Source organism: Micrasema longulum, unplaced genomic scaffold, assembly GCF_059751315.1.
Source record: "Micrasema longulum isolate JH-2025_06_02 unplaced genomic scaffold, ASM5975131v1 h1tg000493l, whole genome shotgun sequence".
Taxonomy (NCBI): Eukaryota; Metazoa; Arthropoda; class Insecta; order Trichoptera; family Brachycentridae; genus Micrasema; species Micrasema longulum.
The window spans coordinates 273,681-345,769 of NW_028277690.1; the positions used below are offsets into that span (position 1 = coordinate 273,681).

General features: G+C 32.7%; 1 long non-coding RNA gene across 1 annotated transcript; it reads left to right on the forward strand.

Annotated features, from left to right (window-relative positions):
• The first annotated feature begins 33,286 nt into the window (after nucleotides 1-33,286).
• LOC148281146 (uncharacterized) lies at nucleotides 33,287-48,914 on the forward strand. The gene is made up of 2 exons (XR_015822421.1): nucleotides 33,287-33,393; nucleotides 48,705-48,914. It is a non-coding gene; the product is annotated as an uncharacterized LOC148281146 (long non-coding RNA).
• Nucleotides 48,915-72,089: the final 23,175 nt, after the last annotated feature.

Consider the following 72,089-nt stretch of genomic DNA (forward strand, 5'->3'; position numbering starts at 1 on the left):
AAATAATATAATCACTAGATCCTCAACACATAGACAACTTAAACAAATACAAACTAATACCACTTTCGGACACAGGGATTTTGAGTATTATTCAATTAAAATCTATAACATACTTCCACTATCTATTAAAACAATTAGTAACGAGAAAATGTTCAAAGGGGCTATAAAAAAATGGATAGTGGAGCTAGGTAGAAGTAAAATGGATTGTCTCATTCACCCATACCAATATTGAATCAACCGCTCCACAAGTGTAGCTTATGTTTGGTTTTTGTTATTTTCATTGTGTGATTTGTAATATAAATAATGCAGATGTACATAAATACCTTGTTTTTAAAACTGTCTGAATATTTGTTAATTATCTTTGTTTTTTTAAGTTAGTCTTCTTTGTTTATTCTCAAATGTAATTTTAAAAAAAGTATATTGTTATGTGTCCTCGGCACGGGGAACCCCAGTGAGGTCACATTATTTTTATTATTAATTATAGTTTGTAAGCAAAAAATATGAATAAATAAAATAAATAACGCGCATTCGTTTTTTATACTACAAAAAAGAATTTAATCATATGTATGACGAGATTTAATGGTTTTAATGACAGCCACATTAAATATTTAATAACAATGTATGAGATGACATTCATATTTATGATAATTTGACATCATGAAATTTTCAGAAGGTGATTATTATGGTTTTTTGGATGAAAGTGGCCCGGTTGTTTTAAGCAGAACATAGAATTGAACTTATAACCAATATCAATTTTTTTCAAAATTGTGAACTGGCTGCTTTCTGCATAATTACGTTCAATTGTCGTTTGAGATGATTTTTACAGAACCACAGAAAAAAATTGTTCATTTTTAATTTTATTCAACAATGTTTGAGTATGTCCAAATGCTTGCAGACTGGCTGGGTTTCCTCCCTAGGGAGTTATTCAAAATTAAATTTATGTCAACAGGGAGGGAAAACATTTTTGAGAAGGGAATATGGAGATCTAGGCTTATGACCTGTCATTGGCTGGTTTAAGTGGCCACTTTACACACTGTGTAACATTCACCATTCTGCCCATGTTTAAACATCCACATTTCTTCAACTCTTCCATCTGTTGGCTTTTGTGAAGTAAATGAGCTGAAACCTTTATTATGTGGGTGAGATTCATCCGGCTGAACCAAATCACCTGCTAGGCAACGCCTGAAAACAATTTTCCAATTTTTATACTTCTTCTTTTACCACGTGGTTAATTCAACTATGTTTTAGTATGTCCAAATGCTTGCAGACTCGCTGGGTTTCCGCCCTAGGGAGCTGTTGATATTTAAATTTATTTCAACAGAGAGGGAAAACATTGTTGGGAAGGGAATATGGAAGTCTAGGCATTTACAGGGCTTATGACCTGTCATTGGCTGGTTTATATCTCTACATGAGAGAGTGCGGGTATTATCCTCGGCTCTACCCGACCGAGTTTCTCCAGGGTATGCTCGGCTGCAACACTTTAGAGACTAGAAAGAATATGTATTTGACTACACATTTTTATCGATTGTTGCGCGGGACGATCGATAATGCTGAGATTATGATGAGCATTGGTTTGTATGTTCCTGATAATTACCTAAGACAGCGTCAGCATAGATTGTTTCATATTCCGATATGCAGGACCACCCTGCCTGTTGGAATGGCTACCGCTATGCTGAACAACATCGCTCTGGATATTGATCTGTTCCATGTATCCGAAGGGGTTTTCCGGAGCAGGATTCTCCTACTACTTTGGCGTGAATCTCTTTCGTGTATTTTTATTTTATTTTTATAATATGTACGTATTGAATATATGTTTGTTATGTATATGTTATATTTAAAATAAATTAATTGAATTGAATTGAATTATGTGGCCACTTAACAAAATGCCTAAACTACCATATTCTCTTCTCAACAATGTTTTTCCTCTCTGTTGAAATAAATTTAAATATAATTATGTTACTTACACGTATCCAGGGGTGGGCTGCTAATTTTTAACAAGGGGCTCGCGGTGGAGGTGGTTGGGAGGGGGTTTGTTGGATGATGGAGAGGACAGGGGGAGGGAGGAGGTGTATCGTTTTGTTCTAACTATCGAAAACACTTATATTTTCTTATTATATTTACTTAAAATTTTTTAAAGTTTTAACTTAAATGATATGTGATCAAAAATAGAGCCCAATTACGGTAAAAGGAAGAAAAATGCGCACGTGTGAAGCAAGACGGATAATCGTTCAAAGAATCGCAAAAATGTTGCCTTGAACATCTAAGAACATATGGAAGCAATATGGTGTATTATCAAACATCGGCGTTTTAAAGCATTGCATGAAATTGTTACACTATACAGGGTGTTCTTTAAACACTGTCACATCCGAAACCACGATAATCAGTATGAGCAAGAAGACATATTGGCACATTAAAATATTTTTTTAGAACGAATATATATTTTTTTAATATAAAAAAAAGCAAATGGTTCTTACTTCTGCCGCGAAGAAACGAGGAGGGGGGAGGGGGGAGTCTTATACTGCACCGCGCTCCCTTTACTCCACACAGCCGCGCCCCCCATGCTTCTTCCCTGCAGAAATAAGCAACCATTTTTTTTTTTTACATTTTTTTTTTTACATTTTCTTCGTTCTAAATACTTTTTTTAATATGCTTATATGTCGTCTTGCCCACACTGATCATCGTGGTTTCGGACGTGACAGGGTTTGAAGAACACCCTGTATAGACAAAGGGGGAGTCTGATACTGCACCGCGCTCTCCTCACTTCTCCCTTGCAGAAGTAAGCAACCATTTGTTCTTTTTAATATTTTATTTGTAGAAATTTTCTTCGCTCTAAATATTTTTTTAAATATGCCAATATGTCGTCTTGCCCACACTGATCATCGTGGTTTCGGATGTGACAGGGGTTAAATAACACCCTGTATAGACAAAAACGGATAGGTTGCGCATCTCTAATAAATACATTTCTCGAGGAATATCAAAAAGGCAACAACATTGTATGTTTCATAATACATTTTAACCATCCACTGAAATTGCATTTATGTACTTCCTCACCCCCTGAATCTACCGATTTATTTTTCTGAATCTACCTATTTTTGCTTGATCGAGTCTGGCAACTCTGCTTCTACGAGTCCGCGACATTAAAGTCTCACATGCGGAAGGTTCCGGGTTCGATTCCCGGTGAGAACTCAAAAAAATAGAATGAGATTTTTCTCAAGCCTGGGTTTTCTGTGATGTAATTCACCACTGTAATCAGGAAGTTCAGTAGTTTTTTAAATTTTTTTATTTGTTAAAAGACTGTTAAACTAAGTCAATTTTTTTTTTTAATTTTTTTATATATCGTATTATCGGCGCTACGATTTTTAAAAGTTTTGTATTTCTGAAATAGCTCCGCGTGTAACGTCAGAGGTTCATTTCCGCTTATTCTCATTCAGTTCTTCCTATTGGTCCAGAAGCGGCAAGCAGACCGGAAATCTTCCATAGCTCTCAGATCATAGGTTGATTCACATGAACCAGTGACGTCATTTAAAGTAGTGCGTTTTTATCAAAATATTTTTTATTATTTTTTCTGTACATTTTCAAAAATTTTTGTGACAATTTAATGCTCTAATTTTTACCCCGCGTAAGAAAACATTTTTTGTATCCAATTTCCCGTAGGGCTGAAGTTCCTCATTAGGCCCAATTGCCTGTTGTGGTGCAAAATAAATAGAAAATTAAGGATTGTCCCCATTTTCAAATTACAATAATCAATTTTTACGTGATAAAAAATGAGTATTTTAATAAAAATTATTAGGATTCAAAAATAGTTTATAATGAGGAACCCTACAAAGTTTTGTGGTCTGGCCCTGACTCCGTATATTATAATCGTAAATCACACAATATGAAGAAATCTTCATATTTTATCTAATAAATTACAAGTGCGCGTACATGAATATTTTACTTTATTGCGTCCTCGATACAAAAATGGTAAAAGAAAATCTACTTGATAAATAATCACAACAATTATAATCGTTATTATCATAATTATTTCATCAAATAGATTTCCTTCCGTAGATGGTATGACGTGTGACGTCCAATAAATTATTTTATATTTTTTAGCATAGAATTATATTAGTCCAGAAACCGCGTACGCTCATCAAACTGATGCCGACAAAACAACTCATAAATGTGTAGGCATAGAATTAAGTATAGTGAAACCGCATTCGAGCATCAAACAGAAGGGGACTAAACTACTCATAAAATAGTAGTTTTACGTTTTGACCCATTAGTTTCTTTATAGACGTCGCTCAGTACGCAACTCCTGATTTGAATGAGGAACTTCAGCCCTACGGGAAATTGGATATAAAAAATGTTTTCTTACGCGGGGTAAAAATAAGAGCATTAAATTGTACGGCAAAAATTCTTGAAAATGTACAGAAAAAATAATAATATATATTTTGATAAAAACACACTACTTTAAATGACGTCACTGGTTCATGTGAATCAACCTATGATCTAGAGCTATGGAAGATTTCCGGTCTGCTTGTCGCTTCTGGACCAATGGGAAGAATTGAATGAGAATAAGCGGAAATGAACCTCTGACGTTACACGCGGAGTTATTTCAGAAATACAAAACTTTAAAAAATCGTAGCGCCGATAATACGATATATAAAAATTAAAAAAAAAAAATTTTGAATTAGTTTAACAGTCTATTAACAAATATTTTTTTTTTAAACCACTGAACTTCTTCATTCAACTATGCCGTGTTGTGTCCTTTTATAGTGTAGAAATACAGCTAGGATATTAAAGAAACAGGATGGGATCACATTTCATGTGTAGTTAGCAAATAAATGTGCAAGTAGCAAATACATTACTTTATTTTTTTTTTTTTTTTTTACCTCTCAGATTGTCGTTTAAATCAAAATGGACATTTCGTTAGTGTTGCCAGGGTAGTATTTTTTTTTACCCTACTTAGCTTACCTAATGAGAGAACTAATTAAAATTGGACCTCAGATGAAACAACTCGGTGGTGGACATTTGACCGACATTATCTTTAAAACATAAAATATAATGGATAATTTTTCAGTAAGCTGCTTGTTGTATGCTGATGATGCAGTTCTGTTAGCAAGCAGCAAGGATGATTTGCAGCAAATAGTCTCTAGAATGTATGATGTATGCCTGGAGAGCGAATTGGCGATGAACGAAAGTAAGTCAAAAGTGATGGTATTTGAAAGGGGAAGTGAGGTTACTGACTGCATAATAAATGTAAACAACGAATGTCTCGAACAAGTAGAAGAATTTTTGTATCTATAAACCATGTTTTCAAGAGATGGAATAGTAGAAAAATATGTTGAAAGGAGAGTGAATGCGGGCAACAAAATGAGCGGAGCACTAAGCACATTAATTGCTAATAAAAATATGTCAATCGAAGCTAAACTGGCAGTGCGCAACGGAGTTTTAGTCCCAACACTTATGTATGGAAGTGAAACATGAAACTGGCAGAAGAAGGATAAAGGCCGAGTGAACGTGGTTGAAATGCGATCTTTTAGACGAATGTGTGGGTAATCAATGTATGAGAGATTTACGAATGATGAAATCAGGTGAGAGTGTAAATCTGAGTCAGGTATAATTGATAAGATAAGAAAGACTCACTGAGATGGTTTGGTCATGTAGAACGAATGGACGACAAAATAATGGTAAAATCTTTTAGTATATATGGCGAAAATGAACGGCAACGTGAGACGAGGACGACCGAGGAAGACGTGGCATGATCAGATAAACCAAAAGCTTATGTCTGGTCATGTCAAAACCAGACAGAACCGAAGGGCATGTATGACAAGATGTATGAATGTGAAAGAAGCTAGGAATATATGCCAGGATAGACGTATGTGGCGGTCTAGTAGTAGTAGCTGGATGGCAGCCTCTTCCAAACGTCTCCATTCTTTCCTATCACTCGCTTTCATCATCCATGTTTCGCCGGCAATAGAGGCGATGTCTTCGACCCATCTTTTCTGTGGCCTTCCAGCACTTCTTTGGTCTCCACTTTATTATTCTGGGTCCACCTGCCGTCATTTTGTCTCGCCAAGTGTCCTGCCCACTGCCATATCAATTTTGCTGCACGATCCATGATATCCACGACTCCGGTTCGGCGCCGTATTTCTTCATTTCTTACTCGGTCTCTTAGACATACACCGAGCATCTGTCTTTCCATGGATCGCTGCGTGCATTTTAATTTCTGGCTACTCGTTCGTGTTAGATACTTTTAATTTTCATACAAATATACACACTTTCATACACAAATATCGATATATATATTTATATATATTTTCAGTTTCAGTCCTGCAGAGCAGCGTTTATTTTATAATTAAAAAAATACATACAAGAATTTGTTACCCACTAAGTCCAAAGACTTTTCGGTGGGACACATTTTTTTTTTATGACAGGTTTATATTACATTTATTTTATTTATGTTTTACAAATTTATTTATAAACAGGCACTATAAAGTATCTAGAAGATATTTCTTCAGTTCTTTTTTTTTCATTTGAAGATCTTTCATGTTAATGATGGTTTGTGGGAGATCATTGAACAATCTTGGAACAACGCAATTTAATGTTCGCTCTCCGAAGTAATTTGTAATTCGGGGAACAAGCAGGGAGCCCTTAGTTTTTAATCTAGTGTTGTGAGTGTGGGAAACTCTTTTTTTATATTCCGGATCAACAAAGTGATCTACAATTAATTTGTAGTCACAAAGTTGTTTTACCGGCAGGACAATACAGAATTTAAAATATACACCTTATTAGTTTATACCGTCTCAATGTATACTGATAAAGATAGCCGTTCATAATAGCAGCCCTGATTCAGAATATCTCCTCCATTCGCAATGATCTCACATTAATCGTCTCTTGTCCTATCGATTTATTAGCTAATTACTGTTCTCGACTTTGTAACTAAAAATTGCTGATGATGAAACATTAAAACTCGTGCGTTGCAATTTTTTCCGTGTTCGCATTGTTTAATTAATGCAAATGTCATCAATAAATTATTATAATGAATTGTTATTTTATAACAAGTCGTAAGCGCGTATTAGTGGGTGGTAATCAAGGAAGTAACATTATTTAACAACCGTACAAATTCTGCTGATTTATGTTTTTGAGGACATTTTTAATTTAATTATCTTTTATAAGAAAAACAGCAGAAATTACAGAAATAAATGAGTACCTATAAAAACAATGCCACTACAAAATATTTTTTTAAATATCCATTATTGCACAGCGGTTCCAAGTCCATGATAAATACATAATATTTCAAATATCTGCCTTCTAATAATATACAAAATGATAAATCAAACCGCTCATGGACGCGTTTGTGTAATATTCATGTAAAAAGGTGAATTTGAACAGGAATGTTGCGTCTCATAAAACGAAATAATACGGACCAAAATGGACACTAAGTCATTGGAACAAAAGGCATAATAGTACTACACACGTGCGTTTCCAGAAACTATCTACCAGCCAGCGGGCCACATGGCGACGGTATCTACTTACTGTCTACAAAAGCTTCTCTTCGGGCATCTATCTCCCTTTGTTAACCATGGAGTTAAAACAGTGTTTGATTTATTTAGTTTTTTTTTGCTTACTTCTTGGCATGAACACTTGACCAATTTACTACTATACTCTATTTTTTATAAATTTATCGTTATTGTTTTAACTTTGCTGGAATTCCTCTCGTCCATGCGCTTTGTAGCTGCACGATGATTGGTTATCTATCTTTAATATATCAACTTTAAAATACCTAAATTTGGTAAACGGGGTCTAGAATTCCAATCGTCTATGCGCTTAGTAGCTGCAAGGCGTGCTGGGATATTTATTAATTGTACAGCGCCCTTGAGGTGATTTTCACAAAAATGGCGCTTTATAAATTATCCAACTATAAATATATATATCGAAGAAAAATATACAGATATAAAAATGCCCATTGGGCGTAAATATAAATAAATAAATATTCGATATCTACATAAAAAGATCAGTTAGTAAGCGATTAACATTGAACAGGAAAGAATCTGGAATTAAAAATAATTACTATTACATGCAAGTTATTCGGCCAATCGGGCCTCATATAATCAGCCCTGCGGGCTTTAATAAATTTGCTCCAAAGGCCTTGGCTAATTAGACTAAGCTCTACTCGATTTCTTTAAGCAAATTTTTTAGCCGCAAGTAGAAACTAAATAAATAAAACCAAAAAATAAAATAAAAAATAAGTATCCAGTACCACACACCCTAATTTTACCGGACCGAGTGGATTGGCAGGATACGTGTGAAACGGGCCCGTATATGACAGACACAATACTTCATTTTTAGAATAATAATATATAAGATTTATGAATTGCAAAAAATAAATTATAATAAATAAAAAAATAATTTAAAAATAAAATTTTGTATTTATGGATGGGTGATGTCCAAATGTTCAATAATAATAATATTAAATCTTTGCTAACCATAATACACATTTCATTTTATTTATTTATTTACACACATGTAGTTTATTTATTTATTTAACTTTTTGCACATAATGTTATTTGTACATTAACGGGCATATTGCCAAATGGCAATTTCTTCCAACCAACCAATAAAATAATAGTTTTATTTTTATAATTCAAAATACAGAACATAATCATTACAAAATAAAGATTAAAAAGCTAAAGATATATAAAAATAGAAATAAACGTAATAAATAACGCAAAAACATTGATTCCATTGGCCACGCCCCTAATACGTCACGATTCATGTTTATTTGTTCCTGTCAGTGAAATTTGTGTAGAACAATATCACGAATCTTGACGTCACAACAACCACGGCCAAACACGTCGCGTTTTTCTACTAACGTAATTTTCTTGAATTTATTTTTTACATTTATATATGAAAACATTTCTCCACAATTTCCATATTGAATTTTAAAATACAATTAATTATTCTTAATCCATTTAATATATTTTTATCGGTATTCGTAGTATGTGATATTAACCTATTTATTTTATTTTTATTTATTTATTTAACTTTTTCTACACAGCGTTATTACAATTGCCAAATGGCAATTTCTTCCAAACAACCAATAAATTAATATTTTTTTTTTATAATTCAAGTTACAGAACATATGCAATAGAAAATGAAGATTAAAAGCTAAAGATATATAAAAATATAAATAAACGTATTTGTTTATGAATTACCTTAAATCAAAACTATTACTCAATGGGAAAAAGGAAAAAAGAGGAAAGAGGAAATGGGGAGAGATTAAGGAAGAGAAAGGAGATGTTTCTTCAGATGTGATTTAAACAGAGATAATGCAGTAACATCTTTGATGGTGGATGGGAGATGATTCCACAGTCGAGCCACATGAACATGGGATATGATTAAGAGAAGAAAGAGGAATTGTGGATGGGTATTAAGATAGTACCTCGAATTTATTGCACCTTATTTGAGACATAAGTCCTAACTCCATGGGACCAAAAGTCCTGTGTTGAGATGGGACGAGCAATTAGTTGACACAGACACGTGAGTATATCACCACAAATATTATACGGGATCAGAAACACAAAAAATAATTCCATAAAATATATATATGTCACATCAATATGGTAATCAGTAAACTCAAACATTCGGAAAATCATCAAGGAGTTTCCTACTCAAATCCCTCCCACTAAGGAAAATCCAGTCCTTAACTCCTCTCTTGAAAATAGTTTTTGTCCTTGAGAGTTGATAAATACTAAATAAAACAAAGGTATACGTGGTAAAATGGCGGACTTATTGCCACTAGCAATTTCTTACAGCCTGTAGCTCAATCACAAATAACAATCGACGTGCTTAAAAGCATGCTAAGAATTTGAGCGATCACAATGAACAACAATAAACGTTCTTAAGTTATCGCAGTCATAAGTCAACGCGTGTAGGTTTATTTTTTTTGTTTTAATCGTAAATAAATACAGTTCACTGGCGGAAAATCGGCGTTTACGATAAAAAATAATACTATATATTGCATTTGCAAAATAGTAAGGAGTATTTATTTATTTATTGACACTTTATATACATATACAATAAATATACATATAAGGGCGGGGGCATATTGCCTTAAGGCAATTTCTTCCTACCTACCCAAACCGTTCAGTTTGAGAAAATTATAAATACATGGACATATTGAATCTTACAATTTTATACAAAAATGAAAAGCAAAGATTAACAAAAATAAATATATGTATAAAAAAAAATAACACTTTACTATGAAGAGAGGAGAGGGGATGGGAAGGAAAGAAGAAGGATAAAGGAACAATTTGAATATTTAGATAGTGACATTTCAATCTCGACTTAAATGTAAATAAAGAAGGGGCGTCTCTAACATTAGTGGGTAGATTATTCCACAATCGAGCGGCTACTACTGTGAAAGAGGAGGCAAAAAAATAGTATCTAAGAGTATCTAATACAAATTAGGAAAATTAAATTACAATTACTATGGCGACTGCTTTTCTCTACATTTAGCATGCGAACCGCCGACTTAATGCAATAAATACCGTGACAAATAAAAAATAAATAAATCAAAATGGAAATTTTCTAATATTTTCAAATATGGTGAAATTCAAATATGTTATTGCGCAGCAGGATTATACGTCACGAAACGTAAATATTTTGACATTTAATCCGAGGTGTTCACGGATGTTGCATTGTGATCGCGAATACGATAAACAACCATGGTGAGAAATTGTTATCACAACGCTTATTAGCACGTCGATAGTTATTTGTGATTGAGCTACTGATAAGCAGGCGATGTGGGATTATTTAAATATTGCGAAGAAGTGAGAGAATGTGAATGTGTCTTCTATGCCTGGACGAAGATTCTTGACGAAGTTTTTCGTATTATTTGCCTGTACTTGGCAAGTAGAATTCCCCATAAGTAATATAATACTTGATTCAAAATTGACATTAAATGCAAATTTTGAACAGGTTAATAAAAAAATATAAAAAAAAATATTTTTCCTTAGTAGATTGAGAAATAAATTAAAAAAAGATACTGCAGAACTAATTTACAAAACAATCATTCTTCCACATATAGATTACTGCTCAACAATATTATTTTTAGCAAACGAAGGAAATTTAAATAAACTAGAAATTTTACAAAATAAAGCGATGAGAATAGTTCTTAAGAAAAATAAATATAGCAATGTAAAAAAAAATGAGAGATGAACTAAAATGGTTATCTGTAAGAAGGAGACTTAAATTTAATATGTTGATATTTATACATAAATTTTTTCACGATAAATTACCAAAATATGTTAAGGATAAAGTTGTCTTAAACAAAAATTGTCATGAATATGCTACTAGACAAAAGGATAAAATAAGACTACTATTATTGAAAAGAGCTGAGTCGCAAAATTGTTTGATGTACAAGGGTTTAAAAATGTATGATGAGATGCCTGAATGTATGAAGAATGAAAAGTGTCTGAAAGAAATTAAAAATAAATGTATAAGTTACTGTAAGGAAATGTAAATATAAATAGATGATGTAAATGTACATAATAGTTTATATTAGTTTTAATATAAGCTAACTTAAGAAATAAATTTAAAAAATAAAAAAAATAAGTATATGCAGAGAATTCATTATAATACTGACCATGAAACCGCAGTACACGCCCATTGTTTGAATGATTTCATTACAATGATTCAGTATTAAATATTTCCTATCAGGTTGTGGTATTACTATTAATTGACGGTTGAACCGTAATATGAAATGATGTCATTCAGTGTGTCATTTTTTGTCGAAGAATGTATCAATAGGCATTGAACGTGAACATGACTGGTTTCTTTAGAACTACGCATCGTGTATGCAATTGTGACGAGAGTTTAATTTAATCAACCGTGTTTTAAGTATTTCCAAATGTTTGTAGACAGGCTGGATTTATTCCCTGGGGAGTTATAAATGTTTAAATTTATTGCAACGGAGAGGAAAACATTTTTCACGATCATGGGAAAATACTCACCAATAGATAATTCAGAGAGGAATCCAAAGAGGTTTCAGTCACAAATAATTGATCGGCATCCACTTTGTAACATTCCAGGATTAAAATGGCCGTGCCATACAAATATTAAGAAAAAAAAATAATTTGAGTATATATTTTTTTTTCAATAAATTTCTTAAAAAGTACATGTTTTTGTAAAATTCTAAACATATCTACTTTTACACATCTAGTAAATGTTATCATTGCAACTCTCTAAAAACAGACTAACTCTTGTGCTTGGAGAGTGACTTACACTGTTTTAGTTGTTTATTTATCGGAGTTTATATAATTTTAAATACGAGTACATGAAAAAGAAAAATAAAAACACAGGATATATAAAGAAAAAACATAAAATAATAATACATTCATACTAATTAAAATTTAATGTAGTTTTACAGGTGTTCAAAAAATTTCTTTAGATTAACTTTAAACGTGCTTAAAAACATACTAAGCATTTGAGCGATCACGATGAACAACAAATCACAACTTATGACACCAATACGCTAAAACAATACTCACTTACAGATTAAAAAAGTAATCTTACTCAAATTTATATTTTCGTCACTTGACACTCGTGCAATATTTACACACATGTCCACCGTCATTCCAATATAACACCCACTCACCCACCCTCTCACTCACTTACACTCACACAAACACACTAGTATGTATTGTACGTGTATTTCATTTGTATTTCTGTGAATATCTGTCATTGTTTTTATTCTCTGTGTATTTTATTTGTTACATTTTTGTTACATGTATTACTGTTGATATCCCCAATAAATAAAATAAAAAATAAAAAATAAAATTGAAAGACAAAACCCCTACAATACATCACAAACAAATAATATAATCATTAGATCCTCAATTGTTGATTTAAGTGCACCGTTCACTCTGTTCCCGTCACTCACCCTCCTTTCAATATCTTTCTCAGTCATTCCATCCCTAATAAATATACTTCCCAGATACACAAATTCCTCTACTTGTTTTAGTATAACCACCCCATTCACAGTGATTTCACATTAAGTCATACTTTCATTTCTTTCAAAAACCATCACATTCGATTTATCGACATTCATCAGCAAATCGCTTCCCTCGCGTACATCGTAGACCTTTGTAACCAAGAATTGCAGTCTCTTTGTTGTTAGCAAGAAGTACGGCATCGTCGGCATACAAAAGACAATAGACATTTAAATCACCCATTTTTGCTCCCATTCTTAAGCCTTTCAGTTCTTTCATGCAGTCATCGATATACACGTTGAACAGCCATGGTGACATCACACATCTCTGCTTCACTCCTTTATGAATGTCAAACCACGATGTGTATGATCCATTTACCCTATCACATATATAGAATATATATTTCATTTCATTTCATTTCATGTATTTTTGCACCACTACAGGCCAGTAGGCCCAATTACAGTGGTGAATTACATCACAGAACACCCAGGCTTGAGAAAAATTCATTTTGATTTTTGTGTTCTCACCGGGAATCGAACCCGGAACCTTCCGAGCGTGAGTCAAGCGTCTTGACCACTACACCACGGAGGCCGCCGATATGTTAAATGTATGTAAAAAATATATGTTAAAATATGGGTAGAATGATGAATATTACACAGTATGTAAAGTTGCCACTCAAACTAGCCAATGACAGGTCATAAGCCCTGTAGATGGGTATTATCCTTGGCTCTACCCGACCGAGTTTCTCCAGGGTATGCTCGGCTACAACAGTTTATAGACTAGATGGAATGTGTATTTGACTACACATTTTTATCGATCGTTGCGCGGTATGATCGATAATTCTGAGATTATGATGAGCATTGGTTTGTATGTTCCTGATAATTACCTAAGACAGCGTCAGCATAGATTGTTTCATATTCCGATATTCAGGACCAACCTGCCTATGGTTATGCCTGTTGGAAGGGCTACCGCTATGCTGAACAACATCGCTCTGGATGTTGATCTGTTCCATGCATCCGAAGAGGTTTTTTCGGAGTAAGATTCTCTTACTATTTTGACAAGAGTCTCGTTATGCATTTTTTGTCTTTTTATAATATGTACTATTAAATTTTAGTTTGTAATCTATGTATTTATTTTTATTTAGACTTCTATATTTATTTATTTATACTTTTACATTGTTTGTATAATTTTTTTTTACAGAATGTTACCTCGTCCCGTGCCGGGGGAAACATTTTACACAATGTGAAACATGTCTTAAATTAGCTATTTAACAAAGTTAGCATAATAATAATAATAAAAAAACGTAATTAATCCAATAAACCTAATTATCATTAACATAACAAACAATAAAAAACTAAAATAATCATAAAAAACATAACCAATACATATGGACCAATAGAACAAATTTCATAAATAGTACACCAATTTTACCTATTTGGCTTGATCCACTCATCAATCCGTGCGCAACCCACCTCCACTATCCATTTTATATTCTGAGAACTTACTAATTGTTCTTATGGATAATGGAAGTAGATTGTACACTTTAACCGAGTAGTAGGCCAATCCTCTTTGACCGAAGGTTGTATTTATTATTTATTTTTTTGCAGCATCAACTAATTATCTAGTATCTCTCACCTTCTCTAAAATGTAATTCATCTCTGTTGTAATATGTTTTTGTTAACAGCTCCCCAGGGAGTTTAATTCAGTCCTTTTCTAAAAAAATTTGGACAAACTCAAAGCATTGTTCAAAGATTTACCATTAAAAACTTAGATTTTCATCAAAAAAGCCCGATAAAAAAATATTTGAGAACGGAAAAGTTGATCTAGAAATTGCATTTTAAATATTGTTTTTAAATTGACGTTCCTAGAACATACAGACAGCAACAAGCTTCCTGATTTTTATTACGGTAACTCCGTCAGTCATCTTTCTTCCGACGCTTACAGAATATTAAAATATAAGCTTCTCAGAATATGTTAAAATTTTGAAGAAGCTAATTTGAATGACGTTGTGTGCTACTGGAATTGTAATGTGCTAATTATTTTGGACACCTCTGATTTTATGACACATCAAAAAGTATAAGAAAGATCAGGGTTTGCCAATTTGGGACGACCTTTACATATTTTCAAATCAACTAAAAAAAAAAAAAACTTTTTTTGGCAAAATATTTTTTTTGGAATATATTTTAGTTTTGCTTTAGTTTTAAAGATGATTTAATATTTTTATGTTGATTTATGTTTCAAGCATTGTATTAAATAAATAAATTAACACGCCAGATACAAATGATTTTTCGTGTGTCAATATAAATAACTCCTTTGACGTTACTACAAAGTTTATTTATTTATTTATTTATTCACACTCTTTATCAAAATACAATTCCATGTTCCCTTTGCCCAGCTAACAAGGGTACATACCCCGTTCCAAGCTAGGCAATTACATTTTAATATATTATAATAGTTAACAAATTAATATAGAGCACAGACAAACAAAATATAAACTTATTCGGATACACATTTTGATTCATATACATACAGACATACACATATATACACACATATATACACATGTATATACACACACACGTACATACACCCATGCGCATACACATACATACATTCATAAAAACATAGACAATTTATTTATGCGAAACTTCATGGTTGTCATCTTTAAATATATTTTTTTATAATTATTCCTTAAGTTATGTCACTTTTTCTGACAATAGTCATTCTAATCATGTTACATTTTAAGGATTTTAAGCTAAACTAAACCAGCCAATGAAAGGTCATAAGATGCGTAGACTTCTATATTACCTTCTCTAAGATTTTCTTCATCTCTCTGGCATATGAACAGCTCCCCAGAAAGTTGAAAACATTCATCTTCAAAAATTTTGACACACTCAAAATATTGTTAATGAAATATACTTGGTGAGGACTAAAAGCCGAAATTTTTAAGTATCTGAAATTCAACAATGTTTGATTATGTCTAAATGCTTGCAGACTGGCTGGATTTCCTCCCTAGGGAGTTGTTCACATGCCTAGACTTCCATATTCCCTTCTCAAAAATGTTTTCCCTCTCTGTTGAAATAAATTTAAATATGAACAACTCCCTAGGGAGGAAATCCAGCAAGTCTGCAAGGATTTGGACATAATCAAAATTTGTTGAATTAACTACCTGGTTAAAGAAGAAGTATAAAAATTGGAAAATTGTTTTCAGGCGTTGCCTAGTAGGTGATTTGGTTCAGCCGGATGAATCTCACCCACGTGATAAAGGTTTCAGCTCTTTTACTTCACAAAAGTCAACAGATGGAAGAGTTGAGGAAATGTGGATGTTAGAGATTAGGATAGGCAGAGAAGATAGAACGCCATATCACTCTATTTTGGCATACAGACCTCGCTTCTTCTACATTCATACATCTTCTCATGCACGCACGCCGATTATTCTTCTCTTGACATGTCCATCTTCAAGTATTTGACAGACTTGATCGTGCCATGTCTTTCTTGGTCTTCCTCGTTTTGTGCATCCATCAACATATCTCAGCCTTGCACAGTTCAGACATTTGTGCACCTATCATACATCGTTTTACTGCACATTCGCCCAAAATGTATGTATATGGCGGCCTCCGTGGTTTAGTGGTCAAGACGCTTGACTCACGCACGTAAGGTTCTGGGTCTGATTCCCGGTGAGAACACAAAAAATTTAATTAAATTTTTCTCAAGCCGATTTACAATCAATTTGTTGTCACAAAGTTGTTTTACCGGCAGGACATTACAGAATTAAAAAAAAAATATATATACACCTTCGCCCATATGTTTCGCCTCACGGATTATGCTATCCGGTACAATCCCCCTCAACAGTCTCACCTGAATATCATAATGTGCTTTTGATATGCTTTTGATTTCATAAATCACCTTAAGCCAGTATGTTCTGTGATGTAATTCACCACTGTTGTGGTGCAAAAATAAATAAAAATAAATAAAATAAAATGTAATTACTGTTTAATTGTATTTGTTTTCATTATTGTCCATATATGTATATCGTATATGTGTATGTCATCACTGTCATACGTATTATCATATAACTTTTGTTTCCATTTTCGACATGTATTATAATTTTTTTTTTTTTTTTTTCAATTATTATTTTGTATGTTTTTCTATTATTATTTTGTATATTGTTTTGATTATTTTGCATATTGTTTTTGATTACCTGTATATTGTTTTAATATGTAAATAAATATTTTTGATTTATATGTCGAAGAGTCCCGACTTAACACGGAATTTTCTAACAAGTCGGGACATAAAAAACATATAATTGTGTCTATGTAAAATTGTGTATTTTGTGCATTAAATAAAAATGAAACAAAAATAAATATGACCTATCCTACTGTTCATATTAATTTAATAATAATTACGTGACACAAATTGACTTTTGTGGTCAACCATTGCAGGATATGGGAATCCTGATGTTATAAAATAATTCATGATGCATGAACCACTCAGAATTAAACCGTGCTAAGAAAACATTCTTCAACTTCCTTAAAAATATATTTTAACAAAAATATTGATCCTCTTAACAAATTATAAAAATACAAAACAAAATAATAAATAGACACGTTATTCCTATACCAGCTACATCTCTGATCTATTAAATATTGCATCGCCATCAACAATTAAAAAAAAAAAGTCTCACAACATCTTCGAGATTTGCACTGGTTAAAAAGCCCAGTGATAATAAAATACAAGCTTTGCTGGACTGCATTCAAATCCCTTTATGAAATGGCTCCAAGATACTTTTCGGACCTCTATCTCTAGTCCTATTTACAATTCTCAACTCTCTTGTTGATGCGCCTGAACAACTGAGCTCGATAAAATTAAATATCCCAACTAGAAACCTCAGACAAAACATACTCTTTCATATCGATAACCATAGAACTAACTACGGTTTTCATTCTCCTATGTCCAGAATTCTTAGGTCTGCCAACAAACATACCGGTCTTGATTTCTTTGATAACAAATTGTCTTCTTTCAAACGATCACTGAATCAAATAAAATTAAAAACACCTCTCTCGCGCTTCCACTCCCACAGAGTCTACTATATATATCATTGTGTCTTTCTACTTTCCTTTATAATAATTTTCTATGCATAAATATGTCCTTAAAAATGCCCACTAAGCGTATATATAAATAAATAAATAAGAGAAAAAATATTCGAATTGAAAATACCGGTCCTTACAGCATTTGAATTCAATTACAAAGACATTAAGAATTAGTTAAAAGAACAATGAATCACTTAAAGTAACATTTAATTTTAATAAATATTACGGGAGTAAAAAAATATTCTCACATCTCACAACATCTTCTAGATTTGCACTGGTTAAAAAGCCCAGAGGCAATAAAATACAAGCTTTGGTGGACAGTATTCAAATCCCTTCATGAAATGGCCACAAGATACCCATTGGATCTTTGTATTAGGGAAAATACATGTCAAAGAAAATCCACTCTTAGTTCAGCATTTGATTCGGGCAGAGAAAAACTTGTCGAAATCCGGCGCTCCCCAAACACTAGATTCGGAGATTGTGCTTTTGCCGTTGCCGGCCCCTCTGCCTGGAACCGATTGACTTCAAACTTAATGAATCATTACTTAACGAATCATCGACGGTCCTAGTCAGTTCAGATCCGAACTAAAATCTCACGTCTTTAGATTATCATACCCTCAATTTTAAATCAGAAAATATAATATGTCACTTTAGCTTAGTTAGAATGTAAGTTTATATATACAATTGTAAAGCGCCCTTGAGGTGATATTTCACAAAAATGACAGCCAAATATTATCACTATTTATTTATTCATTTACATACATAAGTTAAATTATGTGTGTATTTGGAAGTCTTAGAGAGAGAGAGAAGGCAAAAAGCTTACTGAGCTGAAGCCGACAAGGGACACGGAGATTCTGGCAGGTTTCGATCGTGTCGACGTCAAGCAGTTCCTGTGTGCCTTACTTTTATTATTCATTCTCATCATCATTTCCTTTCCGCACCCAATGGTGCATAGGGCACTGCATTGGTGCACCAATCGCAGCGTATCTTGATATTTTTTTTGTTGCATGAACATAAGATGATCAATCTTACACTTCCGGTACCAGTCCGAGAGATTATAAAAAAATATTCCGTTGTGAAAACACACTTTTAAATAAATATTTCATATCAACCATGTCGGGAATCGAACCCAAGACCTCTTGCTTGGTAGGCAAATTCTCCATTCTATGCATGTTTAAAAATCGACATTTCCTCAACTCTTGCATGTGTTGATTTTAGTGAATTGGAACAGATGTTATAATTGGATTAATTACGTTTTTTTTTATTGTTATTATTATGTTAACTTTGTTAAAAAGCTAATCTTGGGCATGTTTCACATTTTGTAAAATGTTCCCCTCGGCACGGGAGACACCCCAGTGAGGAAACATTATTCTGTATTTAAAAAAACAGTTCAAACAATGTAAAAGTATAAATAAATAAATAAATAAACAAACAAATAAATAAATAATAAATATTAATTTAAAAAATATAAATGTTTAAACATGCGCAGAATCTTGTATGTTGCACAACGTGTAAAGTGGCCATTCCAACCACCCAATAAAAGGCCAAAAGCCCTGTAAGTACCGAAACTTCCATATTTCCGACTGTAAATTGTTTTTCATTTCTCTTGTAATGTGTTAATAAATGTATAGATTATTTTATTTTTTGTAAAAAACGGAGTTGGCCCTTTTTGATTCAAGGTGTGATTATTTTAAAATTAATTAAATTAATGTTGTATTTAAATATATCTAACTGAAAAATATACAGGTTTAGTTGTGTTTCCGTAGACTGATAAAAATTACTAAGAAAATGACATTTTGCGGTTTTGTGATTCATTTTGCATAACCTGAATATAATTGAAAAAAATAATCAACAGTATTTTAAGTACATACATTCAAATCTTATTTTTCTAGTGCCTCGATTATGAACGCTATCCTCATTTGTACATACCGAGACGATATACTTAACTTCTGCACTATCTGTATCTACCTCGGTATTTATTTATTTATTTATTCATATTTTTCGCTTACAAACTGTAATTAATAATAAAAATAATGTGACCTCACTGGGGTTCCCCGTGCCGAGGACACTTAACAATATACTTCTTTTTAAATTACATTTGAGAATAAACAAAGAAGACTAACTTTAAAAAACGAAGATAATTAACAAATATTCAGACAGTTTTAAAAACAAGGTTATGTACATCTATATTATTTATATTACAAAACACACAATTAAAATAACAAAAACCTAACATAAGCTATACAGTTGTGGAGCAGTTGATTCAGCATTGGTATGGGCGAATGAGACAATCCATTTAACTTCTACCTGGCTCCACTATCCATTTTTTTATAGCCTTTTTAAACATTTTCTCATTACTAATTGCTTTAATAAATAGTGGAAGTATGTTATAGATTTTAATTGAATAATACTCAAAATCCCTTTGTCCAAAAGTGGTATTAGTTTGTATTTGTTTAAGTTGTCTATGTGTTGAGGATCTAGTGATTATATTATTTGTATGTGATGTATTGTGGGGTTATGTCTTTCATTTCAGTAAGAGTAGTTTTTGAATCTATAAGTGAGTATTGTTTTAGCGTATAATTGTTTTGGTGTCATAAGTTGTGATTTATGGAATATTTCTTCAGTACATGTCTGTATCGGGACTCTGAGTATTATTTTAGTTATTGATTTTTGTGCAACAAATACACTATTTAAATAAAACGGTGTCACTCGCACCACCCCAACCGATTATACCGTACTCCAAAATTGATTGTCACAATGCAAAATGAATCTTTAAAAGTTCCTGTACTTCAATTATATTTCGAATTGTTTTGAATATATACGTTAATCTCTTAAGTTTATTAGTAATATTTTTAATCTGCTGTTTCCACTTTAAATTTATATCAATATTTACTCCTAAGTAGAACGCCATATCACTGTCTTTGCATACAGACCTCGTATCCTCTACATTCATACATCTTCTCATGCACGCACGCCGATCATTCCTACTCTTGACATGTCCATCTTCAAGCATTTGTTGGATTCGATCACGCCATGTCTTTCTCGGTCTTTCTCGTTCTCTGTATTCAACATAATTCGCATCGTAGATTTTTTATTTTTTTATTTTATTAATAAATTTCATAAAAAGTACGTGTTTTTTAAAAATTCTATACTTATCTACTTTTACACATCTAGTAAATGTTATCACTGTAACTCTCCAAAAAAAAGACTAACTTGTCGTCTTCTAACTGTTCTTCTTGTGCTTGGAGAGTGACTTACACTGTTGTAGTTCTTTATTATAAGAGTTTATATAATTTTAAATACGAGTACATGAAAAAAAAAAAAAAACATAGGATATATAAAGGAAAAACATAAAACAATAATACATTTATGGTAATTAAAATTTTATTTATTTATATATACGCTCAGAGGGCATTTTTATGGACACATTTATACATAAAAAAATTAGAAAGACTCCATGGTTTATAGTAGACTTTATGGGAGTGGAAGCGGGAGAGAGGTGTTTATAATTGAATTTGATTCAGTGATCGTTTGAAAGAAGACAACTTGTTATCAAAGAAATCAAGACTGGTATGTTTGTTGGCAGACCTGAGAATTCTGGGCACAGACGAATGAAATCCATAGTTAGTTCTATTGTTATCGGTATGAAAGAGTAAGTTTTGTATGAGGTTTCCAGTTGGGATATTTAATTTTACTCAGCTCAGTCGTTCAGGCGCATCAAAGAGTGAGTAGAGAATTTTAAATAGGAGGTTGGATTTATTTCGACGGTCTTGAAGAGAAGATATATTCAAGGTAGTTTCTAACTCATTACACGTATATAGGTCTCTGGATAAGCCCAACCTCCAGCCTATCTTTTTCAAAAATCGATGTTGAACTGATTCAATATTCTTGATGTGAACATCATAATAAGGAGACCAGATAACAGAGGAATACTGTAGATGCGGGCGAACTAGGAAACAGAAGAGTTAATGTAGTGTTTACACGTGTTCAAAAAAATTCTTAGATTTACTTTAAATTTATTTATTGATATAATATTTTTTTTTGTTTTTAGTTCATTTGGAAGATTATTATAATTTTTTACACCTTTAAAGACAATGCTATTTTGACCATGACTTTTGTGGAATTTAGGAATTTTAATATTTTATTGGTATCTGAGCGACTTATTCATCTCAAATTCTTTTATTTTTTCTTTTTTATATATTTGCATAATAAAATTTATTTTATTAAGAGTGTGTGATCCTTTTTTCGCCAATTTTTCGATGTCCATTCGCTCTACATGTCCAAACCAACGCAACGCCCCTTTCTTGATTTAGTCGATAATGCTTGTCTCAGCCTTACATGGTGCACGGATCTCGGCGTTTGTGCACCTAGCATAAATCGTTTGACCACACATTTGTCTGAAAGATCGAAGTTCCACAACATTCAACCTAAAATAATACATAAATGGAAATAATTCAAATAGAACTTAGAATGTTTAATTTTATTTTGACAGGGGAAAGGAAAAAATAAACAAATAATTAAATAAATAAATAAATATATTTATGGTTTAGTGGCAGACAACAAAAGTGCATTCCATAAATTTAACACGCTGATGAATTAATATGATAGAGAAATCAATCACTTGCATATTTCAAGCACAGAAATTATGCAAATTCCTCAAAAAGTTCAACATAAAAGCTGTCTGCGATATTTGCATCTCAAACAATGAAGTATTATTTTTACGAAGTGTCTTGTATTTAGTAATTTAATATTGTGACGCGAAAGTTCAACTCGTTGGGGTCAACATTTCAGACTTATTTATAAAAGCTCCGAGGTATGCCGGAGTTTGGCGGAGATGGCCGAAGAAGAATATTCCAAAGAGAATTTTATCTTACGATCATATTATTTTTTTCCTATTCGGACGCATTGGTGCATAGGATACTGCATTTGTTTGTACTCTGATGAGCAATTATCATGGATTTTTTTATTAGCTAATAAATTAATCTAAAAAATCACAAGCCGATCGGTACTATTCTTTTTAAAATCTGTTAAGAAATAAGGGAGATATAAAGGATTACATTCTAGTAATTTGAATGGTGCCAAAACAAATAATTCGTAACGTCATCAAGTATGACGTCTTCGGATGTTTTGTGACGTCATCAGATTGTTTTCATCAATGTCTATGGATTTTATAGAGTATTGTTGATAGCTTCCTTTTTCTATGTGTCGTTTGTTTACATTTTCGGCGTCCTGTCACTTATCAAACGCTACGAGTTGTGATTTATAATTTTCATGATAAATTGATAATTCAATTGATCATTATCATAAAAAAATTATATTTAGAATAGGTTAAAAACCATAAAGTAATATAATAAATTCGAGATGGAAGATGTAAGATGTAATCCGTTTTCACTTTCATCGGTCAGTATCTGGAACTGGAGTGTGGAGTGGGTAAGGGGTGGGCTTAAGATAATATGCATGGACAAATCTCCTTATATTTCTATCTGTGGCCTGTGGCATTACCAACTTGTGTACTTCTGTGACAAACTTTATTACCAACTTACGAAACGATCGTTTTCGAAAGACCTTTTTTTTGAAACGAAAATAATGAATGAAAATATTCATTAAAAGGGTTTATATAAACACTAAGAGAATCTTTAAAAAATCTTTTATTTGTAGGGTAGGTTAAATCCGATATTTCTCCCGAAGGATAATACCCTATTGCAGCTTATTTACCTAGTTTTATTACAATATTATTAATTGAATCTGACATGAAACTTTTTTCCGTTTGTTGAAATTGTTTGTAAACAGGCTGGTTTTTGGAAACCGGAAAACTTCTGAAAACTTGTGTTTTCAGGCGTATCAGACCAGCAGCTCCATCACAAATAACCACCGACGTGCTAATAAGCGACGAGATAACAATTTCTCACCATGGTTGTTCATCGTATTCGCGATCACAATGCAACATCCGTGAACACCTAATATTAAATGTCAAAATATTTATGTTTCGCGACGTATAATCCTGCTGCGCAATCACATATTTTAATTTCACCGGTGTAAATATAAAAAAATATTCAAAAACTGCATTTTTTTTATTTTATTTATTATTTATCATGCTTTTTATTGCATTTAGCCGGCTTTTGGCAAGCCAAATATCAAGAAAAGCAGTAACAATAGTAATTGTAATATATGTGTTTTTTATTGTATTAGATACTCCTTACTATTTTGCAAATGCAATATATTGTATTAATTTTTTTTGGTAAACGCCTAATTATTTTGATTATTTTTGTATGTATGAATTAAGATGTTCCATTTTGTAATATACATTTATATGAATAAAATAAAATTGAAATTGAAAAAAAATTGGAAAAAAAATCATATTCGCGACCACAATGCAACATCTGTGAACACCTAATATTAAATGTCAAAATATTTATGTTTCGCGACGTATAATCCTGCTGCGCAATCACATATTTGAATTTCACCGGTGTAAATATGGAAAATATTCCAAAACGGCTATTTTTATTTATTTATTTATTAATTATCATGCTTTTTATTGCATTTGGCCGGCGGTTGGCAAGACAAATGTCAAGAAAAGCAGTCGCCATAGTAATTGTAATATATATGTTTTTTTTTGTATTAGTTACTCCTTACTATTTTGCAAATGCAATATATTGTATTATTTTTTACAGTAAACGCCGATTTTTCGCCAGTGAACTGTATTTATTTACGAGGAAAACAAAAAAACAAGCCGACACAAGCGTTGTCTTAGAGATTACACACGCGTTGATATATGACTGCGATAACTTAAACTTGTTCATTATTTATATTTATTTCAACAGAGAGGGAAAAAGTTTTCGAGAAGGGAATATGGAAGTCTAGGCATTTGGCCACTTAAACCAGCCAATGACAGGTCATAAGCCCTGTAAATGCCTAGACTTCCATATTCCCTTCTCGAAAACTTTTTCCCTCTCTGTTGAAATCAATTTAAATACGAACAACTCCCTAGGGAGGAAATCCAGCCAGTCTGCAAGCATTTGGACATAATCAAACATTGTTGAATTACTACCTGGTAAAAGAAGAAGTATATAAAAATTGGAAAATTGTTTCCAGGCGTTGCCTAGTAGGTGATTTGGTTCAGCCGGATGAATCTCACCCACGCCCACGTGATAAAGGTTTCAGCTCTTTTACTTCACAAAAGTCAACAGATGGAACTGTTGTGGAAATGTGGATGTTCGAACATGGGCAGAATGGTGAATGTTACACAGTGTGTACAGTGGCCACTTAAACCAGCCAATGACAGGTCATAAGCCCTGTAAATGCCTAGACTTCCATATTCCCTTCTCGAAAACTTTTTCCCTCTCTGTTGAAATAAATTTAAACACGAACAACTCCCTAGGGAGGAAATCCAGCCAGTCTGCAAGCATTTGGACATAATCAAACATTGTTGTTCATTATTGTTCATTGTGATCGCTCAAATGCTTAGCATGTTTTGAGCACGTCCATAGTTATTTGTGATTGAACTACAGGGTGCACATTCAAATAGAAAGGTCAAATTTATCTTCAATTTTATCTACAAAGTAAAATTAAGTTTTCTGTATGAAAAATAAAATGTGTTTACCATTTTTTTAAAATTAACATGTTCTATTACTGGTTACAGACGAAGATATTTTGATTTTTTATACAAATATACACATTTTCGAACATAAATATAGATGTTGGTTTATTATAACATTAATATTATAAATACATTAATATTACTATTTTTTAAAATCAAATTTCTCTTCTGAAATTTGTAATATTGTTAAAATCGCTTTGATGAAATTTTATCGACTACTTTTGGTTTAAAATCTTCTCCTTATATTGCTTTTTCAAATGTTAAAGATTACTTGCTATTAATATATAATTTTATTTTATTGATAACTTATATAGCGCCATTTTTGTACCAAAATACCTCAAGGGCGCTTTACAAAGTGATTCTTTTAAATTTGTAATTTAATTAAAATAATTTATTTTGTTGTCACATGCTACGGATTTATTCAAATGATTTAGAGAACAAGTGGGTTTTAAGTTTTTTCCGAAACATCACTTCACTTTCACAGCCTCGCACCTCTGCTGGGAGAGCATTCCATGCCATAGGGCCTGCGACTGCAAATGCGCGTTCACTAAATTTAGTGCGCTGTTTGCGTAGAGGTAAAATAACTTTTCCTCTCGCCGTAGACGTAGCTGATCTAAGCGTTAGACGCCTGTCAGCTAGTTCATCTTGAATGCATAGTTCCCTTAGATATTCCGGAGCAGAGTTGTGCAGTGACTTATACATGAGCCAACAGAGTTTGTACTCGGCCCTCTGTGGAAAACGTAGCCAGTGTAGTTCCCGAAGTAGTGGAGTGATATGACTGAACTTAGAGATTCCGAAAATAAGTCTCGCTGCGGCAATCAATCTAGATTGTAGGCGAGTAATTTTGTCATACCTGTTATTCTATCTTTTTTCTCTGCTGCATTGACATGTTTTTATACTTTTAAACTACTTTTAATTACTTATATTGGATATGTATATATAATCAATATATTTCTGCTCTAACTATAATGTGCAATTATTTTGAAGATGTTTTTTAAATTGACTTAATTTATTGTCTTATATTTCACTTAAAGATTCTTCTCATTGTTTCTTTGAATCCCTTAAAATAAATATGTGTATATTTATGTTTTTATTTTTACATCTGAGTATGTTTTTTATTATTTATTTTTATTCTTAACTTTTAATTACTTTTACAAATTTTCTTCATTTTTTAATATTATTTCCATTTGTAAATACTAACTACAAACTACAAACTTTAAAATAACTTTTTTTACTTAAATTTTAATTTTTGAACAGCTTCCATTTATGTTTTTTTTTCCTATTTTTTTTGTTCTTTAATCAATAACCTTACATATAATTACTTTATAATATGGAAACTTCACTGGTCCATTAGAGTTAAGTCTAACTGTGTAAAATATAAAACTTTGTAACTGTACTGTATGTTTCCTAAATAAAAAAAATACTGTCTCGATGTATACCGATGTAGATAGCGTTTATAATCGCTGTCCAGTTAGCAGGTGAAAAAGCCATAAAACGAAGAGGAAAAAGAATTATCAAAATGCTTTGCAACTGGTGTACTACTGCAGTGCCCTATATACTGTATTAATAATGTAATTTGATACATAGGGCACTGTAGTAGTACATAAAATACATTGCATTTTGATAATCTGTTTTTGCGTGGAATGATATTTTTTTAACTGAAAAGTAACGGGTTTTATTCCAGACGCGTACCTGTCTAAAACCAAACAAATAATGTTCTCAAAATGGCCCTCGAGAAACAATGAGTTAAATCCACAGGTGACATAAGCCCAGGAACAATGGCACATTATTGTTTAACACGCTCAGTACCTGGCCATTTTTTTACCCCCCATAAATTACCTTCCTATTAATACCGTCCGACACTTAAGGCTTGAGGGTGTTACGTGTCATTAAAATAGCGTCATTTTAACAGCTTACAGAGAGAAAAAAACATTTTTTTAATCTACTACCTTCACGCTATTTTCCCTTGGCGTAGACAGATAAGATGGACCGCCACACGCGTCTATCCCGACATAATAGCGTATTTTCACAAGTCGGGAATAATGTCAAAAATATAATGTTCTTTCATTGTGCGTTTTGTAATATAAATAATATAGATGTACATAAATTAATTATAAACATAAATACCTAGTGTTTAAAACTGTCTGAACATTTTGTTAATTAGGTATCTCTGTTTATTAAGTCTTCTTTGTTTATTCTCAAATGTAAAAATATTTCAAAAAAGTATATTGTTGAGTGTCCTCGGCAGAGGTAACATTTTTTTTATTATTAATTATAATTTATAATGAAAAAATATTTAGAGCATTTTTTTACGATTCTTATGAATTAACTTTCAATTTATTAAAAACAAGTTTTTATTGATCATTTTCGGGTTTAAAAATTATCACAAACAAAACGGCCCGCAGTTGGCATAACGTCATTTTGACGTCACGCGTTATGACTGCCGACTGCGCTTCTAATAAACATTGCGTACAAGTTTGGCGCCAAAGCGTCATACGTGCCGTTTGTCCTACAGGGCGCGAAACGCCTCGTTTTATGGTAATTCAAAATATGCATATTTTAAACCGTTCTATAAAATATATCCGACGTCGCACAAAAAAATATTAGTAAAAAAAATAAACAAATACAAAATAAAAAAATAACACATTATTACGTCTATTTATCAATAACACAAGTCGACATGATTTTTGTCCCACAAGTACCAATAGGCGCACTAAATGCAGTTTTTTATCCTGTTTTCAAATACGTATTCGGAATTTCTCCATCACCCACAGAATTTCGTCAAAGACATGGACGATGCTCCCGGTTTCGTGTACCTCAAACCGAAGTTACCTAAGATTAGTGATCTAACCTTAAAGAGAAAATATTTGTGGGTCCAAAAATACGATCACTAATTCAAGATAAAAAGTTTGAGGAACTATTGAATCCACTGAAGAATGCTGCATGGCAAGCATTTGAAAATTTAACTCGTAGAATCAAGAAAAGTCAGAATGTTTGAATATCGTGAAGTTAAAAATGAAGAAAATATTAAAATGCGTGAAATTATAAATGCCTGTTTCTTGGATACCTTGTGTGATATTAAAAACTAGATATCATTTTTATTTTATTTATATTATTTATTTTATTTGTTTTGTTTTTTTATTTGTTTTATTTGTTTTATTTATTTTATTTATATTATTTATTTTATTTGGTTTGTTTTTTTAAATTTGTTTTTATTTATTTTATTTATTCTATTTTTTTACTATATTTACTCTATTTACTCTATTTATTCTATTTATTCTATTTATTCTTTTTATTCTATTTATTCTATTTATTCTATTTATTCTATTTATTCTATTTATTCTATCTATTCTATTTATTCTATTTATTCTATTTATTCTATTTATTCTATTTATTCTATTTATTATATTTATTCTATTTATTCTATTTATTTTATTTATTTTGTATATTTTATTTGGGAAATCAACAGTTTTACATACATATTTATAGTAAACAAACAGATATAGTGTATATGAGACCGAGTTGTAAATATCTAATTTTTTTGCAACAGAGAGAGAAAATTTTTTTGAGAAGGGGACATGGAAGTCTAAGCATTTTCAAGGCTTATGACCTGTCATTTTTAACTCTCTTTTATTAAATAAAAAATATTGGTGTTCTTATAATTAACTAAAATATTTAAATTTCGGTGACCATTTTTAATGAGTTGTAAATAACTCACTATTAGAAAATGGGAATCAAGTTGGGGCTCGAACCTCAGACCTCTGACCCAAGAGGCCGCAACACAGTCGTTCAGTATTGTAAGTTGTATGCGAGCTTACAGTCGAAACAAAAATAAAATTGACGGTAAGACAGAGTTTGTGTGAAGTCTTAATATAAAATTATGATTTATTGTCGATAGTAAAAATCTCTATCCACCCTTTGCATAAACTTTGTTATTTACGACCAGGGAGGCAGGAAGAAATGAGAAGCGATTATTGTTCCCGATTGTACGTATGTGAAATGAGAAATAATGGTACAAGCTTCGTACATCGCGCGGAGCTTTCACTAATACATGCAGAGGGGTGTGTGTATACAAAAAGCTTCGGAGTTATACTGCGTTCGCTAAAAATATGACGTGTAAAAAAATATTTACAAAATTTATTTGGTGCAACCAAATATTCATGTTCAAAATACGTTTTATGTTTTAACCTTTCCCTTACTAAGCATGATACGAACAGGGAGAACAAACGATAATTTAGCGACTGCTTTTCTTGAAATTTGGCTTGCCAACCGCCGGCCAAATGCAAAGAATAGCATGATAAATATTTTTTTTTTAAGGCACTTCTTCCTACCTACCCAAACCGTTCTGTTTGAGAATATTATAAATACATGGACATACTGAATCTTACAATTTTATACAAAAATTAAAAGCAAAGATAAAAAAAATATATTTAAAAAAATTGACACTATACTATGAAGAGAGGAGAGGGGATGGGAAGGAAAGAAGAAGGAAAAAAGAACAATTTAAATATTCAGATAGTGACATTTTAAAATTGACTTAAATGTAAACAAAGAACGTCTCTACCATTAGTGGGTAGATTATTCCACAATCGAGTGGCTACTACTGTGAAAGAGGAGGCAAGAAAATTAGAGCGATGACAGGGTATTAAAAGGGGTTCTCTCGTTACAAGAACTAAGAGATAGTCCGTGTTGTGAAAGAGGTTGGAAGAGCTCTCTCAGATAAACAGGTGAAGTGGGATTATTTAAAATATTGTGAAGAAGTGATAAAATGTGAATGTTTCTTCTATGCCTGATGCTGAGCGAGTGTACTTGCGTGCGATACTCGGTTATGTGGTCAAATTATACGTCGCGAAACGTTATTATTTTGTCATTTTTTATTAGGTGTTCACGGATGTTTCATTGTGATTACGAATACGATAAACAACCATGGTGAGAAATTGTTATCACGTCTCTTATTAGCACGCCGATAAATATTTGTAATTGACCTACTGAGAGAGATCTTCCAACCCCTATCACAACATGGACTATCTCTTTGCTGTAGTGACGAGAGAACCCCTTTAATACCCCTGCACCGCTCTAATTTTCTTGCCATCTCTTTCACAGAAGTAGCTACTCGATTGTGGAATAATCTACCCACTAATGTTAGAGACGTCTTCTTTATTAACCTTTCCCTCATTAAGCATACAAAAATTACGCATGATCCGAATAGGGGGACCAAACGACCCCAGCGCCTATTTGTATATGGCGTCAAGATAATTAAACGTTGGAAGTATTTATGACTGGGCAATAATTGATTTATTTTTTTGCGTACACATATTTTACTCATTCGTGTATTTTATTATTTTTTGTTAGTTTGCCGAATGCTTATGTACATAAAGTGAAATGGACCCTCGTATTATTTACGTCTTTTTTTGTTTTGATATTGAAAAAAAAACAAATGTTTCAAAATTTAAAAAAAAGAATAGAAAAACACTTATTTCTATGAATTTTACGATTGCAAAAAATATAGGGCAAATAGCTTTAATAATACTTGAGTTATCGAATTAAAACCAGTCTATGGGGGATTCGGATCCCCCCGTTCAGTCTGGCTACGTTAATATTAAAAAAAAAAAAAAAACGTTTTCCTGCTGAATAACGTGTAACAACCACAAAACAAATTTATGCCAAAGTTTTACTGATGTATGCATACAAAACTTATTCAATACCTCCCATGACACCAAACACAACAACTATATCAACAATATTTTGAGTTTGTTCAAATTTTTAAAGATAAGGACATGATTCAACTCCCTGGGGAGCTGTTAATATTAACATATTACAAGAAGAGATGAAGAACATTTTAGAGAATGTTAGAATATAGAAGTCTACGCATAAATTATTTTTTTTGCTGTTCAGTATTTCATCGACTAGTATTTAGAAGAGGTTGAAAACCATTAAATAATAAAAGGAATTCGAGATGTAAGATGTAATCCGTTTTCACTTTCATCTGTCAGTGCCTAGAACTGGAGTGTTGAATGGGTAAGGGGGGGGGGCTTAAGATAATATGCATAGAAAACTCTCCTTGTATTTCTATCTGTGGCCTGTGGCATTACTAACATTTTAAAATTAATGCATTACTCGTGAACTTCTGTGACAAAATTTATTACCAACTTACGAAACAATCGTTTTCGAAAGACCTTATTTTCGAAACGAAAATGATGAATGAAAATATTCATTATAAGGGTTTATATAAACACTAGGAGAATCTTTAAAAAATGTTTTATTTGAAGAGTCGGTTAAATCCGATATTCCTCCCGAGTGTTAATACCCTATTGTGACGTCAAGATTCGTGGCGATGTTTTATAACGGTCACTAACAAAGTTCAAAAATTTACCTGATTCGAGACCTATTAGGGGCGTGGCCAATGCAATGAACCGTTTTCTTTAAAAATATTTTTTATGCAACTTATAAGTAGTAAAAAAAAAAATTTTTTTGCTGCACAGTATTTCACAGACTCGTAATTATTTGAAATTGTTAAAAAACATGATATTTCCTTATTCTGGAGAAAAAATAATCAGAATCAATGTTTTTCTTTTCGAGACAGTAAAACGTTAGATCTAAATTTGTTACAACAAATCGTAATAACTTCCTAGGGAGGAAATCCAGCCTGTCTGCAAACGTTTGGTCATACTCAAAACATTTTCGAATTGACTAACTGGCCTAAGAAGAAGAATAAAAATTGGAAAATTGTTTTCAGGCGTTGCCTCAAGGTGAATCGGTTCAGCCGGATAAATTTCACCCACATGGTAACGGTTTCAGCCCTTTTACTTCACTAATGTAAACAAATGGAAGAGTTGAAGAAATGTGGATGTTTAAACACGGGCAGAATGATAAAAAACATTTTTGAGATGGGAATATGGAAGTCTTGGCATTTACAGGGCTTATGACCTGTCATTGACTGGTTTGAGTGGCAACTTTACCCACTTTGTAACATTCACCATTATGCCCATATTTGAACATCTATATTCCTTCAATTATTTCATCTGTTGATGTTTGTGAAGTTAAAGAAAATAAAAAAAATTAAAGAAGTTTAAAAAAAAAGAAAATTATTCAATACCTTCCATGACACCAAACACTTAACTACTAGATCAACAAGATTTTGAGTTTGTCCAAATTTTTGTAGACAAAGACGGGATTCAACTCCCTGGGGAGCTATTAATATTAACATTTTATAACAGAGATGAAGAACATTTTAGAGAAGATAATAATATAGAAGTCTTTGACTACACAAACGTCAACAGATGAAAGAATTGACGAGACATGGATGTTCGAATATGGGCAGAATGGTAAATGTTACACAGTGTGTAAAGTGGCCACTTAAACCATGTCGGGAACCGAACCTGAGACCACTACTCCACGAGGCCGACGAAAATTAAATATAAAAAAAATATTATGATAAAACGTTTTTATTTATGTGATCAACAAGCAAAATTAATTGATACTGTATAAAAAAATCCCTACAGTTTGATTATTGATTTAAAAGAAAAAAAACAAAAATTTAATGCGTATTTTCTTCTGAACGTACTGTATATTGCACGAACACCGGCGCGTTCCCTCTAAAAAAAAACTATTTTCTCCGCAGAATTCAGTCTTGTTCGAAACTTAGACGCGCGTGGTCGTCGCTCCGCCCGTGAACATTTCAAATTTCGAATCTAATTTAAAATTCGAATTCCGTGGCTTATGGTGTGAAGTTAGTAATACTTTCTTATTTTTTTTGTTCTGTTTACCGGTAGATTTTCGCTTGAGAGCAGTTTATTTGCTGTTTTAATATTTTATTTTTTCCATTTCTAAGATTACCCGCTTCATCTCAAGTTTTTCAGTGCGTTTTTTTAAATTCATTTAATATTTTACACTAGTTTTTATTATTGTTTTGTGTTCCGCTGTGTTATGTGATTTATTTTTACGATTTAATAGCCTGCGCCGGTAAACGCAGGCGTCATATTATTTAAAAATAGAACCATTGTTCGAAATGAAATTTAAAATTTGAATATTCAAATAATGATCTAAAATAATGTACCACACAAAATATTATCACTGTATAATTTCAATTGAATACTATCCAATTTTTTTTTTACATTACGGTACATACGGCACTGCCTTTTTTATCAATTGCGGCATATTTAATCAACGCCCTACCTTACAATAGGCCTCGGGCTCGATTCCTGGCATGGTTTATTTATTTAACACTTTATATACATATACAATAAATATACATATAAGGGCGGGCATATTGCCTTAAGGCAATTTCTTCCTACCTACCCAAACCGTTTAGTTTAAGAAAATTACAAATACATGGACATATTGAATCTTACAATTTTATACAAAAATTAAAAACAATTAACACTTTACTATGAAGAGAGGAGAGGGGATGGGAAGGAAAGAAGAAGGATAAGGAACTATTTAAATATTTAGATAGTGCCATTCCAATCTTGACTTAAATGTAAATAAAGAAGGGGCAAGGGAAATGGTTGACATGAATGTAAACTTGTGTTTAAACCAGAATATTTTTTATGGTCCCCTGGACTGGCATCTGAAGCTTAAAACTGGTCAGCTTACCTACATCTAATAAAATTGGTCAAGACGTGACGCGTTCCGTGTATGAATCTAGTGCCCTATGCACTATTAGATACGGAAAATAATTATAGTTTTACTAGCAGGACACAGTCGGTTATTGCCAACGTTACATACTATGAATTTCGGCCCTTTGGGCCTTATGTGATCGGTCCTCCAGGCCTCGTTTCATCGGCCTTTCGGGCCTAAGTTGAGTAGCCTTTAATATATATATATATCAACAATATTTTGAGTTTGTCCAAATTTTTGTAGACAAGGACTGGATTCAACTCCCTGCGGAGTTGTTTATATTACAACAGAGATGAAGAACATTTAAGAGAAGGTAATATAGAAGTCTAGGCATCTACAGGGCTTATGACCTGTCAATGGCTGGTTTAAGTGGCCACTTTACACACTGTGTAACATTCACCATTCTGCCTATATTTGAACATCGTTTGTGAAGTTAAAGAGCTGAGCAGAGGAATTATATACAGAGTGTTATTTAAACCCTGTCACATCTGAAACCACAATTATCAATATGGGCAAGAAGACATATTAGCATATTTAAAAATATATTTAGTACAAAGAATTTTTTTTTTAATAAAATATTTTAAAAAAACAAATGGTTGCTAACTTCTGCAGGGGAGAAGTGAAGGGAGTGCGGCGCAGTATTAGATTCTCCCTTCCCCCTCTTCGTTTCTCCCCTGCAGAAGTAAGCAACCATTTGCTTTTTTTGATAGTTTATTTTTTTAAATTTGATTCGTTTTAAAAAAATATTTTATTGTGCCAATATGTCTTCTTGCTCATACTGATCATCGTGGGTTCGGATGTGACAGGGTTTAATGAACACCCTGTATATAAATATTTACTAGTAGGTAGTCATGTTATTGTTTATTTTTGCATAAAAATGTCTGCCTTAAAACAGGTTGTATCTAGTTAGGCAGACTAGACATAATCCAGAGAAATCTGTTACATAAGTACGTATGTAGTAGATAAAGAATTTGTAATTTTTGTTAATTAACCATTATTATTATTTAATAACATTTAGTTAAATTTTTGATCACAAAGTTAATGCTTTAAATATTAATAATAATTAAATAGTCTTTGAAAAATCCTGTGATGGTTTTTGAAAGGGATGAAAATCTAACTAAATGTGAGATCAGCGTGAACGGAGATATTCTGAATAAGGTAGAAGAATTTGTGTACCTAGGAAGTATGTTTACCAGGGACGGAAAGGCCGAGAAAGGCCGAGAAAGATATTGAAAGGAGGGAGAGTGCCGGGAACAGGGTGATCGGTGCACTAAAATCTACTTTGGCAAACAAATGTTTATCGCAGGAGGCTAAACTAGCAGTTCACAACGGAGTTCTAGTGCCAACTCTAATGTATGGGAGCGAAGTATGCAATTGGAATAATAATAATGAATGTAGGTTGAAAGCTGTTGAAATGCGATCCCTCGGGCGAATGTGTGGTAAAACGATGTATGATAGGTGCACAAATGTCGAGATCCGTGAAGTGTGTAAGGCTGAGGCATGTATTATCGACAGAATCAAGGGGTGCTGCGTTGGTTTGGACATGTAGAGCGAATGGACAGCGAAAGAACGGCTGAAAGGATCTACGATGCGAATGTTGATGGATGCAGAAAACGAGGAAGATCGAGAAAGACATGACACGATCAAGTCCATCAAATACTTGAAGATGGACATGTCAAAAATAGGAATAATCGGCGTGCGTACACGAGAAGATGTAAGAATGTTGAGGAAGCGAGGTCTGTATGCCAAGATAAAGTGTTATGGCGTTCTATCCTCTCTGCCTACCCCTAGGTTAGGTGCACAAATGTCGAGATCCGTGAAGAGACATGCATTATTGACAGAACTATCACTATATTTTCTGCATAGTGATAATACCGTATTTCATGTCCTTTGCACCATCAGGTGTGAGCTATTTCTAAATAACGTTTATCTTCTGTGACAATACTTTGTTTGCGAGTTTGATTTTTGTTTAATTTTGTTGGTTTTGCGTACAAACACATGTTTTAAAGTAAACATTCCTATATTTATAATATCGCTCTTAGGCAAACACGTATCTTGTCATCATAAAATATTTTAAGATAACGATATTTATGATCGAAATTAGAGCAGAATGCAAGGCTGAGTTAAGCATTATCGACAAAATTAAGAAAGGTCTTTTGCGATGGTTCGGTCATGTGGAGCGAATGAATGATGAAAGAACGGCTAAAAAGATTTATGATGCGAATGTGTCTGGTTGTAGAAGTCGAGGAAGGCCGAGAAAGACATGGCATGATCAAGTACAACAAATTCTTGAAAGTGGTCATGTGAAAAGTCGGAATAATCGACGTGCGTGCATGAGAAGATGTATGAATGTTAAGGAAGAAAAGGAAGTGTGCCAGGACAGAGTGGTGTGGCGTTCTATCCTCTCTGCCTACCCCTCCGGGGAAATGGCGTGATGGTTAGTTAGTTAGTTAGTTAGATATTTATGATTGTCAAAACATCGTAACCGGCAAAAACAACATTTTACAGACGAATATTTTTTCTTCGTTACTATTACAGAATATACTTTATTAATCTGCCAAACCAAGTCATCAAAAAGGCCGAGAGTTTAAAATACCTGGGAGTATATTTATTTATTTATACTTTTACATTGTTTGTATTCTTTTTTTGTACAAAATAATGTTCCCTCACTGGGGTGTCCCGTGCCGAGGGAATTTTTTAAAATTTATTTTTATTTTCTTTTATTTAGGAAACATACAGTACAGTTACAAAGTTTTATATTTTACACAATTAGACTTAATTCTAATGGACCAGTGAAGTTTCCATATTATAAAGCAATTATATGTAAGGTTAATTATGAAAGTATAAAAAAGAGAAGGAAAAAGAAAACATAAATGAGTTTTTTTTAAATTAAAATTTAAGTGAAAAAAATATATTTCAAAGTTTGTAGCGAGTATTTACAAATGGACTTAATATTACAATAAAATGTGAAACATGTCCTAAATTAGCTATTTAACAAAGTTAACAATAAAAAACGTAATTAATCTGATTAACCTGATTATCATTAACATAATAAACAATAAAAAACTACAATATTTTGAGTTTGTCCAAATTTTTGTAGACAAGGACTGGATTCAACTCCCTGGGGAGCTGTTAACATTAACATACTACAACAGAGAAGAAGAGTCCAGTTCTTGTCTACAAAAATTTAGACAAACTCAAAATATTGTTGATAAATCCACCTGGTCCATGAAGAAGTATAGAAATTGAAAAAAAAAATTTTTCAGGCGTTGCCTAGTATGTAGGTGAAATAATTCAATTGAATGCATCTCACCCGCATAAATAAAATTTTCAGCCCTTTGACTTCACAAACATCAACAGATGAAAGAATTGAAGGAATATAGATTTATTTATTTATTTATTTTTATTTTTGCACCACAACAGGCCAGGAGGCCCAATTACAGCGGTGAATTACATCACAGAACACCCAGGCTTGAGAAAAATCACATTTATTTTTTTGTGTTCTCACCGGGAATCGAACCCGGAACCTTCCGTCTGTGAGTCAAGCGTCTTGACCACTACACCACGGAGGCCGCCAAATGATGTTCAAATATGGGCAGAATGGTGAATGTTACAGTGTGTGAAGGCCACTTAAACCAGCCAATGACAGGTCATAAGCCCTGTAGATGCCTAGACTTCCATATTACCTTATCTTAAATGTTCTTCTCTGTTGTAATATGTTAAATAAAAAACAAAAATAATCATAAAAAACATAATTAATACATATAGACCAATATAACAAATTTCATAAACAGTACACACATTTTACCTATTTGACTTGATCCACTCATCGATCCGTGCGCAACCCACCTCCACTATCCATTTCTTAATAATAATTTAATATTGTAAGAACTTACTAATTGTCCTTATGGATAATGGAAGTAGATTGTACATTTTGACCGAGTATTGGGCCAATCCTATTTGACCGAAGGTTGTTTTTTTTTTTTTTCTGCAGCAGTAAAATACAATAAATAGCATGATGAAATAATATATAAATCCAGTTTTGGAATATTTTCCATATTTACACCGTTGAAATTCAAATATGTGATTGCGCAGCAGGATTATACGTCGCGAAACGTAAATATTTTGACATTCAATAGTAGTTGTTCCATTGTGATCGCGAATACGGTAAACAACCATGGTGAGAAATTGTAATCACGTCGCTTATTAGCACGACGATAGTTATTTGTGATTGAGCTACTGATTTAAAATATTTTAGCATATTATAACATCTCGTGTCCTGGCGGAATGAAAAATACCTAATTGTGTGTGAGATATTACAGGAACCTAAGACGAGTGTTTCCTACTCGATGGCTACTCTGTTCTGAAATCTGACGATGAGCCTAACGACAAAACGTTCGCAATATTTATATATCTGAGCGTTCGACTTGGGGGTGGGGAGGTGTAGATAGCGCGCCATTTTGATAAATTTGAATTCAAAAATAGGATTTAGAACGCCGGCTGTTACCGCCAAAAATAGCGACGCTGACGCTTCGTACGGCGGGCGTTCGCAGCCACTTGCATATAAATATATGCATACAAATTCACATTTAAATATTAAATGTCATATTTTATTAATTTCAAATTATATTTTTATTTATATACGGCATTTCTGCCATTTACATATATGTGGTATAAAGAGTGCTTAGAAATAAAAATATTAAAAATAAAAAAAATCGAGTATGAAATATTAATATACTCGTACTATACACATTATTAATTACTTGAAATACATACATATTTTAAAGAAATTATACAATAACAAAATACATTAATCAATCAAATTATAACTATTCCAACCCAATCTTCTGAAGATGATTTGCTCTTTTTGATAAAAATATGTTGGTCACTTTATTTTTTAAGTAAGGCAGAGATAAACTAAATATATCAAAATGTGATGCATATTCATTCCCGGTATTATGTAATCTAACAATAGGTGAGTTATATTGAGCTACCGTTCGAGAATTTTGACAATAAAATATTGTAGATGTTCTGCTTAATCTAGGTGGTACATAGAATGAAATCAATTTCAGTAGATCAGGGGTATCGAACATTGGTTTTATTATTTTATATAAAGTCATAAGATCGGTCGATGTTCTTCGTTCTTGCAATTTAGTTAATTTAAGAGAGTCTAAAATTTTGTTATAATTTAATTGATTAGTAGAAAACCCCATCTTAAAATTAATATATCTAAGATATGTAAGATTTATACATATTCACCAACATATTACGACGTTTTAGGCTGTGCCCATAAAATTAGAACAGTCCAGAAACCGCATTTGCGCATCAAACTGAAGTCGACTAAACTTATATAACTAAATGAATAATTTTACGTTTTAATCATTAATTACTCTGTAGACGTCGCTAGGTACGCAACTGCCAATTTAAATTCTATTTTGCCTTGTTCTGTCAAAATACTACTGGGATTTAAATGGAACTGGGTGGGATCACATTTCACGTGTAAGTAGCGAATTCTCAAATAATATTATTTATAATAATAAAAATACTTTATAGTTTTATTCCACTTTTATTTATAATTATTTTATTTACTAGTGACCGGGTTTCGTCGTGACCGACATCGTCAGACTACATTACACAAAACTATATTTTATTTGTGTTATGATAATATATTGTTCGCGGTCTGGTTACTTTACTAGTACTGTATGTGTATGTCATCGCTGTCATACATATTATTGTAAAACTTTTGATTCCATTTTCGACATGTATTATATTTTTTTTATTTTTCTATTATTATTTTGTATATTGTTTTAATATGTAAATAAAATTTTTTAATTTATATATCGAAGAGTCCCGACTTAACACGGAATTTTCTAACAAGTCGGGACATAGAAAACATATAATTGTGTCTCTGTAAAATTGTGTATTTTGTGCATTAAATAAATAAAATAAAAAATAAACTAACGATACTCGTATTTTGTGTACAACAAAGGAGTGAAATTTTTAAGAAGGCGAATAGATGCATATATTTACACAAATAACATCAGCTCCGATAATGGACGCTGTAATGCGATCCGAAACGTAGAAAAAGAATGCGAAGGACACGCGAAATATTTACACAGAATGATTCCTTGTGCATTCTTTCTATGTATAAATATTAATATTTCTATGAATATATTACAACAGAGATAAATCCGTTACAAAATATTTATTTTCTCCGTTTTTTGTTTCATATATATATATTTTTATTATTGAAATTTTTTTCACATAAGCATTCTTCTAAACAATTTTCTTGATTCCCGCCAAACTGCAAAAGCAGTTTTTTTGCAGGGATTTCTCTTTTTAAACATTTTGGTAACACAATATAATAATGTTTACGTAAAAATATAAAAAATCTTTAATATATCAATAAAATAAAAGTTTAAAAAAATTAAATACAAGTAAATCAAGTATTTTTTGATACCGAGATATAAAAAATAAATAAACAAACACTTTTTTTGACTGTTATAAATTGTTTGGTTTCCCGTTTTTTTTTTTTTTTACACACTAAACTTAGAATTCAAGAAAAAGATTTTTAAAACCAATTTGACAAAAATGAATGAAAGTATACACAAAACTGTTTCTTTTTCTGTTAGTCCTAGTTGATGGTTTCTGTTGAGATATCATGCGTTTTATGACCGGTTTATTCAAATAAGTTTCAATTTAATCCTCAGAATGTCTCGTTATTTCCGCCCCCTACCCATTTCAATTAAATTTGTAATTTAGAACGCGTTCTCCACTAAATTTGAAATTTGAATTTGACAAGGGGCTCTAAATTTCGCTACAATTGTCGACTAAAGTCGCTGCTCACTACCAGCTGTCAATAATTGCCACAGTAATAGTACTATCAAACATCTGCTTATGCTCATATGTGTGTACGAATTACACACACATACGCACACTAAAAAGAATACAAACGTTTTGAATAAACATATTTTTTAAATGAAACAATAGGGTCTAATATTATTTTTTTATTTATTTTTTATTTATGTCAAAATACAAAATTTTTAAACTTTACATATTACATCATATTACATATTTTATTTGTACGAAATATTCCCAATCAGCAAAAGTGCTGGTATGAGGGGATATTATATATAATAACACAATAGTTTAAATAAAAATTCGATAAAATAACATCACATATCACTCGTCACACGGGCTGTAAGAACTGTTTTATTTAGATGTTTTAAGTACGTACTTACGTACATGTTTTGTATATTTTTTAGATCATTAGAAAGTGAATTGTAAAAATTGATTGCTGTATACAATAAACTGTTTCTTTTTCCGTTGGTCCTAGGTCGTTCGCAAGTTAAATTATTTGATGCTCTTGTATTTATTTTATGTATGTTGTAGTTAAAATTAAATTTAATATTTGTCTTTATTTTATTCTTTTTCATCTTAAATATCATTTTTATTCTTTCTGTGTAGGTCAATTCCTCTAGATTGAGCATTTTTGTTATTCTTTATAAATCTGTGGTTCTAGTATATTTATTAAAATGAAATGTTACTTTAAGTGCTTTATTCATTGTTCTTTGTATTGATTCTTGCATCTGTTTACTACATTGCGACCATATTAATTATCCAAGTGTGGAAGTATAAAAGCATTGTATATCATTAATTTTGTACTTTTGTCAAAGACATCTGTTCTTCTCATAATTCTAATAATTGGAGCTAGTTTTTTTATAACTGCTTTGATATGTTTTGTCCACGCTAATTTTTCACCCACTTCCAAACCCAAGTACTTTACATTTTCTGTTTGTTTAATTTGCTCATCTTTAATTATTAGGTTAAGTTTCATGGGGCGTTTGTTTTCTTGTTTTATTATCATATATTTAGTCTTATTTGTATTTATTGTTAGTGAGTTCTTATAAATTTATTCAGATCCTCATTGATGTTGTTTTGCAGTTGGGTTTCATTATCACATATATAAATCAATAGAGTATCATCTGCATATACAAAATACCTCCCTGATACATTTGAATGTCTAAGGTTATCAATATACAATAAATACAATAGGGGGCCTAATATAGACCCCTGAGGGACCCCTATAGTTACAGGTATTTAATCACTCATATAATTAAGGTTCTTTGTCATTGCCTTTCTTCCCTCTATATAGCTTTCTATAAGCTTTAAGGAATTTCGCCTGGTTTATTTTATCATGCCACTTCTTCCTCGGTCGTCCTCGTCTCACGTTACCGTTCATTTCCGCCATATTTGTTTTACCATTCTTTCGTCGTCCATTCGTTCTACCCGACCAAACCATCTTAGAGATCTTTCTTAATCTTATCAATTATGCCTGACTCAGATTTACACTCTCGCCTGATTTCATCATTTGTAACCCTGTCATACGTTGATACAAGTAATAAGGTTTTATGAAAAACACCATCATCAGCATTCCATTTCCGCATCTAATGCATTGGTACACTGATCGCAGTGTATCTTGATAATTATTTTTTCATTAAGGTATGATGATCGGTCTTACGTCTCAGGTACCAGTCCAGGGTCTATAAAATACTCTAGTGCAAAAACTCCTTTTTAAATAAGTATTTTATGTCAACCATGTCGGAAATTGAACCCGAGACCTCTTGCACTGTAGGCCAACGCGCTGACCATTACACTACGAGGCCGACGAATGAATTAAAATATTTAAAAATTCTGTCAATTTAAAGTTCTTTATTGCACTAGCATAAAATATATTTTTAAATTTGTCATTTTTAATTCACGCAAAAACGGTCATTGCGTTTGTCACGCCCCTAATACGTCACGATTTATGTTAATTTTCAACTTTGTTCCTAACTGTTCAAATTTTTATAGAACATCGTCACAAATGTTGACGTCACATCTATCAATGCCAAACATGTCGCATTTTTCTAGTGTCTTATTTTTTTTTATTTCTTTTTTAAAGTTATATATGCGAACACTTCTCCACAATACCCATATTGATTTTAGAAATACAATTAATTATTCTCAATACATTTCATATATTTTTATCGGTACTCGTAAAATGGGATATTTTATTTTAAAAAATGGCAAGAATCCATACCACATTCCTTGGAGACGTGTTTGTGCAATATGACACGCGTTTCTCAGCGTCAAAGAAAAATATGGCGTCTTGAAAAATCTGTTAAAATACGTAGTGTTAGTGATAATTATTTATCTCCCAACGTAAGATGGTCTAATGTCTACCGGAATGAAGTCGTCTAAATGAGATTTTCGTGAATTAAAATTAAAAGTGTAATATTTTACCGCTGTCTAGTCACGAATTTTCCGAATTCCATTCCCGCCAAATCACGGAGGCGGCCATGTTTGTTTTCAAAAGCAGGATAAAAAACTCTGTCATCGTTTGCATTTAACACTTTCACAGCTGATTAATTATAGATAATTATTTATATTATTTATGCGTGCCCAGACAGACAACGTCGGCCTCGTGGTATAATAGTCAGCGCGTTTGCCTACCATTCAAGAGGTCTCGGGTTTGATTCCCGACGTGGTGTATTTAAAATATGTTTTTAATAGGGTGTTTTCACACTAGAATATTTCATAGTCCCTGGACTGGTTCCTGAAGCGTAAAGCTCGGGTTTCCTAGGACAGCGGTGCCCGTATTTTAACGGCCGTAGTGAACATTAATGCGGTTGACAGCCGTCGTAACGGTGACTAGAGAGTGGTTTCCTATAAAAATGGTGTTGATAACACCTTTAAAAAATAAAACCACTCTCTAGTCACCACTACGACGGCTGTCCACCGCATCACCGTTCACTACGGGCGTTAAGATACGGGCACCGCTGTCCTAGAAAACCCTAGCTTTAGACTCGTCATCTTACCTTTATGTAACGAAAATGATCAAGATTCTCTGCGATTGGTGTACCAATGCATTTCCCTATGCACCTTTAGGTGCGGAAAGGGAATGATGATGATGTAGAACTAGCTGATAGACGTATTACGCTTAGATCAGCTAAATCTACATCGAAATGAAAAATTATTATACCTCTACGCAAATAGCGCACTAAATTTGGCAAACGCGCATTTGCGGTCGCAGGCCCTACAGCATAGAATGCTCTCCCAGCAAAGGTCTGAAACTGTGAGAGTAAAGTGATGTTTCGGAAGAAACTTAAAACCCACTTGGTTTCTAAATCATTTGAATTTTTGAATAAATGAATTCATAAAATTGAAATAATCATGTACTTTAATTTATTAAAGAGAACTAGATTTCTGGAGGCGTTAATTTTCCATCAGCATCTTAAAGTAAGATCTATCTAGTGCTGTGGGTGTTTTCTGCAAATTAAGACATTCCGGTTTTGTGATCAACACTTTTTTCAGAAGGTGATTACTACAGTCTTTTGTATTAAAATGGCTGGCTGTTTTTAGCAGAACATAGAACTGACCTTACTGTACCCGATAACACCAATATCTCCAAAAAAAATCATGTGGACTGGTGCCCTATGCACCATTAGGTGCGGAAAGGGAATCATGATGATTAAGAAGGAATACAGTTCTATGTATGAAGCGCCAGAACCCACCCTGGACGGGAGTTTTTCACTCGATTGCTACTCTTAATTGAACCTAGGTATGCATAAAGCAACCAGTCCCTAATTTTGAAAAAATTAGATATGTGTGTTATCGGATGCAGTAACGTCAATTCTATGTTCTGTTAAAAAAAGCCAGGCCGCTTTATACAAAAACACTGTAATAATCACATTTTTGTTTTGAATAACTAAGTACATAATATTTCAATACAATATAATATTCATTTTTATTTCACATTGTTTTTTAAATTTTACAAGGCTCGTGTTAAAGACATCGATCCTAAGATGATATAAACCAACTTAAGAAAGCATAAATAAACAATAAATTTGTGAATGTTAAATTAAACCTTATTAACATGTATTATGTTTATATTGTAATTTTTGGATCTTTTTCATACTCTTAATTTGTAGTGTATCTTTATTTCTATTCTGCTTTTGAAAATAACATACTTTTAAAATATAAATACGTCTGTAAATAAATATTGTTATCTGCATGTCCCTAAATTGGGAATATTATATGAAATTATATACAGTGTTTTCCATTAAAATATATTTAAAAATCGGTGTAAAAGGTTAACAGCATTCTATTTGAAGATTTGAAATCCACGGCGAGACGAATCGCTAGACGGTTATTGCCAAAGTGAAAAAAATAACTTAATACTAACTTTTAATTCCATTTCCACCGTCGATACGATGCCGAGGAACAAAATACCATCATTTCTGAGTACGTGAAGGAACACTAAAATGTGTTTGTCGGGGCATAGTCGGAACATCAAATAAGCTACTTATTTAATGCTTTAAATACTAATAATAATAAATAATGTATTATTTGATCACCATGTTTCCATTAAGATAAGCCTTGTAAAAATGCATAAATTAATGCGTTTCTACGTGTTTTTAATTACGGTGAATTAAAAGGGATTTGTATTACATTAAGGTTCAATTAATTTATTGATTTGACTTACTTGGAGAGTTGCCCAATAGAGTGGATAAGTTAGGAAATATTTGAAGTATAATTTTACGTGGCGGATCAGAGGTCATATGACCAACCCAGTGTCATATAAATTCAAATTTTATGTTAATCAATTGGAAAATTAAAATATGTACACTTTTATGTATCCATTGCAGTAAAAGCACTCCCTTCACACACCCAAAAACCGTTTTAAAGACAGAGGATCTTCCTATCGGTGTCCCTCATTCTAAATGAAACAAATATTAATATATTTTTGAGAAGGGAATTTGGAAGTCTAGGCATTTACAGGGCCTATGACCTGTCATTGGCTGGCTTAGCAGCCACAGTGTGAATAGAAATAAAATGTTTTTTTGAATTACAACTTACCACTGATAGATTTTAAATATGAATCTAGTAATTTGTGCATAAAATAGATATGATTTTTGATAATGTGTGCGTTTTTTTTTTTTCATGATTTGGTATTCGATATTCGGCCGAATAGTACGGAGTATTCGGACTAATACCGAATATTGAAAAAAGTGTCCGAATAGGTCGAACATCGAATAGGAGCCGAATATTCGTGGCATCTCTAGCTTACTTACAACCGAATATTTACTCTCATACAAATACACACAAACACAACCTTTTACATATATGTAATATTTTTATATATATTTTCTATTTTTATTTATAAATCATATAACAAAAAGTATTTTACAAGTATAATACGTGGAATTACATTCCAAGGAGTTACAACAACTCAATTAGGGACATAAATAATATTTATAACTAGAAAATAACACATATCGCGAACAACAAAGAAACAAAGCAAGTTTAGCACCTTTATAACTAAATATACAACAACAATATATACGCCTAAAACCTTTTCTTCCGCAAGCAGAATAAATATATATAAAAAAAACGCTTTTAAGAATAAAAAAAAGTAGTGAATCTACTAAAGGAGATGAGGTCATTAACATCACATGCCATACAGATGATGCTGTCATAGTGATGATGAGAACATATCCATCTCATATATAAATATATATATATATATGTATATATTCGTAAATAATATATATTCGCATGCACAAATTTAAGAATGCACCATAATTTAATATGTTCGATTATTATATAGAAACTAATTGGATCTGTCTGACAACTATATCTTTAATATGTAATTTAATCATTATCGACTGTATGTCTCCAAAAAATATATAAAAATAAAATAAACCATATTAACCTACACCATTTGTTTATAATTTTGTATAAACTTTTTAAATTATACGTCGATCGGTTTCGAGGTTACTACATCATCAGGGCCGCGATTATGAACGGCTATCTTCATCGGTATATACTAAGACGATTATTTATTTATATTTATTTATTTATTCATTCATATTTTTCTCTTACAAACTATGATTAATAGTAAAAATAATGTGACCTCACTGGGGTTACCCGTGCGGAGGACACTTAACAATATACTTTTTTGAAATGTTTTTTCATTAAAGAATAAACAAAGAAGCCTTACTTAATAAACATAGATAATTAACAAAACATTCACAGTTTTAAAAACTAGGTATATATGTACATCTATAGAGGAAGACAGAGAAAGACATGGCATGACCAAATCCAACAAATACTTATAGATGGACATGTCAAAAGTCGGAAAAATCGGCGCGCGTGCATGAGAAGATGTATGAATGTAGAGGAAGCGAGATTTGTATGCAAAGATTGTTGTGACGTTCTATCCTCTCTGCCTACCCTTACGGGAAAACGGCGTGATGGTTTGTTTTTTGTTTTTGTTTTTATATAATTTACATTACAAAACGCACAATGAAAATAACAAAAACCTAACATAAGCTATACACTTGTGGAGCAGTTGATTCAATATTGGTTTGGGCGAATGAGACAATCCCCTTTACTTCTACCTAGCTTCACTATTCATTTTTTTATAGCCTTTTTAAACATTTTCTCGTTACTAATTGTTTTAATAGATAGTGGAAGTAGGTTATAGATTTTAATTGAATATTACTTAAAATCTCTTTGTCCGAAAGTGGTATTAGTTTGTATTTGTTTAAGTTTTCTTTGTGTTGAGGATATAGGTATTATATTATTTGTTTGTGATGTATTGTAGGGGTTATGTCTTTCATTTTAGTAAAAGTAGTTTTTGAATCTGTGAGTATTGTTTTAGCGTATAATTGTTTAGGTGTCATAAGTTGTGATTTGTGGAATGTTTCTTCAGTAGATGTCTGTATCGGGACTCTGAGTATTGTTTTAATTATGGATTTTTGTGCAACAAATACACTATTTAAAACTGTGTCACTCGCACCACCCCAACCGATTATACCGTACTCCAAAATAGATTGGCATAATGTTTTTTTAAATTTTTTAAATATATATTTGGACTCCAGTATTTAGTAGCCTTACGTGTCATGTACAAGGCTAAGGTACTCGGAAAAAATCGTTTTTGTTTGTCATGGAAATGGGATGTTCGATCACTGATTTGGTTTATTACCTTTATGAGTCCAATCACCATTGTTGCAAAGTTCAAGAACAATGGCGCGTGATAACTACTTTTAACTACAGTGTGGATATCTGTTAAGGATATTCCATCTTTCCTGCATTCTGCTTCAGGATGATGGCGTTGTAAACTGAAAAATGGGCACTGAAATAACAGATGTTTGATACTCTGAAGAAATATCATCGCATGGACAATAGTCATCATTCCTTCATTTAAACCTATATAGGTAACTTCTCATAGCTCCGTGTCCGGTAAAAAATTGGGTCGTTTCGAAAGTACTTTGGTGATGATGACGGAAGTTTAATTAATTAAAAATAATTAGTGAAAAATGTTTTTGATATTAATAAAATAAATTACTAACCGTGTTTTTCTTATTTTTTCAGCTGTGAAGTGCCTTTAATTTGACCACTTGAGCCAATTTCGAAGTTCAAGTGTGACTCAAGCGCGTAGACGTCCAATAGCAAGTTGTTGTGAAAAGTGAGTGTTGTTGTGAAGTGACAGAAAATTCAAAATGGTGTCGTTGTTAAGAAGTACAGGGATGGCAGTTTTGGTGGCGTTTTTCCTGATTGGCTCAATGGAATCTTTATCAGGTACGATTATTTTATTAATTTATTTTATTTGTTTTAAATCCTGAAATACGGTACATACGTGTGCTCTAATCTTAGAGCAATAATAATCTAATCTTTCGTGACATTGGTCATAGGGAGGCAGAAAATTTTATGCATGCCACGGATTGGAGATTCTTACTGGATGTCGAAAATAAAATATGAAAATAAATAATAATTTAAAAAAATATATATACAGATGGTGACCATGAAGTTTCGCATTATAAATAAATTGTCTATGTTTTATGAATGTATGTATGTTAGGGTGGGTCGATATTTTTTTTTCCGAATTTTTAAATGAAAGGGGTCTAAAAAGTTGCCTTTTGTATTACTCAGAATGCAAAAAATATCAAAAAAAATATTCGATACTACTTTTGGCCCTTAACCAGAGCTTGAAGTTTTCGAAAAAGTCGATTTTTTGGAGTAAACCGGCCGTCATTTCGTATTTAAGTAAAAAAATCAGTCTAATTAAATGTTATAATGTGCAATAAACCTTATTAAATAAGAATCTAAGTCTTTGTTTCGTAATAAATGGGTAGCATTGTTTTAATAGGCCATTGTTTTCGTCAATATTAGCCAGGCGCTCGACGGAATTAGTTCCGCGGAGTGTAAACTTTTTCCATTTCGGTAGTTTTAAAGCGCGTACGAATTTGTAATGTGATTAAGTTATTTATTTACTAACTCAAAATAATTTTATCAATATAGATAATTAACAAAATGTTCAGACAGTGATAAACTTCAAACCTCGGTTGAGGGCCAAAAGTAGTATGGAATATTATTTTAAATAATTTTTACGTTCAATGTGATCCAAAATGCAACTTTTTAGACCCCTTTCACTTTGATGTCTGAAAAAATAAAAAACCTCATACATCATCGGCCCACTCTAATGTACGTGTGTCTGTATGTACATGTATATATATGTGTGTAAGTATATATGTATAAAAATAAATGTAAAAAGAACTCCCTCTCTAAACTCGAGTTTTCAATCTATTAGAGAGGTAGAAACGTTATTATTAATTATGTATTTACCAACCATTTTGAAAAATCTACTGATTTAGTCAATATTTTTTTAAAATAAGTATAAATAAAGAACTTTCTCTCTCAAAGGTGTTTTCTTTCTCTGTTGCAATATCAAAAAAATATATATTTATTCATATTATTTCAAAACACGTACGTCGGTAAATTGGGTTAGGATGTTAGCTAATGGTAATCTAATCGGATTCATCATTTTTATTTTATTTATCAACTGAAGAGCGGTTTAACAAGATAAAACGTTAAGTTATGTGATATCGGGTCATAATTGATAACTTGTATCTATATATAGATAGTTTGTATCTAAGTCATCGATATAAAAATCAATATCATAATGCACAAAGTGCTTCTGGGCCCCGATTACAGTGGGAAGTTAACAGAGTTATCTTCGACTGTCTATGAAAAAAAACCGTACGAAAATTAGTATATTTGCGTGAACATTTAAAGTATCTCCGTCAGCAGTGGCGGTATTTCCATAGAAGCCCATAAGCCGGGCTTGCCTATTAATTTTATTTTAAAATTACAAAATCTGGACCAAACGTTTAAAAATAATTCATTTCGTTCTTTCAATTTCGCGTCATATTCGAGGCCCTGGGTCTATTCAAGGCTTCAAAATACATACATTACCAAATATATATTATAATTGCAACAGGATAAATTTAAGGAAAATACTTTATTAGTCCTTTATTAGAAAAAATAAATTATCAAATTAATACTTCTTTTTACCCGCTTTGGCCTCTTTACAAACATTCGACTGTTTTTGATTTTCAAATGAAGGTAAGGTGATCAGCCTTACGCTTCAGATGTCTGTCTAGGAACAGTGAAGTATTGAAGTTTATAAACAACAACTACAATAAACCATCACGCCGTTTCCCCGTAAGGGTAGGCAGAGAGGATAGAACGCCACAACACTCTATCTTTGCATACAGATCTCGCTTCCTCTACATTCATACATCTTCTCATGCACGCGCGCCGATTATTCCGACTTTTGACATGTCCATCTTCAAGTATTTGTTGGATTTGGTCACGCCATGTCTTTCTCGGTCTACCTCTATTTCTGCATCCATCAACATTCGCATTGTAAATATTCTTAGCCGTTCTTCGCTGTCCATTCGTTCCACATGTCCGAACCAGCGCAGAGCTCCTTTCTTGATTTTGTCGATGGTGCTTGTCTCAGCCTTACATAAGGTACGGATCTCAACATTTGTGCATCTATCGTACATAGTTTTACCACACATTCGCCCGAGAGATCGCATCTCGACAGCATTCAGCCTACTTTCATCCCTGTTTTTCCAAGTCCATACTTTGCTCCCATACATCAGGGTCGGGACCAGGACTCCGCTGTGAACTGCTTATTTTGCCGCTTGCGACAAACATTTATTTATATTTTTTTTTATTTTTTTTTTTATTTTTTTTTTATCAATATTCCTACAGAGATGAGGTAGAATTTTTTCAAATTCAGGATTATCGATATTCGAGCGTTTACAGGGCTTATGACCTGTCATTGGCTGGGTTGAGTGGCCACTTTACGTTTTAACAACATTCCCCATTCCGCTTATTAGCGAATATCGACATTGGCATCATTTTGATTCCTGTATATATCCTATTCAACTAGAAAGCATTCACTAGCGTGTTGGAGCACCATCTATGTATTGATATTGAAGTTAAGTATTTTTAATTAGCATATTACTTTATTTTATGTATTTAAGACTCTTCCGAGTTAAATTAAGTACTAGTAATCGCCTGTAAATAAACATTTATTTGCCAAGGTTGATTTAAATGCTCCGTTGACTCTATTCCCAGCACTCACCTTCCTTATCCTTGCGGTTTATACAGCTTTTAAAATCAATATTTCATAACCACCGTGCTTGGATTGACCCCCAGGCCTTCAAGAATTGTAGGTGAACGCGCCGACCACTACACAACGGAGCGGGATTATTTTCCACTCGATTTTTTTGTTCAGGAATTTAACCTGAAAACAGCCATCGATTCGAAAACGTTCGTCCAGAGTTTTTTTTTATTTATTTTTTTTATTCATAAATTTCATAAAAGTACATGTTTTTATAAAATTCTAAACATATCTACTTTTACACATCTAGTAAATGTTATCACTGTAACTCTCCAAAAAAAGAGACTAACTCTTGTGCTTGGAGAGTGACTTACACTGTTTTAGTTGTTTATTTATAAGAGTTTAAATAATTTTAAATACGAGTACATGGAAAGAAAAATAAAAACATAGGATAAATAAAGAAAAAAACATAAAACAATAATACATTTATTCTAATTAAAATTTAATGAGTTTAAAAAATTTCTTCAGATTAACTTTAAATTTATTTATTGATATGTTATTTTTAATAGTTTTAAGTTCACTTTTTACACCTTTGAAGACAAAGCTATTTTGACCATGACTTGTGTGGAATTTAGAAATTTTAATATTTTGTTGGTATCTGAGTGACTTATTCATTTTAAATTATTTTCTTTTTTCTTTTTTTAAATATTTGTATAATAGAATTTATTTTATAAAGAGTGTCTACTGTATGAACCTTAAATATTTTTTATAGACTTTCCGTATTGAATGTTGAGGGTTTCTTTAAAATTACTTTAACAATTAAACTGGTTCTATTTTACACACAGAACTGTATTCCTCAGCCTGGACACAGAAAAGTATCAGAATATTTAACGTGTTCAAATGCAATGCAGGCAATACACTGTAATGAAATAATGAAAAAAGTACCTATTTCTGGTCATAAAAACAAGATTAATATAGACAAGTACCAGGAAACTAAAGCTATCTAGGTCAATAGAGTACAAAATCGCATGACATGCCGGCGTTTGTTTGCTAGGGTTTATGGCGCAAAGCGTAGGGGCACGCCCAAGGGATTTTAGCACGTAAGCTGTTCTAAATATTTCTCCCATTTTTTTAAATTTGCCAACACGAACTGCGGAAATGGGGTATTTTCACAAGTCGGGGATAAAGTCAAAAGTACAATAACATCAATATCAATTTTTTTCAAAATTGTGGACTGTCTGCTTTCTGCATAACTACATTCCATTATAGTACCGAGATTAGAGCACGGCTATCGGCAGCCAACAGATGTTATTATGGCTTGTTAAACATCTGGGATCCAAATTGCTCACTAGAAAAACTAAGACCATTATTTACAAAACTCTCCTCAGATCGGTCATTGCATATGGTGCCGAATGCTGGGTTATGACCAAAAGAGATGAAAATATGGTATTAGTATTTGAAAGAAAAATATTAAGGAAAATATTCGGCGCTGTCGACCAAAACGGAGTGTGGAGGAGACGGTTTAGTCACGAATTAGAGGCACTGTATGGTGAACCCAACATTGCACAATTCATTAAAATAAGAAGATTACAATGGTTGAATGAATGAATGATAACCGTACCCCAAAAAAGATCCTTTATACCACTCCGGAAGGTAGACGAAGCAGAGGCAGACCGAAATTAAGATGGCTGGATAATGTGGAAAGTGACATTAGAGCGATTGGCCTGAGGAACTGGAGACAAATTCTGGAGGAGGCCAAGGCCCACAACGGGCTGTAGCGCCCCTGATGATGAAGATGACAAGTTTGACGCTAAAACGCCATTGGTGCCGTTTTTCCCACAGCGCGCGAAACGTCTCGTTTTTGGATATTTCAAAATATGCATATTTTAAACCCTTGGATAAGATTTATCCAACGTCGCACGAAAAAAATGTTTATACCTTTACCATTGTAACTTTTTGGTTATTTAAAAATTAAAAAAGGGATTAAAAAAATTGGATACAAAAAATATTTTTTGATACGCGGTAAAAATGAGAGAATTATATTGTATGAAAATTATTTTTTTTATTAAAACGAACTACTTTGAACGTCACTAGTTCACACGAATCAACCAATGATAAGAGAGTTGTGGAAGATTTCCGGTTGACCAATCGGCAGAACTGCCCGGGAAGAAGCGGAAGAGAACCTAAAACGTCACACGCAGAGTAATTTCAGAAACCCCAAACTTTAAAAAATCATAGCGCTGATAATACGATATTAATTTTTTTTTCCGTATATTAACAAATAAAAAAATAAAGTAAAACCACTAAACTTCCTCTTTGGCTCTTTGAACCTTGTAAATATGTCTCAACAGAGACAGAGAAAAAATACGTAAAATGGGATTTTTTTGTCATTATTTAACATCAACTCTTATATTTACATTTGTACAAACCCAAAATATTCTTCCATTCACATATTGAATTATATATTATTTTTACCTAAAGGTTTTTTTACAGGAAGCTCTTTTTACACGATGATACGTCCACACAGCGCCGTGTAAAATATCATCATCACCATTATCTTTCCGCACCTAATGGTGCATAGAGCACTCAGTTGATACATCAACCGCAGCGTACTTTGATCATTTTCGTAACATGAAAGTAATATGATCAGTCTTACGCTAAATGGTGTCAGTCCTAGGGCTATGAAATATTCTAGTGTAAAAACACATTTTTAAATAAATATTTCCCGTCAACCGTGCCGGGAATCAAACCCGAGATCTTTCATGGTAGGCAAACGCACTGACCACTACACCACGAGTTTAAAAAAAATATATACCACGATATCAAAACAACAATGATTATTATTATTATTTAAAAAAAAAAAAAAAGAAATATTTGCGTTCTTATGATTTACCCAAATATTTAATTTTGAGGGCCATTTTCAACGAGTTGTAAATAACTCACTATTAGAAAATGGAATCGAGTTGGGGTAGAGTGGGATTCGAATCACGGACCTTCGGTCCGTGAGTCCGAGACACTAGCCACAGGACCACAACTCGATCAGTTCATTTTTTTTTTAAATATTTTTTTTTTGTTTTTTTACAGTATACATAAGAGGTAAAACAGTGTATTAAAAAATAAAGGATAATTACATATTAACAGTAAAAATAGTAAACAAAAAATCCCACAAAGGCATGGCCTGTTCGTGGGTATACAAAAAATGTTTATGAATATTTGCTCCTATAATAAATAGACAGATTTAATATTTTTTGTAACATGAAGAGAAAAGAAAATATTCTGTAAAAGATTATATTTTTTAATTTTTAATTTTATAGTATATTAAAAAGGCTAAAAAAAGGCTGAGACAAGCACTATCGACAAAATCAAGAAAGGAGCTCTGCGCTGGTTTGTAAAATTGATATTGATGTTATTGTACTTTTGACTTTATCCCCGACTTGTGAAAATACCCCATTTCCGCAGTTCGTGTTGGCAAATTTAAAAAAATGGGAGAAATATTTAGAACAGCTTACGTGCTAAAATCCCTTGGGCGTGCCCCTACGCTTTGCGCCATAAACCCTAGCAAACAAACGCCGGCATGTCATGCGATTTTGTACTCTATTGACCTAGATAGCTTTAGTTTCCTGGTACTTGTCTATATTAATCTTGTTTTTATGACCAGAAATAGGTACTTTTTTCATTATTTCATTACAGTGTATTGCCTGCATTGCATTTGAACACGTTAAATATTCTGATACTTTTCTGTGTCCAGGCTGAGGAATACAGTTCTGTGTGTAAAATAGAACCAGTTTAATTGTTAAAGTAATTTTAAAGAAACCCTCAACATTCAATACGGAAAGTCTATAAAAAATATTTAAGGTTCATACAGTAGACACTCTTTATAAAATAAATTCTATTATACAAATATTTAAAAAAAGAAAAAAGAAAATAATTTAAAATGAATAAGTCACTCAGATACCAACAAAATATTAAAATTTCTAAATTCCACACAAGTCATGGTCAAAATAGCTTTGTCTTCAAAGGTGTAAAAAGTGAACTTAAAACTATTAAAAATAACATATCAATAAATAAATTTAAAGTTAATCTGAAGAAATTTTTTAAACTCATTAAATTTTAATTAGAATAAATGTATTATTGTTTTATGTTTTTTTCTTTATTTATCCTATGTTTTTATTTTTCTTTCCATGTACTCGTATTTAAAATTATTTAAACTCTTATAAATAAACAACTAAAACAGTGTAAGTCACTCTCCAAGCACAAGAGTTAGTCTCTTTTTTTGGAGAGTTACAGTGATAACATTTACTAGATGTGTAAAAGTAGATATGTTTAGAATTTTATAAAAACATGTACTTTTATGAAATTTATGAATAAAAAAAATAAATAAAAAAAAACTCTGGACGAACGTTTTCGAATCGATGGCTGTTTTCAGGTTAAATTCCTGAACAAAAAAATCGAGTGGAAAATAATCCCGCTCCGTTGTGTAGTGGTCGGCGCGTTCACCTACAATTCTTGAAGGCCTGGGGGTCAATCCAAGCACGGTGGTTATGAAATATTGATTTTAAAAGCTGTATAAACCGCAAGGATAAGGAAGGTGAGTGCTGGGAATAGAGTCAACGGAGCATTTAAATCAACCTTGGCAAATAAATGTTTATTTACAGGCGATTACTAGTACTTAATTTAACTCGGAAGAGTCTTAAATACATAAAATAAAGTAATATGCTAATTAAAAATACTTAACTTCAATATCAATACATAGATGGTGCTCCAACACGCTAGTGAATGCTTTCTAGTTGAATAGGATATATACAGGAATCAAAATGATGCCAATGTCGATATTCGCTAATAAGCGGAATGGGGAATGTTGTTAAAACGTAAAGTGGCCACTCAACCCAGCCAATGACAGGTCATAAGCCCTGTAAACGCTCGAATATCGATAATCCTGAATTTGAAAAAATTCTACCTCATCTCTGTAGGAATATTGATAAAAAAAAAATAAAAAAAAAAATAAAAAAAAATATAAATAAATGTTTGTCGCAAGCGGCAAAATAAGCAGTTCACAGCGGAGTCCTGGTCCCGACCCTGATGTATGGGAGCAAAGTATGGACTTGGAAAAACAGGGATGAAAGTAGGCTGAATGCTGTCGAGATGCGATCTCTCGGGCGAATGTGTGGTAAAACTATGTACGATAGATGCACAAATGTTGAGATCCGTACCTTATGTAAGGCTGAGACAAGCACCATCGACAAAATCAAGAAAGGAGCTCTGCGCTGGTTCGGACATGTGGAACGAATGGACAGCGAAGAACGGCTAAGAATATTTACAATGCGAATGTTGATGGATGCAGAAATAGAGGTAGACCGAGAAAGACATGGCGTGACCAAATCCAACAAATACTTGAAGATGGACATGTCAAAAGTCGGAATAATCGGCGCGCGTGCATGAGAAGATGTATGAATGTAGAGGAAGCGAGATCTGTATGCAAAGATAGAGTGTTGTGGCGTTCTATCCTCTCTGCCTACCCTTACGGGGAAACGGCGTGATGGTTTATTGTAGTTGTTGTTTATAAACTTCAATACTTCACTGTTCCTAGACAGACGTCTGAAGCGTAAGGCTGATCACCTTACCTTCATTCGAAAATCAAAAACAGTCGAATGTTTGTAAAGAGGCCAAAGCAGGTAAAAAGAAGTATTAATTTGTTTTTTTTTTTTTTTTTAATAAATGACTAATAAAGTGTTTTCCTTAAATTTATCCTGTTGCAATTATAATATATATTTGGTAATGTATGTATTTTGAAGTCTTGAAGGTTTGTTGTAAAAAAACATAAATATATTTCTTATTATTAAAGGGCAATAAAATATATAATAGAAAAAAAGAGTTCATATCTTTAGTTTGAATCCAGGATAGTGCGTGTTTTTTAAATGTATAATTTTATATTATAAGCCAAATAGGTGATGAGCGATGTAGGACATTCCAATAGCGAATAGTGTAATTATATTACTCTTACATATTGGTAAATTATTGTTAAAATTTATTTTTGGATGGTTTTATACCGAACCTGTGTAAAAAAAGTGTAAAACGCGAGGTTTCAGTGTATGGTAAATAATTTTTATTACCAAAATGTGCCGGTCTTCGAACGGCCCCTTGAGTTTGGAACCCGCATCTAAAGTCGGTTTACCAATTAGAAAGTTGGAATGTTGTTCCCAAAACTTAAAGTGCCAACAATTTTGTTCGACTCCATACGGGCGTGGATCCAATGTTTGATCGCAATCATTTATATTCCCAAATATTATTCCTAATTACTTATGCGTGTGAAAAATTATCAACAATCGATTTTAAATTTTGTGTATTATGGCTTGGCGTCGTCTTTTCATTTTGGTAGCGTGCTTCTAACATGTTAAATGCCATTTTCCATAATGAACGGAAGTGAAGGTCCATTAAGTTAGTTCAAAACGTCTTAAGAACTATAAACACAGAAAATAAGGCCCTTCGGACTTAATGTTTTCGGCCCTCCGGGCCTCGTTTTTACATAAGACATTAAAATTCATATTAAGCGGTTTATCGTATCGTTTTTCCTCAGAAAATTTTGTATTCTAAAAATTAAATATTTTCAAGCATTATCCAGTAGGCGAAAAATTCGGATGAATATTCATCGTCATTCCGTGTCCCTAGTTAGAGCATATGGTCTACACAAAGAGCCTCCATGCATTTATCGGCTGTCAGCTCCTGTGTGTCCTCCGAAACATATTTAAATATGAAGCTCCTTTTTTAATGCACATCATAATATCTACATTTTTTTTTTCGTATTTATGAGCCACCGTACGGGCTGGGCGTGAAATATAGTTCCTCTCCAACCATAGCTTATAATCTTATAATAAATTTAAAAATAAGTTGTTATATGTTAGAAAACAATGAGTTAATGTTTATACGTCGTTAGTGTGTAGTAGTGTAGTCATGTTTTAGACAAACAGTGGAAAAAAGAAGACTATTTATTTAATACCATTGTTTTATACTTTATTCTTAACAAAATATGTGACAAATAGTGAACAATGGAAACTTAAAAAAAATAGCGCGCCTGTAACCTTTACATTATAAAATTTTATGTGAATCATTAAATCGTTCAAGAATGCATCAGCTTTTGACGCGAAAGTACCTAAATTTTGCTATTTGGAACACTACACCCATAATTAATAAATAACAACAGTGCTTCTAAAAGTGAACTGACATTTATTGATAAAAACATAAAATTAGTAGTATAATTATTACAAATAGTAAACAATGGAAACTTTAAAAAAATAGTGCGCCGTAACCTTCAAATCATAAAATTTTATGCGAATCATTAAAACCGTTTAAGAATGCATCACCCATACACCCATAATTAATAAATTACAACAGTGCTACTAAAAGTGAACTGACATTTATTGATAAATACATAATATTTCAAATATCTGCCTTCTAATAACATACAAAATGATAAATCAAACCGCTCATACACGCGTTTGTGTAATATTCATGTAAAAAGTGAATTGAACAGGAATGTTGCGTCTCATGAAATGAAATAATACGTACCAAAATGGACACCAAGTCGTTGGAGCAATAGGCATAATCCCCCAGTCTACACACGTGCGTTTCCAGAAATTCTCCAGCAGCCAGTGGACCACATGGTAACGGTATCTACCTACTGTCTACAAAAGATTCTCTTCGAACATCTATCTCCCTTTGTTAACCATGGAGTTGATACAGTGCTTTATTTATTTAGTTTTTTATTGCTTACTTCTTGGCATGAACACTTGACAAACTTACTACTATGCCTTATTTTTTGTAAATTTATTGATATCATTCTAACTTTGCTAGAATTCCACTCGTCCATGCGCTTTGTAGCTGCACGATGATTGGTTATCTAGCTTTCATATATCAACTTTAAAATACCTTAATTTTGTAAATGGGGTCTAAAATTCCAATCGTCTATGCGCTTAGTAGCAAGGCGTGTTGTAATCTTACTCCTTTTTATTATTCATATTATTTTTATTTTTTTTTAGTATCATTAATACACTAAATTTATTTGTCAATTTTTAAAATGTGTAAATGGGGGCTAAATTTCTAACTGTCTATGCGCTCTGTAGCTGCAAGACGTCCTGTAATCTAGCTCATATCGGTTATAATTTTTATTGATCTTAATTGAAAACGAGGAACTAGAATCCCAACCATGCGTCCATGCGCTCTGTAGCTGCAAGACGTACTGGGATATTTATTAATTGTACAGCGCCCTTGAGGTGATTTTCACAAAAATAGCGCTATATAAATTATCTAACTATAGATATATATATATATATAACAAATAAACGTTAATGTATTATAAATAAAACATTTGTATATGCCACATCATTCCATGTCCGCTCCCTAGTTCGAGTATTTGGTGTCCACGAAGATCCCCCCGGCATTTCTGTCGGCTGACAGCTCCTATGCATCCTCCCAAGTCAGATTCGCGCCCCGTAGTTCTGACATAAACTGCCGATGAACAGTCAGCAAAGGACGTCCAGGACGTCGAGAACCCGATGCCTTGTGAAGTAGGCAACGTGGTTAAGGCTCAGGAGGCATTCGCAGTACATGGCCAAGCCAACTGACCGCCTCCGCTTGATGACAGTTGTCACCGGAGTTGTCTGGATGACTGTTTCTAAATAACAGTTTACAGCAGGTGGACAAAAAATTTGATACCTCTCTCTTGAGCTGAAACCTTTCTCACCCACGTGATAAAGGTTTCAGCTCCTTTACTTCACAAAAGTCAACAGATGGAAGAGTTGCGGAAATGTGGATGTTCAAACATGGGCAGAATGGTGAATGCTACACAGTGTTTAAAGTGGCCACTTAAATCAGCCAATGACAGGTCATAAGTCCTGTAAATAACTAGACTTCCATATTCCCTTCTCAAAAATGTTTTTCCTCTCTGTTGAAATAAATTTAAATATGAACAACTCCCCAGGGAGGAAATCCAGCCAGTCTGCAAACATTTGGACATAATCAAACATTGTTAAAAAAAAATGCATATTAAATTGTGGTACAACAAAAGGGTGTGTTTATTTATTTATAATTTTATTTATTTATACTTTTACATTGTTGTTGTTCTTTTTTTTATACAGAATAATGTTCCCTCACTGGGGTGTCCCATGCCGAGGGAAACATTTTACAAAATGCGAAACATGCCTCAGATTAGCTTTTTAACAAAGTTAACATAATAATAACAATAAAAAAACCTAATCAATCCAATTAACCTAATTATCATTTACATAATAAACAATAAAAAACTAAAATAATCATAAAAAACATAACCAATTTATATAGACCAATAGACTAAGTTTCATAAACAGTACACACATTTTACCTATTTGTCTTTTTTTATATTTTTTATTTATTGGGGATATCAACAGTAATACATGTAAAAAAAATATAACAAATAAAATATACAGAGAATAAAACCAATGACAGATATCCAAAGAAATACATTAAATACACGTACAATACATACTAGTGTGTTTGTGTGAGTGTAAGTGAGTGAGAGGGTGGGTGAGTGGGTGTTATATTGGAATGAGGGTGGTGGGAAGTGTCAAGTGTCGAAAATATAAATATATATAAAATATTAAGAATTAAGGCTTGATCCACTCATCGATTCGTGCGCAACCCATCTCCACTATCCATTTCTTAATAGCAATTTTATATTGTGAGAACTATGTGTATTTGTCGATAGTTATTTGTGATTGAGCTACTGAACTCCATTCTTGATTTTGTAGATAACGCTTGTCTCAGCGTATAACATGCACGGATCCCGACAGTTGTGCAAATTTCGTACATAAGACCAAAAGACGTACCCTAATTTTTGGTTGAATTTTCAGTGTAAAAAAGTGCGCCTTATGGCCGAAAAATCCAGCCTACTTTCATCGTCGTTTTTCCAATTTCACACTTCACTCCCATACTCCATATAAGGGTCAAGTGAAGGGTTGTTAATTGATCCTCACAATGGTTACAGAGATAATGAGAACTTGTTTTACTGCCATAAAAAGGTAATAATTAATCTTTCACAATTGTCATAATTTGGTTCAATTAAACAGTTAGATAAACTCATTAACGGATGCATCGAGTGACGTCATTGAACTGACGAGTTCCGAAAACGTTCGTCAGTTTAAATTAAGGATAATTACTGTTTTCGTCTCTTGTTTGGGAGAAAGCTTAAAGGATAGATAGTAATAATAGTAATATCTGGCGGATCTAAGACCGCCAGTTTGATGGAAAATCACCGGTGACCAATTAGGCGTCTTTATTATTAAACCTTAAGAGTTCATTAAAATAAGTATATTATTGAACACTACTACCACTTCTACTACCAGTACGCCATTTCCCCGTAAGGGTAGGCAGAGAGAATGGACCGCCACACACGACCATCCTGGTATATATTCCTAGACCACATTCGTACATCTTCCATACATGCCCTTCGGTTCTGTCCGCTTCTGACATGACCAGACTTAAGATTTTGGTTTATCTGATCATGCCACGTCTTCCTTGGTCGTCCTCGTCTCACGTTGCCGTTCATTTTCGCCATAAATACTTGTTTTACCATTCTTTCGTTCTACGTGACCAAACCATCTCAGAGACCCTTTCTTAATCTTCTCAGATACTTGACTCAGCCTTACACTTTCGCCTGATTTCATCATTCGTAACCCTGTCATTCATTGATTTTTTCCACACATTCGTCTAAGATATCGCATTTCGACCGCGTTCACTCGGCTTTCATCCTTCCTCTGCCAGTTTCATGTCTCACTTCCATACAAAAGTGTTAGGACTAAAACTCCGTTGTGCACTACCAGTTTAGCTTCGATTGACATATTTTTATTAGCAATTACTGTGCTTAGTGCTCCGTTCATTTTGTTGCCTGCATTCACTCTCCTTTCAACATCTTTTTCTACTCTTCCATCTCTTGAAATCATGCTTCCCAGATACACAAATTCTTCTACTTGTTCAAGATATTTCTATCATTCAAATAATTGGGATAGCCATTATCTACATACAAAATATAAACTAGAATGATTTTGTTTTTTTTACTATGGCTATGTTCTAAAATCTTTAATATTTATGTTTTTGTAATTCCTCTATAAGTAGTTAAAAGTTAATTTATTTATTTTGGCGTTTATTTTGTAGAACTCCATATTTATACATAAAATATAAAAAATCAAACACTAATTTGAGTCTACAGTTTTCCTAACAAGGCGAAACAATTGTCTCAGACTTTAAGTTTTTATATTTGAAAAGAAAAATAGTGTTTTATTTTCAGTAGACTCAAATCAGTGTTTGATTTTTAATATTACAAGTATAATTTTTTATTTTGTTTTTATCTTTTTGTACATAATGTTAATTTTAAATTGGCGGGCTTATTGCCAAATGGCGATTCCTTCCAACCAACCAACCAATAAAATAAAAAATAATAATTTATAATGAAACCTACAAAACATATCTAATAGAAAATAAAAATAAAAAAGCTAAAGACATATAAATAACTGGATTTTTATATAAATTTCCTTAAATAAAAACGAATACTCAATAAGAAAAGCAGTCACCATAGTAATTGTAATTTAATTTTCACTTTTTTTGCATTAGATACTTCTTTCTATTTTGCAAATGCAATATATTTTATTATTTTTTATAGTAAACACCGATTTTCATGTCAATGAACTGTATTTATTTACGAGGAAAACAAAAAACAAACCGACACGAGCGTTGACTTATGACTGCGATAACTTAAGCATGTTCATTATTGTTTATTGTGATCGCTTAAATGCTAGCGTGTATTTAAGCACGTCGATAGTTATTTTCGATTGAGCTACATGGAGAGGGGCCGGCAACGGCAAAAACACGATCTCCGAATCTAGTGTTTGTGGAGCGCCTGATTTCGACAAGTTTTTCTCAGCCTGAATCAAATCTTTATAAATATAATTTTTCTGTACATGTGATGTCACTGAACTACTCCTAAATAGCTTGACCGATTGAGTGCGGTTTTCAGCAAAATGTAGATCTTTACCCTGCGCGTGTTCTTAGATATTAAAATTTTCAATCGAATCTTTTAAAAAAAGTTAGAAGCATAAAACTTTTTGTCATCGACCCACCAGGGTTGCATTTGACGAGAATGCACTTACAAAAAAAGTTAAAGGATGTTATTTTTTGTGTTGAAAATAGTTGGTTTATGAATTCTACATGTTACAACATTGGCTTTTTATGGATTCTAATCATATTCTCTCCTTACACTCCTTATAATTTATTCCCATTTATTTGTTTTTATTGGATTTTTGGTAATACTAAAATAATATTCACTGACATTCAATATACAGGGTGTTCTTTAAACCCTGTCACATCCGAAACCACGATGATCAGTATGGGCAAGAAGACATATTGGCATATTTAAAAAAAATATTTAGAACGAAGAAAATTTGTAAAAATAAATTATTAAAAATAACAAATGGTTGCTTGCAGGGAAGAAGCGAGGGGGTCGCGGCCACGTGGTTAACGGTGTGTCAGACTCCCTCCTTGTTTCTCTCCTGCAGAAGTTAGCAACCATTTGTTTTTTTAAATATTTTATTTTTTTAAGTTTTATTCGTTCTAAAAAAATATTTTTTTGTTCCAATATGTCTTTTTGCTCATTCTGATCATCGTGGTTTCAGATGTGAAAGGGTTTAAAAAACACCCTGTATGTTTGTATACAGTGCACCCCTGTTAGTGAAAAGAGCCGAGTTTGATATTTGCAAAAAGAATTCCATATTTAAAAATCAATTATTTTATGTTTTGGAATTCAACCATTAACAAGTTCCTAGGTACCTACGTAAACTCAATGTTTGAATATTAATAATTTTTAGTTTTGGAATTTAATCATTAAAAGGTACCTACCTATTTTATCAATGAAAAGTCTTTTTCCAAGCTAACTGCAGGCAAGCCAACGTTCGGGCAGGACAACGTCCGTCGGGTCCGCTAATATCAATATAAATAGTATAGGAATAACGTGTCTATTTATTATTCCTCTGTGATTTAATTAGTGGGATCGTTTTTTAATTAAATTAATTGTTTTCATCATCGCATTGTTAGGTTATGTTCTATACGTGTTAGGATTCCGCGTGTTAGGAATAGGCTTGGTCCCGATTATTTTCATAGTCCCGCTAATAAATATAAAGGCTTGGGGTTCGCCTTTAAGGGGGCCGAGGCTCCACTCCCCGTATAGTCTGTAGGGCGGAACGGCATGGGGGACGAAAGTAAACATTCTCCACAAAATAATGGCCATTTGCAAGGCTAAAAAGGCCACGAAACGCCATGAAAATATTGACAGAATTGTTTTAATACGGAAGAAAACTCGGCCTCGTGATGTCAGCGCGTTTGCCTACCATGCAAGAGGTCTCGATTCGACTCCTGCCATAAAATATTGATTTAAATAAGTATTTTTACTCCATAGTCTTTAAAATATAGCTTGATTAGAATGACAGCTGTCATTATGATCAATTAAAAATTATAACAGATAGGAGCTAGATTACAGGACGTCTTGCAGATACAGAGCGCATAGACAGTTAGTAATTTAGCCCCCATTTACACATTTTAAAAATTGACAATTAAATTTGGTGTATTAATGATACTTTAAAAAAAAATAATATGAAAAATAAAAATGAGTAAGGTTACAACACCTCTTGCAGCTACTAAGCGTATAGACGATTGGAATTCTAGACCCAATTTACAAAATTAAGGTATTTTAAAGTTGATATATGAAAGCTAGATAACCAATCATCGTGCAGCTACAAAGCGCATGGACGAGTGGAATTCTAGTAAAGTTAAAATGATATCAATAAATTTACTAAAAATAGAAAAACCTTTATCTGTGATACTTTCTGCTGCGTAATATTTTGTATTTAAAATAACAAATAAGTTGGTACGGTGAATTATTGTTTTTTTTTTGTTTGTGTTTTTAAGGTTAAAATTGAGACAGATGTTCAAACCCTCGTAGTCATACAAATATTATTAAACCTAATTGCAAGTTCAACCCAAACATTCTCATCAATATTTATTATCCTTTTTGTCGTCCGTATAGCATAGGAATGCTGCCACAGCTTTTTTTATTTATTTTTTTAATATTCAGATAACAAATATGAATACAATATTACCACTAAATACAATTTTTACATTGATTAAATACATATATTTACATTTACGTTTCCCACTGCGTAAAAGAAAAAAAACAATTCTTCTGTAAACAACAATTATTATATATATATTTGGACCCCTGTATTTAGTAGCCTTACGTGTCATGTACAAGGCTAAGGTACTCGGAAAAAATCGTTTTTGTTTGTCCTGGAAATGGGATGTTCGATCACTGATTTTGGTTTATTACCTTTATGAGTCCAATCACCATTGTTGCAAAGTTCAAAAACAATGGCGCGTGATAACTACTTTTAACTACAGTGTGGATATCCGTTAAGGATTTTCCATCTTTCCTGCATTCTGCTTCAAGATTATGGCGCTGTAAACTGAAAAATGGGCACTGAAATAACAGATGTTCGATACTCTGTGAAGAAATATCATCGCATGGACAATAGTCATCATTCCTTCATTTAAACCTATGTAGATAACTTCTCATAGCTCCGTGTCCGGTAAAAATTTGGGTCGTTTCGAAAGTACTTTGGTGATGATGACGGAAGTTTGCTGCATCAGCCAGCGTTGGGTTTAGTGATTTTACCTGTAGAAGAAGCGCAGTAATGATCCTCCCAACGCTGCTGCGTATTTTGTTTTATACAGCGTTTAGCAAAGCTATGGGGAAATTGTGAAAAGAAAGGTGCCGTTGTTTTACAAGTTGCTGTGTACATAATGGGGAGTGACGTCTTAGAGTATTATTTTAACTGTTAACATTTTCAGGATAACATATATAAATTACAAAAAATAATAATAGGAACAGTGTTTTTAATTAGTTCTACATAAATAAGAATTATAAATGTAACGTTTGACTTCTTTCTTAAATAGGTTGTATTTCTGACTGTACTTTTCATTTTCGTTGTTCATTTCATTAAAGAAAAATATTCCTTTGTAAGTAAAAAGATGTTGAAATTTATTTCAACAGAGAGGGAAAACATTCTAGCCATTTACAGGGCTTATGACCTGTCATTGGCTGGTTTAAGTGGCCACTTTACACACTGTAACATTCACCATTCTGCCCATGTTTGAACATCCACATTTCCTCGACTCTTCCATCTGTTGACTTTTGTGAAGTAAAAGAGCTGAAACCTTTATCACGCGGGTGAGGTTCATCCGGCTGAACCAAATCACCTACTAGGCAACGCCTGAAAACAATTTTCCAATGTTTATACTTCTTCTTTTAGCAGGTAGTAATTCAACAATGTTTGATTATGTCCAAATGCTTGCAGACTGGCTGGATTTCCTCCCAAAGGGAGTTGTTCATGTTTAAATTTATTTCAACAGAGAGGGAAAACATTTTTGAGAAGCGAATATGGAAGTCTAGGCATTTACAGGGCTTATGACTTGTCATTGGCTGTTTTTTCCCTCTTTGTTGAAATAAATTTAAATATGAACAACTCCCTAGGGAGGAAATCCAGCCAGTCTGCAAGCATTTGGACATAATCCAACATTGTTGAAAAAGATGTTGTGCTGTCGTTGTTTTTAATTTAGGAATTAAGATATTACCACCTGTTCTAGGTCGCGTACTTACGTTTTGTGACCTAAAAACACTACCATTTATTTTGTCCTTATGTATTTGAAGCAAACAATTCTTTTAATTTAACAATTTTATATCTAAAACCTTTTCGTAAAAAAAAGTAAAAATATAATAAGTGATTTTTTTTTATATTGTAAAAATGTATAATTATACTATTAAATAAATAAATACATAAATCGGATTCATCGATCTACCAGGGTTGCATTCAAAGAGAATGCATTTGCAAAAAAATGGAAAGATATTGTTTTTTTGTGTATAAAAAAAGTTTGTTGTTGAATGTGTACAAACAACATTGGTTTTTTGTGGATCTTAATCAGATTGTTTCCTTAAATTCCTTATAACTTCTACCCATTTATTTATTTTTATTGGATATTTAGTAATACTGAAATAATATTGAATTCAAAACATTCATTTAAATCGTATTCCTATATAAGTACACCCCTATGTTGGTGAGAAGACCGGAGTTTGACGTTTTGCAAAAAGAATGCCATATTTGAAAAAATATTTATTTTATGTTTTGGAATTCAACCATAATTAAGCACCTCGGTACCTACTCAAATTCAATATTATTAGCATATAAACAATTTTTAGTTTTGGAATTTAACCACAAACAATTACCTAGGTACCTACTTATCATTGAAATGTCTTTTTCAAAGGTAATAAATAGCAGGCAAGCCAACGTTCGGGCAGGACAACGTCCGTCGGGTCCGCTAGTAATAAATAAAATAAATAAATAATTTAAAAAGCTAAAAAAATATTTTAAGTCCCCTAATTACGTTTATTAACATGCGATCATTCCGCATTAAAACATGACTTGCACATTTCTAAAAAAATAAATATGATTCTCGGAGTCACTATGCCTCTCCTGCATTGGTACTCACGTCGACGCCCCCCAAAAATATTCAATTCATTAATTTTATTACCAAACACGCACAGTTTGCCAATATGACAATATAAAATATAATTTTAAATAAATGTTTTTATTTTTATCACATGAACACTTTCAATTTAATTCATTTCATTTATTTTAAAAAATAACATATACATAACATTTTTTCATTACGGTCGGTAATTATACTAAAAATAAGTGTTTCATTTAAATTATTTATTGACAATTCTTGATGGAATTCCATTGTAATGATGTAATAACTTATATTTACATATAAGTTATTAATTTAAAAAATACTTGGTACACTTTCACTTATTTATTTTGACCAATTAGCGCTTTCACCCTCTAATGGGCATCTTCAGACTGGTGAATATTATACAGTTTAATGATCATTTATATAAAACTAAATATTATCTTAAGTGGAGGTACATTTAAAAATAAGTTGAAAAAGATACAATACGCAATATTGCTCATTGGTCAAAATAAATAAGTGGAAGTGTACCAAGTATTTTTTAAATTAATAACATCATATACATAACATACTAAAATTAAGGGCGTACATATTATAACAAGAAAAAAAATACATTAAAGATACTCATGTCAAAGTAGTAGAAGAATCCTGCTCCGGAAAACCCCTTCGGATACATGGAACAGATCAACATCCAGAGCGATGTTGTTCAGCATAGCGGTAGCTCTTTCAACAGGCAGGGTGGTCCTGTATATCGGAATATGAAACAATCTAAGCTGACGCAGTCTTGGGTAATAACCAGGAACATACAAACCAATGCTCATCATAATCTCAGGAATATCGATACCGCGCAACAATCGATAAAAATGTGTAGTCAAATACACATTCCTTCTAGTCTCTAAACTGTTGTAGCCGAGCATACCCTGGAGAAACTCGGCCGGGTAGAGCCGAGGAGAATACCCGCACTCTCTCATGTAGAGATATCTCAGAAACTTGGATTTTTTCTATCATAAGAGAGTAATTCAGTTCATGTGGCCCCCAAATCATCGAGCCACTCTCGAGTCTACTTTGCACTGAGGAGTTCTAAAGAGTTCTCAGTACGCGGATATTTTGGATTTTAAAGGATGTGCTCCAAAATTCCTTTGCATGCAGTGATGTAACATCGTGTTACCTCAAACAAAAGACAGGAACTCAAGGAAGACGTCGCGTGATCAGATAAACCAAAATCTTAAGCCTGTGCCGCGACTGTCAACGCTGTCTTCATCGAGACGGTACACTTATCTTCTGTACTATATCTACCTAGGTATGTTTTACCGACTTGTCATCTCGGCGTCATATGATCGAATCCAACCAATGAACGACCTCTAAAATTTAGTCCGCGTTCCTTACTTCGTTAAAAAGACAGCAAACTCCGGTGACAACTTTCGTCAAGCGGAGGCAATACGGTTGGCTAGGCTATATACTGTGGATGCCTCCTGAGAGCCTTAACCACGCTTGCCTGCTTTACAGGGCATCAGGTTCTCCATATACTGTGGATGCCCCCTGAGAGCCTTAACCACGCTTGTCTGATTTACAGGGCATCAGGTTTTCGACGTCCTAGACGTCCACTGCTTACTGTTCGTCGGCAGTTTATGTCAGAACTTCGGGACGAGAACCGGACTTGGGGGACGCAAAGGAATTGGCAGCCGAAAGAGATGCATGCAGGTTCTTTGCGGATACCATATGCTCTAACTAGGGAGCGGGCATGGAATGATGATGATGAATAATAAAATTGAATCAATGAAGGTTAAAATCTAGTTCATGTCTGCAAATTTTTAGACATACTTAATATACGTGTCTTACTTTTAAAAACTGGGCCTTTTGAGGCGGAGGGCGAAGTCTATCAGTTACCCTGGGGGCTATTTATAATGGCTTAACTTTGCAAATCGAATCGAAAGTCACCCCAATTTATTTTGTTTGCGGATTAATCTGATAAATTGGTATAATATAACGATTTATTGATATTTCAATAAAGATGTAGAACTGTGGGACTCACCCGAAAACCAATGCCCACTGCGCCTGATCATTTTAATTACTACTATTTCCTATTCGTTAACAACAACATAATCAAAACATCCAAAATACTGATTGAGCGCGGATGTAAAATCGCTGAGAGAAAGGGAAAATGACCTCAACTCAACTCAACCCACTCGGAAGTAAAGAAAAAAAAAACAAACAAAATATCTCGCCATTTTTCCGTTGGGGTAGGCAGAGAGTATAGAACGCCATATCACTCTGTCTTTTATTTATTTTATTGGGTAAACAAACAGTTCGTAAACAAATATTGACAATTTCTTTGTAATATGTGCGAGTATTAGTGTAGGACACTCATGCACACGCAAAATTTTTATTTTATTTATTTATTTAACTTTTTGTACATAATGTTATTTGTACATTGGCGGGCTTATTGCCAGACGGCAATTTCTTCCAACCAACAAATAAAATTATAGTTTTATTTTTATAATTCGAGTTACAGAACATATTCAATAGAAAATAAAGATTAAAAAGCCATAGATATATAAAAATTGAAATAAACGTATTTGTTTATAAATTACCTTAAATCAAAACTATTACTCAATAGGAAAAAGGAAAAAAGAAGAAAGGAGGAGAGATTAAGGAAGAGAAAGGAGATGTTTCTTCAGACGTGATTTAAACAGAGATAATGTAGTAACATCTTTGATGGTGTATGGCAGATGATTCCACAGCCGAAACACTTAAGACAATAATTTAAATTATGTTAAATATAACAAATGTAAAAGATAAAAATGAAAAATATGTATACAATACTAAAGTTAATTAAATATCCACTTCTCTCAAATTTCTACGATTTTTTTACATAAAATTACATACATTATCATTAAAAATATCAGCATCTGTAAATCTATTGTTATTTTGGTCGCATATTCTTGGTATTGTAGTTTGTTGACGCGTTGTCTGTGTAAAACAGAAGATTTTGTCTTGTCGGTCTAGATGGCACACGGAATGGAAGTCTTTCAAGTAGATTATGGGAACCAATTTTATTCAAATTTATTTCAACAGAGAGGGAAAATGTTTTCGAGAAGAAATTTGGAAGTCTAGGCATTTACAGGGCTTATGACCTGTCATTGGCTGGTTTAAGTGGCCACTTTACACACTGTGTAACATTCACCATTCTGCCCATGTTTGAACATCCACATTTCCTCAACTCTTCCATCTGTTGACTTTTGTGAAGTGAAAGAGCTGAAACCTTTATCACGTGGGTGAGATTCATCCGGCTGAACCAAATCACCTACTAGGCAACGCCTGGAAACAATTTTCCAATTTTTATACTTCTTCTTTTACCAGGTAGTAAAAAACATAAATATACACAAACATATTTTAAGGGATTCAGAGAAACGATGAGAAGAATCCAACAATGTTTGATTATGTCCAAATGCTTGCAGACTGGCTGGATTTCCTCCCTAGGGAGTTGTTCATATTCAAATTTATTTCAACAGAGAGGGAAAAAGTTTTCGAGAAGAATTTTGGAAGTCTAGGCATTTACAGGGCTTATGACCTGTCATTGGCTGGTTTAAGTGGCCACTTTACACACTGTGTAACATTCACCATTCTGCCCATGTTTGAACATCCACATTTCCTCAACTCTTCCATCTGTTGACTTTTGTGAAGTGAAAGAGCTGAAACCTTTATCACGTGGGTGAGATTCATCCGGCTGAACCAAATCACCTACT